This window comes from Taudactylus pleione, unplaced genomic scaffold (assembly GCF_031769625.1).
Source record: "Taudactylus pleione unplaced genomic scaffold, aTauple2 ptg002411l, whole genome shotgun sequence".
In the NCBI taxonomy this organism is placed as follows: Eukaryota; Metazoa; Chordata; class Amphibia; order Anura; family Myobatrachidae; genus Taudactylus; species Taudactylus pleione.
The window spans coordinates 111,542-183,630 of NW_028286796.1; the positions used below are offsets into that span (position 1 = coordinate 111,542).

A 72,089-nucleotide genomic window follows, 5' to 3' on the forward strand; every position below is an offset into this window, starting at 1 on the left:
TTGTGGAGCCTATGATCTAATCCCCCGACCATAGGCACACAAGTGCGCACAAACAATAGGGAAAAATTAGTCAGAAGCGAAGCCCAATAACCCAACAATATATTTTTGACTTGTGGGAGGACCTTTTAGAATATGATGAATATACAAACTTCATTTAGGTAGCATCTTGCATTGCAAGGAAGCTTAATCGTGTAGTGCAGGACTCTATAGGGTGTGGTTACATGCATCTGCTTAGCAGCGAAGTTTGAAAATATCTGTAAATATTAAAGTATTACATATGTCAATTGAGACGTTTACCAGGTTCAATGTTCTTCATGTGTCTCTTGCCAGGAGTATAAGGACCTGTCGGATGACTTATGTTCTGATACAGGGCTCTTTTAGTCTGCTGCGGCCCTTCAAAGCTTTTTTTTGCAACCCCCAATATTTGTGACGATCTCCATAATCTTCTGTATGACATAATTGTATTGTTAGCATTTAGCATAGTCATAGCAGAGACCGTAGGAGAGGTAACCAAGTTGTTGGATAATAGTTGCAATTACATAAATTATCTGCCTCTATCGCCGCTGGTGTTACTTACAGGTGCTAACCATTCTGTTACCATTCTAACCATTCTGTTACCATTCTAACCATTCTGTTACCATTCTAACCATTCTGTTACCATTCTAACCATTCTGTTACCAGTCTCACCATTCTGTTACCAATCTAACCATTCTGTTACCATTCTCACCATTCTGTTACCATTCTAACCATTCTGTTACCAATCTAACTATTCTGTTACCATTTTACCCATTCTGTTACCATTACAACCATCCTGTTACCATCATGTTACCATTCTCACCATTCTTTTACCCCAGACAAGTGTGGGAATTGCATCCCACGAACACAGAGTACCGTAAAACCTCTGCCTTCGTTATCAACTAGTGAATTTAAATATTAGTTTAAGCTATGGTATCTAGAATTATTGCATTTTATTATTGTACTCCCTGTCTGGCCATTATGTAGATCATTCCCCCCTTCCAGTTGCATTGTTTTAAATGTTGGTACTAATTTGTACATTACTAAATTTGCAATAAAACTGATTATGTGTTTCAGTTGTTAAAAATGTTTCCTATGATAGAATAGTGACACAGAACCTGTATTTGAGGTGTATAATTTGCCTCTGAATATAATTTCCAGGTGTCGGGTGTAGATCTGAGAGAAACCAGACACGATGAAGCTGTGGAGGCCATTAAAAATGCTGGAATTCCCATCGTCTTCGTCATCCAGAGTTTATCGGCTGCCCTACGGGTGAGAAAGCGCCAAATGCTGAGAGATCATTGTATCAAATGGCGTATTAGTTATTCGTCCCTGAGCAAGGGAGCTCTATATTTTGTTGGGTTGCTGTGCATACGTAACAGACCTGGCCGTGAGAGGAACACTGGTGGGAAGTACATAAAATAATGTGTAACAGACCTGGCCGTGAGAGGAACACTGGTGGGAAGTACATAAAATAATGTGTAACAGACCTGGCCGTGAGAGGAACACTGGTGGGAAGTACATAGAATAATGTGTAACAGACCTGGCCGTGAGAGGAACACTGGTGGGAAGTACATAAAATAATGCGTAACAGACCTGGCCGTGAGAGGGACACTGGTGGGAAGTACATAAAATAATGCGTAACAGACCTGGCCGTGAGAGGAACACTGGTGGGAAGTACATAAAATAATGCGTAACATACCTGGCCGTGAGAGGAACACTGGTGGGTAGTACATAAAATAATGCGTAACAGACCTGGCCGTGAGAGGAACACTGGTGGGAAGTACATAAAATAATGTGTAAAAGACCTGGCCGTGAGAGGAACACTGGTGGGAAGTACATAAAATAATGCGTAACAGACCTGGCCGTGAGAGGAACACTGGTGGGAAGTACATAAAATAAATAGTTGTAACCTAGCTGCCTCCACACGTTAATGAGTGATAGTTTGCACAGAAATAGTCTTTTAAATTATATACATGGTAAATGGTCCTACCATTATAGGTGGGAGTGTGTCCCACCCTGTACTCTTTCTGTGGCTCACAACCAGTGAGAGAAGGGTCAAGGATGAAATGAATGTGACTGAGGCTACTCCCAAAATCTGGTCCTGCACGTGTATTGTATACCATACATGCTAAACTGCTATCTGGTCCTGCACGTGTATTGTACACCATACATGCTAAACGGCTATCTGATCCTGCAAGTGTATTGTATGCCATACATGCTAAACTGCTATCTGGTCCTGCACGTGTATTGTATACCATACATGCTAAACTGCTATCTGGTCCTGCAAGTGTATTGTATACCATACATGCTAAATGGCTATATGGTCCTGCACGTGTATTGTACACCATGCATACTAAATGGCTATCTGGTCCTGCACGTGTATTGTACACCATACATGCTAAATGGCTATCTGGTCCTGCACGTGTATTGTATACCATACATGCTAAACTATCTGGTCTTGCACGTGTATTGTATACCATACCTGCTAAAATGCTATCTGGTCCTTCACGTGTATTGTATACCATACATGCTAAACTGCTATCTGATCCTGCACGTGTATCATATACCATACATGTTAAACAGCTATCTGGTCCTGCACGTGTATTGTATACCATACATGCTAAACTGCTATCTGGTCCTGCACGTGTATTGTATACCATACATGCTAAACGGCTTTCTGGTCCTGTACGTGTATTGTGTACCATACATGCTAAACGGCTACTATTGTCTGAACATATGAATTGAGATGTGTAGGTAACAGAATTAAAAAATTTTAACCGGGGAAACCAGGATTAGGGGTTTCAGATACGGAATGCGCTTGGATTGGTCATCTTCATGATACAAACCCAACATTGGGCCTGATTCATTACCGTACCCAACGGCGATTACGCACGCAGTCGCCTGATTGTTGCGTCCGCGCATGCATATGCTTTGCAGTGCGCAAACTAGCTTTTGTGATCGGGACTGCGATCGCAGAGGCTACGCAGACTGACAGGAAGCACCGTTTCTGGGTGGTGACTGGGGGTGGTGGTCAGGGAAACGCAGGTGTGCCAGTTCGCACGCCGTTGCAGGGGCGTGCATAAATTGTCCATTACCATACATGGTCTCAAAGTGTGCGTGGTTGTTAGCAATTTCTGAGTAAGGTCAGGGCTTGTTCAAATGTGCATGAGTCTGCGATGGTACTCGATTGTACCGATGGTTTCGCTATTCTGCTAAGTATTACGCATGTGTGCAATGTAAAGTGGGCGTCCTTATATAGTGCTGAGTTTGCATTGCGATTGCAATGGATTTGCATGTTATCGCAGTTGAACTGCATGCATGAGTGCGCAATATTGCGATCCGTAATGAATCAGGCCTGTTATCTCTTGTCTGGACTTGGCATTTTCTAACACTGACCACTAGATGGCATCAAAACAACCATTAGTGCAGATTTTGATACTTTTTTTTTTTTTTACTTAAAATAAATAAAATTAACTTCTACACCCTAGAATGCAATTATCGGAGCGACCCACCCGATATCCACTAAACGCCCCGATAATTGTAGTGTGTGATTTCTTGAAAATGCGCAGGGCCTCTGATTTGAAAATACCTGGAAGCGACCTATATCTCGTGATAACGATTACTTGACTTTGGTTTCTTTCAGCTGCTATCCATCGTGGCTCCTAAACCCTCAAAGTTTGACAAAGCGAGCACAGACCCTGCAGAAAAGGTGAGATCCGCAGCGAGATAGGATTATAGCATAGAGTAACTTGTGCACAAAAGCACAGTCTCATTCCTTACATGTAGTGCTATCTGTGGGTCATTGCGTGGTGCTTTGTAGACACTACCAAAAGAGTGTTACAGGTACAATACGGGATAGCTGTGAAGTTCCTCAGTGGTGTCGCTGGTTCCGTAACGGCGTTCTTGTGTATCGGTTGACAAAATAGCTGCTACAGTTGCTTGTAGGTGACTGCTGCAAAAATTTATTTTAAGTATTGGTTATTTATAATTTGTTTTAGAAGTTTTCAGAAAAATTAGTAGAATCATGAGCAACAAAACTGAAGTTGTTGGTATGGAGAAAGAATTGCGAGGGATGAAGTTGATGGGTTGGAGAAGGTAGAATTGTGAGGGACAATGTTGAAGTTGATGGGTTGGAGTAGGTAGAATCGCGAGGGACAAAATTAAGGTTGATGGAGTCTATGGGTTGAAGAAGGTAGAATCGTAAGAGGCAAAGGTGATGATGATGGGTTGGAGAAGGTAAAATCCTAAGTGACAAAACTAAGGTTGATGGGTTGGAGAAAGTAGAAATGTGAAGGATGAAGTCGATGGATGGAGAAAGTAGAATAATAGTGAAGGACAAAGCTGAAGTCGATTGATGGAGAAGGTAGAATAGTGAGGGACAAAGCTGAAGTCGATTGATGGAGAAGGTAGAATAGTGAGGGACAAAGTTGATGGATGGAGAAGGTAGAATAGCGAGGAGGAAAGCTGAAGTCGATGGATGGAGAAGATAGAATAGTGAGGGACAAAGCTAAAGTCAGTGGATGGAGAAAGTAGAATAGTGAGGGACAAAGTTGATTGATGGAGAAGGTAGAATAGTGAGGGACAAAGTCGATTGATGGAGAAGGTAGAATAGTGAGGGACAAAGTCGATGGATGGAGAAGGTAGAATAGTGAGGGACAAAGTCGATTGATGGAGAAGGTAGAATAATGATTTATAATGAAGGAAAGGGAAGAATAATGAGGCAGAAAGCTGAAGTCTATGGATGGAGAAGGTAGAATAGTGAGGGACAAAGCTGAAGTCGATGGATGGAGAAGGTAGAATAGTGCGGGACAAAGTCAATGGATGGAGAAGGTAGAATAATGAGGCAGAAAGCTGAAGTCGATGGATGGAGAAGGTAGAATAATGAGGCAGAAAGCTGAAGTCTATGGATGGAGAAGATAGAATAGTGAGGGACAAAGCTGAAGTCGATGGATGGAGAAGGTAGAATAGTGAGGGACAAAATCGATGAGACCCCCATTCACACTACACCAAAACCCGGGAAATTCCAGGGTCGGATACATTAACACTAAACCCGGGTCTGCCCTGAAATTTGGTATGGATTTAAAAGGAACATTTTTATTTTTATTTTTTTTATTCACAGTAATGACATAGTATAAAAATTACCATTTTTAGAGTAAAGGCCACAAACTTTGTTTCCAATGTGTTTTTTTTTTTTATTGAAAACCAATAAATGTTTACATTACAATATAAGATAATTATGAATATAAGTCTTGGTCTATACAAAGACAAAATTTTCACATAAAAAAGTTAAACGTAAAATAATACACACTTAAATTAATTTGCTCCCCTGTCGTGGTCCGGGTGACTGCAGTTGATGTCATCTGCAGGTGCACGGAACAGCCAATGAGAAAGATTTCTTAAAACCCGGGTCTAGAAACCTGAGTTGGATGTATTCACACTACAGCCTACCAGGGGTTCACCCGGGAAAACCCTGGTACAGAGCAGGGTCATGGACCCAGGACTTCGACCCGGGTCATTTCTGTTCACGTATAGCGAAAACCCGGGTTTTTGGTGTATGCCTGAAAGGGGTATGAGAATGCTGTGCAGTTGTTACATAACCTCATGACAAATGCAGCTATTTTGCATGCTGATCTACTTGTTCACTGAATATTAGGCAGGCCTCATGAATATTAGGCAGGCCTCATGAATATTAGGCAGGCCTCATGAATATTAGGCAGGCCTCATGAATATTAGGCAGTGCCTTTATGATGTCACTGGTTCCTAGTAAATGATTAGGTACATACTGGTCCAGCCAGCATGGTTGCCCCCATAATCTGTATATGTCCATTCCACTACCAGACCCAGATGTGCAATGTTGTCCACGCCTTATGTTCACGTAGAGTGCAAGCGTGGACTTCATCCTTCTGTTTAATGCCAAATTAATCATTAGAGCAGATGGGCATGCTTTATAGCTTGGTGCATCATGTTTTGCTGTAGTTTGCAGCTATTTTACTAATAGCCTTAATCATTAGTATAATTATATTGCTTTATTTACTCAGACAAATCGCTCACATCTATTCATTTTTTTGTGACTAAGCGTTTTCGAGGCGTCTCCAGATGGCGCTTACTTTTAAGTAAACCATGACTTATTCAATTAATATTTCCCAAAGAGTAGCATTGATATTCAGAAACCAGTAATTATCTTCTCTAATCAGGCTTCCTGATTGCATGTCACTCGTTAGTTAGCGGACGTGTTTACTTGCAGGATATTCATTATTAATAATAATAATAAAAAATAATATTATGTATTTGTGCTCTGGTGTTATATTCTTGTTCAGCTAATGTCAAACGGAATATCTCAAAGTGAAAGCCGTCTGCTAGACTGCAGCCTAATTCACTAGGTACCAGTGACCTCACGCAAATGTATGCAACTAATACCTCTGACTTCTGTTATCATGTAGGATTCAAGTATTTTTGCCAATATTGCTGCAGTGTGCTGGAGGGAATATCCCTTTTTTTTCTCTGGTTCAGTGTAAACCCCGCCCTTTACAAGCACCTGGGCAATATCATTAAGCTGATTTGAGCGACCACCATACTTTCTATTTGTAGATATGTCAGATTTTCCTTCAGATATGAGCGATTGAACGATTTTTTAAATAAAGAAAAATCTGACAATGTGTATGCACCATTAGGCACTAGAAGGGACTGTTAGGCTCAGGCACCTACCCTGACGGTTAGGGTTAAGCACCAGGAGGGAGGGTTAGGGTGAAGATTATGGCTAAAATAAATATTAAAAAATCATGTGGCGACAATTTTTGTCGCCGATTTGTACATGTCGACCTTCTTACATGTCGACATTTAGTGTCGACCTATTGACTGTCTAACATCTGGTGTCTATCTAGACACTGTCGACCTTTTTACTGTCTATCTGTTAATCCACACCAATGGCCGCCAATGTGAGCGATTAAGCATCTGTGTGTGCAATCAGTTCAGTGGCACGCCCCTGACACTCCCATAACACGCCCACAAGATGGACCATCTCCGTGTCTGTGAATAGCCGCCTCACAGTCACCGCCCAGCAAATTTCCAGTACAATTCTGATACCTTGCTTCTCCGTGTCATCTGCCCCTCTCTGAGTACACACAGTGGAACGCATGCACTGTAAGAGTTCTTAGGGGTTTTTTTTGCGTATGCACAGTAGCAGAAAATCACTGTACTCCGGGAACATCGGCGTGGAGTGCGGCTCAGAATCAGACCCCATGGCTCGATGGCATACGGTACTTTTGCGTGCACTTTTACTAACTGATCGGCCATTGGCTTTTAACTGGTGCAAGTTGCAATTGCCTTTTTGGTTTCTTATAGAGCAGTGCAAACGCTGATTCCTAAATTCAGGCTTAGCAAGTTATCTGTCCAGAATATAGCCATATCATTGGCCGGAACATCAGAGGAACATCTGTCCATTCAGTTGTAGGTTATCCTCCACAGCAGCCATTTTGTTGTTGCTGTGAGATGAGGAGATGAGATCCAACCTCCCTCTGCCTATCAGTAACAACCAGAAGGAGAATTGTGGGATAGGAGAAAATAAGAGAGCTGGCACCGCAGGCAGTCTTTATTTGAAGAGCGAAGACAGACCGTCTGCAACTGGCAGTACAGCAGTATACGCGTCAGATATCCATAAATCGTTGCTGTGATATCATTGGTGACGAACGTATATCTAAGCGGAAGGAGGTATCTGAAGTTGTTCCCTGGTGGGAAGCCCTGAAGCTGATTGTTTAATGCTGTCCATCCACTACACGATGCGGGGATGACGGCACGATTACGACGTCGTCGTCTCCCGCGGGGTGAAGTGCATACACTGAACATTCAGTGTATGCAGATCAATTGTCCCCGAACATGGCAACATGATGGCGGTCGTCAGATTGACCGTCATGTTCGGGCGATGACTGATGTTAAAAACGACCAGCGGGCGTGCGTATCGCTGGTCGTTTTAACATTTTACTGCCCGATTTGCAGGCGATTACCAAGCGACAGAGCGATAACGACCGTCGTTATCGATCCATCACTAGGTTTAATCGCCTAGTGGATGGGCAGCATTAGATTTGCTTTATATGCTTAACTGACAAGTGTATACATGGCATGCACAGTGGCGTATCTATAATGGGTGCAGTGTGTGCGGGGCACAAGGGCCCCCGGGTCCAGGGGGGCCCCGCACCGCATACACTGCACCCACATTTTTTTTTAAACTTACCTGTCCGAGGTCCCACATCGGGTGTCACTGCTGCTCTGAACACCGTAAAAATGGCCACCGCGGCCATTTTTCCGGTGTTCTGCGCATGCGCAGTAGACTCCGGGCACACTCTAGTGCCCGGAGTCTACTAATGCTCCAGTGGCTGGCCAGCCGCGTCAGTCGGCTGCCAGCCACCAGGGAGAGAGGAGGGGGCCCCGCACGAGGAGTGCACACGGGCCCCCTCCTCTCTTAAAACGCCCCTGGGCACGCATATACATCGGAATACCTAATTTGGACTAATTGTTACTTAATACTGTATATAATATTACACTATCAGGCGCTTGTCCTTCTCCCCCTTTTTTCCGGAGGTTATCCGTTATTTGTAAGGAGACACAAAACTTCTCAGTGACGGACGGTCGGTTTAACAAATCATACATTAAAAAAAAAAAATCCTACAGCAGAACCACAACATATGAGGCAGCTAAAGAAGGAGCAGAACTGAGACAGAGGGTAGAGAGGGCCCTGCTCATGAGAGCTTACAATCTAGCGTATTAGCCAGTTCTGCCTGAGATTGGCCTGGTACCCATCTTCGTCTGCTCTGTTTGGGTCTAATTTAGGTGCTGAATAGATGGCGTGATTTACATGCAGGCAGCAGCAGAACACTTTGTCAGCCCCGTCTACTACCGCAATGTCCAAGTCCCGTCGAGATCAGTTTTAGCCCTGGGCTGGGAATATAGGCGGTGGAAGCAGTGGTGGTTTGGCACAAGGGGGTCTATTCGCTAAGCCAGGGGTTCCCAACCACGGTCCTCAAGGCACACTAACAGTCCTGGTTTTAATGATAGCCATACTTGAGCACAGGTGACTTAATTAGTATCCCAGTTAATTTGATTTAACCATCTGTGCTGCAGCATGGCTCACTGGCGGATCCAGGGGGGGGGGCGATTGTGGCGATCGCCCCACCCTAGAAGTCACCTCCTAGCAGCACAGACTCCGCTGCCGCTGGACAGCGCTCCGCGTCCCCATAGAATCCAGCAGCTGGTCATGTCACGCTGAAGCAGGCACTAGGGGGAGGTCTGGGCACTAGAGTGTGAATATGTATAGTAACAGGTGTGTGTGCAAGAGTTAAGGAGTGGCAGCCATTTTCCCGAGGACCATCTCCCATCAGGATAGCATGCCCGGCTCCCGAGTCCCGCATGCTGAATACACCCCCACCCCCCCTTTCCTTCCTCTCTGTTAGGTGAGGTCCAGGAGCTGTGGGGATCGAGCTATTAGTGAGACTGTAAGAGGGAACTGATTGGGGAGAGTGCTGAGGTGGAGACAGGCAGAGTGCAGGCTGTGGAGGTAGTTGTTAAGTACATCACAGGAGAGCACCCGGCTCAGGGATAACGTGGTACCATAACAAGGTAATAATAGCACATATGTTCCTTATATTTCAGTGTTGGTATAAATGTGGCTGTGTGTATATATATATATATATATATATATATATATATATGGTTATCTGTGTATATATGTGGCTATGTGTGTATATATATATATATATATATATATATATATATATATATATATATATATGGTTATCTGTGTATATATGTGGCTATGTGTGTGTGTGTATATATATATATATATATGGTTATCTCCGTTTATATGTGGCTGTGTGTATATATATATATATATATATATATATATATTAGGGGTGAGCGGGTTCGGATTTCTGAAATCAGAACCCCTCCCGATCCGAGTCAGACTCGACTTTTCCCGCCTGACTCAGATCTGAAATCGAGGCAATACGTCATCGTCCCGCCTTCCGGGTCTTGCGGGTTTTGGATCCTATATAAGGTACCCGCGTCGGCGCCATTTTCTCACTCGGCTGTGGATAGTCAAGAGGGAGGGTGGGAGTTAGGGCTGGCTGGGCTGTGTAGTGTAGTGTAGTATAGTGCAGTGTAGTGTTGTGCTGTGCTGCGCTGTGCTGCTGTTGTCCATAGGGGCTGTGTCCACTCCTCCAAAGTCCATAGGGGCTGGCTGTGTTGTGCTGTGCTGCTGTTGTCCATAGGGGCTGTGTCCACTCCTCCAAAGTCCATAGGGGCTGGCTGTGTTGTGCTGTGCTGCTGTTGTCCATAGGGGCTGTGTCCACTCCTCCAAAGTCCATAGGGGCTGGCTGGACTGTGTTGTGCAGTCAGTTGTCCATAGGGGCTGTGTCCACTCCAAAGTCCTGTGCAGAGTCCCAGTCCTAAAGGGGTGCTGTAGTGTTGTCCAGGGGGTGCTCTGTCCATCAGGGGTGCTCCCCCCAAGTGCAAAAAAAATAAAAATTTTCTGTGTTTGTGAATTGTGTGCGCAGTAGCTGCACGTGCATCAACAAAGTAGTGCCAAGCGTGCGCCTGTGTCATAAGTAAAGGGCCGGCTGGCTTGACCGTTAAAGGGTGCTGTAACCCCCAAAGTACACTCCAAACAAAATAAAAAAATATTTTCTGTGTTTGTGAATTGTGTGCGCAGTAGCCGCACGTGCATCAACAAAGTAGTGCCAAGCGTGCGCCTGTGTCATAAGTAAAGGGCCGGCTGGCTTGACCGTTAAAGGGTTCTGTAACCCCCAAAGTACACTCCAAACAAAATAAAAAAATATTTTCTGTGTTTGTGAATTGTGTGCGCAGTAGCTGCACGTGCATCAACAAAGTAGTGCCAAGCGTGCGCCTGTGTCATAAGTAAAGGGCCGGCTGGCTTGACCGTTAAAGGGTGCTGTAACCCCCAAAGTACACTCCAAGCAAAATAAAAAAATATTTTCTGTGTTTGTGAATTGTGTGCGCAGTAGCCGCACGTGCATCAACAAAGTAGTGCCAAGCGTGCGCCTGTGTCATAAGTAAAGGGCCGGCTGGCTTGACCGTTAAAGGGTGCTGTAACCCCCAAAGTACACTCCAAACAAAATAAAAAAATATTTTCTGTGTTTGTGAATTGTGTGCGCAGTAGCCGCACGTGCATCAACAAAGTAGTGCCAAGCGTGCGCCTGTGTCATAAGTAAAGGGCCGGCTGGCTTGACCGTTAAAGGGTTCTGTAACCCCCAAAGTACACTCCAAACAAAATAAAAAAATATTTTCTGTGTTTGTGAATTGTGTGCGCAGTAGCTGCACGTGCATCAACAAAGTAGTGCCAAGCGTGCGCCTGTGTCATAAGTAAAGGGCCAGCTGGCTTGACCGTTAAAGGGTGCTGTAACCCCCAAAGTACACTCCAAGCAAAATAAAAAAATATTTTCTGTGTTTGTGAATTGTGTGCGCAGTAGCCGCATGTGCATCAACAAAGTAGTGCCAAGCGTGCGCCTGTGTCATAAGTAAAGGGCCGGCTGGCTTGACCGTTAAAGGGTGCTGTAACCCCCAAAGTACACTCCAAACAAAATAAAACATTTTTTTCTGTGTTTGTGAATTGTGTGCACTGTGGTTGCACGTGCATCAACAAAGGAACAGCGCCAAGCGTGCGCCTGTGTCCCATAAGTAAAGAGCTGGCTGGCTCATTTCTTAAAGGGTGGTGTAACCCTCAAAGTGCGCTCCACAAAAAATAAAAAATTCTTCTTTTTTTACTGTCTTTGTGAATTGTGTCTGTCTGTTAAAGGATTACATCGGTGACAGCATCCAAGTAGGCATGTCAGTCCTGTACCTGTACTGGCAGGAAAAAGAGGCAATTTGGAGGTCCCTGTACAAACTGGCTCTATTTTACCTGAGTTGCCCCCCCTCCAGTGTGTACTCCGAAAGAGTGTTTAGTGCAGCCGGGAACCTTGTCAGCGAAAGGCGTAGGAGGTTGCTTCCACAAAATGTGGAGAAGAAGATGTTCATAAAATGAATTATCAACTCTTCCAGGGAGACCAGCCTCCAGAACGTACAGAGGGACCTGTGGTTGTGGATTCCAGCGGGGACGAATTAATACTCTGTGAGGATGAGGATGTACACAACACTGAAGAGGGTGAGGAATCGGTGGATGAGGAGGATGAGGACGACATCTTGCCTCCGTAGAGCCAGTTTGTGCAGGGACAGATTAATTGCCAGCTTGTTTTGTGGGGGCCCAAACGAACCAATCATTTCAGCCACAGTCTTGTGGCAGACCCTGGCGCTGAAATGATTGGTTTGTTAAAGTATGCATGTCCTGTTTATACAACATAAGGGTGGGTGGGAGGGCCCAAGGGCAATTCCATCTTGCACCTCTTTTTTTTCTTTGCATTATGTACTGTTTGGGGCCTAGTTTTTCAAACTGCCATCCTGTCTGCCACTGCAGTGTCACTCCTAGATGAACTATGTGTTTGTGCCGCCCACTCGTTTCGCTTAGCATAGTCATCCAGCTACCTCGGTGCAACCTTTTGGACATAAAAACACTATTGTGAGATATGAGGTGTTCAGAATAGACTGGAAATGAGTGGAAATTAAGGTTATTGAGGTTAATAATAGCATAGGCGCAGAAAAACCAACAATGTACTAGTTAAATGATAGCTACACTCTTAATTGGTTGCTACAGGCAACACCTGCACTTTTTAGAAGTTTTAGTAAATCTACCCCCAAGTTTCTGCCTCTGCTTACTTAGTAAATCCTACATGTCAATGCAGAGAGAGCATTACAATTATTAAAGGGTATTCTGACAATTTAAAGCCGCTTATAGAATTGCTTTACAATGACTATTTGTGAGATCCAATGACTATGAATGGGTTACCATTATGTACTTGTTAAATGTACTCACTGTGGACTTGTTTTAGAGTTAATGTTAGTTGGTTGCAAGTGCAGCTGCATTGTGTGCCCGGAGATAAATCCGGATCTTGTCCCATATTCAGAGTTGGGCGCATCTATACGACTGCACCTATCCATCCTACCGTGAACGTAGCCGTCATCACTATCAGCGTCAGTCCTATAAATGGTGTAAAAGATCCGTCTGCTATCAGATGGACCTCTGCAAATGCTCAACACTGCTTAGATCACAATTCTGCATATACGCCAACGACACGCCCCTCTGTAAACCTCGTCTACATGCGAATGCCCAATTGCTACCCAGTTACACCCATTCAACCTCTAGTAAAACGTGACTGAGATTTGCATGGCCCAGAATCACCTATAGATACATTTCAGCTCCTGTTGCTAAAAATTGTAAGATCTGTCTGTGAAACTGACTCACATTTAATTCTGAATCGGGTCCTGTCTACTTCAACATTGGAGAGGTGTAATACCAGCATATTGTAATGTTTTGCTTAGGGATTTCCCATATCTAATATTCTTTTATAAATTGTCTTATTTTTTGACCCAAACCTAATCCTTAACTTTTTTTTATTTCATTTTAAAGATCAATAATATTGGAAATTATTGGAAACCTTGGTTTTTCCAACATGTTAAGTCTTATTTGAAGAGTAACCGAAGTGGAACAGAGTACATCCCCCTACGGCATTACTATCACAGACACACACGGAGTATCTTCTGGGAGTTGCAGGTAGGTGTCCAGCTCCGCCAGTGCACAAGTGCTCTAGAAAGATAGGATTGTACCAGTGCTGCTAGTAGGACTAGATTTGTAATATCATGTCGATAAACATCGCCTGTTCCAAAACGTTACAGAAGTATTAAGAGCTTTATCGTTTATTAATAAATTATTTATTAACCGTGTGTCAAAAAATTTGTAATAAACTTTTCTTTTTGTTCTCCCTTTGTTTTAGGACATAGGGCCTGATTCAGACCCACTCGCGAGTGGCTGTCCGCTCGCAAGTGGGTCGATGGTGTGCACTGCGCATGCGCACGACGGAGGGAGCTCCATTGTGCGCATGCGCGAGACGCGACGAGCGAAGGACTTTCCTTCGCTCGTAGTGTCTGATCAAAGGGGGCGTGCTGTCGATGTTGATTGACAGCACGCCCCCTTTGTTGGGCGTGCCAGGGGCATGCCTGCCAGACGGAGGCGTTCCCAAGGGGACGCCTACCGTCAGAAGCCGGCCCCACTGACATCACTAGTGATGTCAGTGGGAGTGATTTTGGCTCTGATAGAGCCAAAATCACTCCTGGCCTTGCGGTTGAGAAACTCAACCACTGGCTTCTGGTCGCACTGGCGATGGTCACGATGGTCAAGACCATCGCAACCATCATCCTGCACGCTTGTATAGGCTGTGGGTGGTGACCCACAGCTATGCGAGCGTCCAGGAGGACGCTCCATAATTATGGAGGTGGGCCCTGATTCAGAGCGAGCGCTCTGGTCAGAGCGTCCGGCTCTGAATCAGGGCCATAATTCCTTTGGGTAATCACCCAGTGTTCCGGTACCTGTTTGGTTGGATGGTTCCTCCAAAAATCTCCTTATTAAAGCTCACCCAGGGCGAGACCATCCGAAGGCTGTATGAGCAGCAGCACGTGGTTCAGGATATGCTTGTTCCCATGAAATGCCTACAAAAATCCATCACTGCTTTCCACAAGGAGATTAATGTGAGTTCTAAACAATTATTACTGCAATGTACAGAGAATATGGCAAGCTTCAAAAAAAATACATTTTTGTTATTGATAAATGATTTCCTCTGTGTCCTTTTTTTTTATTGTTTTGCAAAAAATTTTTTTTTAAATGTTCAGACTACTGGATCTGATTTGGATGCTTTTCTTGCCCCAAAATGTTATGTCCCACAATCCTTGAAACAGTCTTCCATGATTATTCCCTACCAGTTAGGAATTGGTAATCAGGGGTGTTCGAGGAGTTTAGGCGCCCAGTGCAAATCGAAAAATGGCGCCCCCTCCAAAAAAATTTGTGGCCTGGTCCTATTGCCCAAGGTCACTTACAGGAGCATGGGCCTGATGCCCACTAATCAGTGCCACAGACCTAAGGCCTGATTACAACCACGGGTCTAGTGCCCGACAACCTGGTGGTCTAGGGAGGGGTTAATGACGGGAAGGCCTCATAGAAGGCTTACCTGTCTGGCGGGAGAGGCTGCAGTGGAGAGCTTCGTTAGCTCTTTTACTTTCCCACTCTCCAGTCCTCTGCTGCATTCTTCTGCTAAATCAGCCACGGCGATTGCATATGCAGCTTGAGAGCCCACTGTGTGCTAAGACACTTGCAGTGTCTGCATCAGGTCAGACCAGCTGTAAATGCTGCGTGAGTGGTCGATGTGCATCAATGGTACCGATGTTTATACAGAAGACCGACAGTGGACGGATGTGAGATAGCAGCAGTGGGAGTCTTTATGTCGGCGGTGCTTTGGCAAGCATTAGCCAAATGCTTGCCAATTAGCGTTCACAGCTGTGATCGCCCGCTGAATCAGGTCCACTGTCCCAGCGCCGGCCACTGATGTGTCCCACTGGGGACACCTCTCACTGGACTGCTGGTGCTGGAATCACACACTCGATCCCAGTGTGTAGCACATCTACACACTCTACATTGCCCTGGCCGGCGGCGCTCCTCTCTTCCGGGCCTGTCATGGCACCCAGGGCACGTGCCCCGCTCACCCTGGCCTCGTTACGCCACTGTTGGTAATGGCTCACCTGTAGACAGATGGTGCCCCTCCTGCTACCACAGGAAGGAATACTTAATATTTTGTGAGAAAGTGAGGCTAGTAAGGAATGGACATTGGAGGTCAGCTGAAACCTGGGTTTTGACAACCCTCATGCACTGAAAACCTGAAATATATCGGATCCCAGAGTCTGAACCCTTTCCAGAAAGAAAAAAAAATTGTGTGCGACACCCCTAATGTGGACAGTGGTGGAACTTGCACCCCACCACCCAGAGATGGAATTACCTCCACCTTTTAAACACACGTCCAATTTTCGCTGGGAGTTCTGCTTGCCCTGTCTACTAGGCCCCAATAGAGCCACACTCTGTAGCCTGTTAGCTGTTGGAGAAGACTCTCTGCTAAATCATTCCCTTATCTATAGTAGGAAGGCAGGTTGCCCTGGGTTGCTATCCAGGACTGCAGGAGGATACAGGCAGGACAAAGTCCTGATTAATCTGCAGGTAGTTTACTCTGACATTTGTCACAGCCATTATCTGCATCAAGCAAGGATTAAGGCTCAAGACAATCCTGTAGATCACTAAAATGATTTAGGCTTTCTAGTTGTCAGAGTAAAAGGACAAAACCCTTCCCTGAGTAGGTAAGAAACAAACAGGAGACCATCCTCATTGGGTAGTTACCATTGGTCCGGTCCATATGCAGGCTGATGTGGCAGGACAATTGGGAGGAAGAAGCACTGGGAGACTGGTTATAGATAGTAGGCACATGCATCTGTAAAGTGCAAGGTCCCCGACCAGTCCGAAACTGCTTCTATAACTCCTACTATTGAACACGTCATGTGTGCAAGACTCAAATGCTGCTGTGTTTATTTGTAGCCTGATTTGTTGCTAACTCTTTTAAATGTGATATACTTAGATATTAGTGAGAGCTTATCATGTTGATGGATCTTTGGTGCAATATTTCTACATACAGTATATCCTGTTTGTATTTCATTTCAGTTGTAGTCAGTGTTAGTGGTATATTTACTGAAGATCATATTTAATCGATTGAAAATCATTCAAAATCCATCAACATTTTTATTGTGTTTTTAAGTATTAGTAAATGTGTGATTTAGCCCCACACACAACATCGATGGTAATCTATTTTGAGTGATTTTCGAAATCAATTAAAATCAACTTTTAGCAAATATACCCCTAATGCTGGGTACACACTAGACGATTTCTCGGAGGATATGGCGAATTGGACGGACATATCATCTGGATCGTGTAGCGTGTATGCACTATGCGCACCCCTGCACAGCGACATGGGGGTCATTCCGTTGACCGTGCATGTATGGCAGATGGAGCGAGCCATCTGCCGAAGCCAAGAGGGTGAACAATGTATCGGTCGGTGGGACACCGGATAGTGCAGTGTGTACGAACTGCCCGGTATATCGTTCCAATCGTACCATCAGGTGTCGCATTGGCGGGTCGGGTAATGTGTACCTGGCTTTAGTGTCAAGAATTCTAGACTAAGGGCCTGATTCCCTACGGATCGCTATTGCGATTACACACACATGTCTGCTGTGAAAATATGCTAATGAATGCAATCGCAAAGCCGTCGTACAGCCAGCATAGAGATGCCCACTACCACTATCTCACATCTGTAATACCTTGCAGTCCTGTGTCTACATTGGGAACATCGAGTAACATCGGCCCCTCACGCACAATTACAGCAGGTCTGACCTTACTCGGAAATTGCTATCCGCATTGCACGCAGTGAGTACTCAAGTTGCGTATGCTTTCGCAGTGGCTAATTTATGCACGCCCATGCAACGGCGTTCAAAAGGACTGGCACGCCTGCGTTTCTCCGACCACTCCCACGTCACCACCCCCAAACACTGACCTCCATCACTCACTCTGCGATGGCTTTCTTTCTGCGTGGGTGATCACTGTGCGATCACAATGCTATCACGCACACGGCGTTTCATACGCAAGTGCAGTACGCCCCATCGACCAATCTGCGCACGTGGTTGCAATTGCGATTCGTGATCAATCAGGCCCTATGAGTTGAGCTTGATGCAGCTATGTCCAGGAGCAATTTTGTTTTTACACTGGAATTTAAATTTGAGCTAGCACGTGCTCTTCCCAACTAGGGGATAAAGGGCCTGGTTCAGAGCTGAACGCTCTGAATCAGGGCCCTCCTACCTGTTTTAGGAGCATCCTCATGGACGCTCGCATAGCTGTGGGTTACCACCCACAGCTTATGCGAGCGTCCATGATGATGGTCGCGATGGTCAAGACCATCGCGACCATCGGGCTTGCGACAGAGACCCTGCAGTAGGGTCTCGCTGCCGCAAGCCCTGGAGTGATTTTGGCTCTATCAGAGCCAAAATCGCTTCCACTGACATCACTAGTGATGTCAGTGGGGCCGGCTTCAGACGGTAGGCGTTCCCATGGGAACGCCTCCGTCTGGCAGCCACGCCCCCGGCACGCCCACCAAAGGGGGCGTGCTGTCAATCAACATCGACAGCACGCCCCCTTTGGTGCGAGACCCGGAGCGATGGAGAGCCCGTCGCTCTCCGGGTCTCGCGCATGCGCACGAGGGAGCTCCCTCCATCGTGCGCATGCGCAGTGGGGCAACATCGACTCGTTTGCGAGCGTCCTTTGCTCGCGAACGGGTCTGAATGACCCCCAAAGTTACTTATGGTCGTTTTTAGTCTATTAAAAAAATCGATCAATATCGATGTTGTGTTTCAGAGACTAAATCACATATTTACTAACAGACAATTTTTTATATACATTTTTCAGTGTTAGTAGATGTGTGATTTAGCCCCTAAAATCAATCTTGATTGATTTAGAATTAAAATCGACCTTTAGTACATTTTACCCCTAAATCTCTCTGCAGATTAAGGGCCTGATTCAGAGCCGCTCGTAAGCGGCCGGTCGTTCGCTCCGAGCGATGTTTGCCCAACTGCGCATGCGTACGGATCGTTATACGCATGCGCGAACCAGTCAGTGCGGCTGAAAATCGTTTGTTCGCTAAATAGCGAATGCCTGCTAATGAGTGACAGGAGGAGGCGTTTGTGGGTGGTAACAGGGGAAGGTGCTTGAAAACGGGGAGTGGAGATCCGAACGCAGGCGTGCTTAAAGGTCAAAACGGGTGTTTTAAGGGTGTGCATAATTAATACTGGAGCGTCATTGACCACGTCACTGGGTTATTTTATAGCCAGAACTGCTCGCAAATTTGTGGTAGCAAACACCAGCCACAAGAATAGCAAGCAGTTCATACGCTGGTCGATGTACTCGATTAATCTAATAAATAGCAGACATGACGTATGATGCGAGCGGCCAGGGGGCGTCTCTTTCAAAATTACAACCGCAAGTTTTGTTCGCTCGTTCAGACATAGAGGCGTGAACAGACCGCAAAGAGCGAACGGTTCATTTGAATAGCCACCCCTTTTTGTTGAACGAACGACCGCAAATAGCGACCGGCTCTGAATCAGGCCCTAAATCTGCCCTGTCTGCAGTGCAATGTGGTTTTCCAAGGCTCAAATTCCTTTTTTTGCTTTGTTCCTAACCCTGTATCAGCCCCTTTGTTGGGTTTTAAATCATGTAAATCTAGGGTAATAAACCGTGGTTCTTGGGCTTTTGTCAGGACTCCTGAGTCCCAGGTTGCAGCACATTTATCTTTCTGCTCTGTAACTGTATATTACATTTTGAGGCATATGTTCTTTTCTTTATTACAGGTTTACCCACTTTGGCTTTGTCCATTCATATTACCAAGTCAGCCAGGCATGGTACATCCCAAGGGCAATGAGGCTGAGCCTATGTAGATATTGGAGCATATGGGGAACCCAAGACAAAGCACTTTGATGCCAAGGCTTCAATGCGCCAGTTAGAAATGTTTGTCAGAGATGCTCATGGGTAAGTTACCGATATAAATTCCAGTTGTAGCCTCATTGGGCAGTTACTTTACCTGTATTATTTGCCTGGACTTATTTGGTCAGTATCACAAAAAACTATATTATTCCAGTACAAATGTGCAATACTACACTATTTTACCCTTAATCACTGATCTGCCTATTGAGGAAATGGATAGAATTTTGGGGCCTATTCATCATCGATAAATGGCCCGGTAATCATGTGGAAACGCTAGTTTCCACATATTTTAGTTACCGGGCCATTCATCATTAGGGGTCCCAAATGGGCCACCTGATATTCAGCAAACTCCGAAAACTTTTTGGAGCTTGCTTGCAAGAACAAGCGCCATGTTCAGATGGCGCTAGTTTTCTGATCCCCCGCTCCTTCATATGGGTTCCTATGGGAAGGAGTTCCGGGGATGCGAAGAGGGATCCAAGCGGATCCCTCTGCCGCCTTCTCGCTACCTTTGCACATGCGTAGCCGCGCCAACGTGGAGGAGGTAAGTAATGCAGCTACTTCTCTAGTTGCGATACTAACCGAGGGGACAGTTGCCTTTCAGAGCAGTTGTCCCCGCACCGAAGAAATGATGAATTAAGTTTTCCCCGCTGCGAGTTGGATACTTAAGTATCCCTTGCAGCGAGATCAATACTTAATCATCAGGGGCCATGCGGCCTCCGATGATGAATAGGCCCCTAATTGCTGTAGCATCTGTTGTACAGCTGCCGGAAGCATAGAGTGTGATTTGTTTATTATAACCCTCCTGTGGTTGCTTTAACTGGTGCTTTAACTGATGTTGCAACATTAATTTACTTGGGGTCTGATTCATGAGATGTACGGAAACCCGTTTACATACATCTCTGATGTTTTTAGATCTGCGCAGAGACCGCACTACGCATGCGCAGATCTGGGGCTGTGATGTTGCTTGCAGTGCCCCACATGCTGCAGCATGATTGACTTGCTGCTGGCATTTGGGGGTGGCAACAGGTAACGTCCTCGGATGCATCAGCGAATCAGAGAAGCCTACAGGTGACGTCTATTTACAGAAGACGCCTCCTGTGGCATTAGTCTATTATCACACAGCTGCTGAGTACAAAGACGCGGCAACTGTATGATTTCCATCCGTTTCTGACACAGGCCATTGGTGCGCATATACAAGCAGACCAAATGCATATTTACATCCTGTAGTTGTTTATTTGCCTCCAAATGATAATTATTTCTTTCTCTGTTCAGCTTCCAAATGCTGTATGCAGACTGTTACATGAGCCGTGATGAATTCTGGGAGGTTTGACTCTTCTTTGTATCAGAAGCTGCGAGAGAAACTGAACTGCAAAAACGCTTTTCCAGAGGTGTATAATAAAATCTGTAAAGCCGCACGTCATTGATGGCAAAAGACATAAGCTACAGAAATGGACTGTATACAAAAACCCATACTACAAGCCTTTTCCCAGCCGCTCGTAGGGGCTCTGAGCCTAATATTGTGCCATCACTGACGCAAAGACTCTTTAGAAGCTGCACCTTGTACAACCTTGTGCAATTACACCTTGGCAGTCCCAGAGTAACCTATTGTTGTCCAACGCCACAGATTTTTAGGACCCATGTAATTCAGACATAATAATTGTGATAAGAGGTCCAAAACGGAACACAAGTTTGGGAAATGAAGACCGAATTTCTATCCGGGGCTGAATGTGAGTTTTTTTTTTTCAGAAATGTGAAACCAAATAATGGTAATGTTTGTGTATTGGGAAGTGCCAACAAGCATAATGGTTTAATCAAGTGCTTTGTTTGTTTCTCTATATTTTATTATGTCATAATAAATATTGAGTTGTGTGTAGCCACCTATGACTATTTATGAAATGCATATGAGCAATGCTCGTACACCAATATACTTACAGCATCTGCCTGTACAAATCATTCCGTGGGCCCGATTCAGAGCAAAGCATTGGGCACAATTGCGCATGCGTCCGAGAAGCACTACACGTGTGTCCTGATGGTTACCAGTAGGGATCGCAGATCAATATTGCATAAAGATCCATGCAATTGCAGTGGGGCTCTTGGGCGATGACTGTGGGGTGGGGGCTCACGGCAGCGGTCATGCCCGTGACACTGGCAGCCATGGACCCACTGCAGGTCCAATGGTGCGGCCATGGATTCGCGTTGCAGCCGGTGAGCTTCTCTATAAAACACACATCCGCCGCAGCATTACCCTACAGCCGCTACCTTCCTGCCTCCACCTCGGAGTAAGGCCCGTTACCTCTGTTTGTTATGTTTAGTAACTTCCATAATTATAGAATCTCTCATTGTGCAGTGAGAGAAACATTTCATTGGGTGATCTTCTCGCATCTACATCTATATCTGCCTGTTATCTGTGTACAGCTCAGTCTTTCCATATGACTTTCCATGCAGTTGCTCATCATCTTAAAGTGAGATTAAACTGCTAATTATCTTTGCTTTGCTCTAGAGCTGTGGTGTTTAACTTCTGGGAAGTAATTTGGGGGGAATTCAGGGCCTGATTCAGACCCGGTCGCTCTGAATCAGGGCCGGGGTTTTTGTTTTTTTTAGAACGGCCTCCTGGCCGCTCGCATAGCTGTGGGTGACCACCCACAGCTACAGCGAGCGGCCATGATGAGGGTCGTGATGGTCAAGACCATCGCGACCATCGGGCTTGCGATGAGACCCTTGTGGTAGGGTCTCGTGGCCGCAAGCCCCAGAGAGATTTCGGCTCTAACAGAGACGGAATCTCTCCACTGACATCACAAGTGATGTCAGTGGGGCTGCCCCCAAACGACAGGCGTTCTCATGGGAACGCCTCCGTTTGGGCAGCCACCCCCCCGGCCCGCCCACCAAAGGGGGCGAGCTGTCACTCAACATTGACAGCTCGCCCCCTTTGTTGCAAGACCCTTAGTGATGGAGTGCCTGTCACTAGCCGGGTCTCGCGCATGCGCACGACGGAGCTGGCTCCGTTGTGCGCATGCGCTGTGGGCCACCATCGACCCCGTTGCGAGCGCTCAGCGCTTGTGACCAGATCTGAATCAGGCCCTCAGTTCTATGCGATGTGATATCAGGCAGTTACAGGAGTGCCCACATCACAAGTATCCTCTCATCTCTATCTGGTGGAAGAAGAGATTTACGATGCAGGCGGATGCTATATGCCGTTTTGCGACGGTAAAGCGCATGGATGGTGGATAATTTTATTTATTAAATGAAATAACCTCTCTCTTATTGACAGTACCAAGCCTGGCATTCCTGCAGGTCTCGCTGTATTCCATCTCGTCTCTGATGATTACCGGTCATTACTCCATGTATTGGCTCCCCGGAGATCTATGAATGAATGCTGACTCAGAGCTGTGCGCTATTGCTGCCACAGATGAGATTTTCACAGTTGAGGATTTGTGAGAATATGCTAATGGCACAGCGGCCGGGACTTGTACTGAGATGCCCACCTGAGCCATCACACCTGCCGCAATTGCGTGCACATTCGCTGCATCGGACACAGATAATGCAAACATCGACTCCCTGAGTGAGTCTTTGGCCAATCAGAATGTCCACCAGAGCCATGTTATCTGCGTACTGGATCACAGACACAGCTGGAGAACCGCCCGGAACATACCTCCATTTTAGTTGACACTCCCAGTTACCTCCCACAAAATGTTCGCTTCCTGTCCATCACTTGCAAATCACTGCACCGTAATCGCAATTCAATCGCCACGTGTGCTCATTGTGGCTGTGACGCATGCGTAGATCATCGATAATCGCTCAATTGCGTGAACATCAGATTAGCGTACAACTTTGAACCCTACACTTGCTAATGACTGACTTTTGGTTTGTGTACTGATTCCCAGTGCTGTGCTGCCAGCTCCTGACCCCCGGCCTATCCCTAACAACATGTCTCATGATTCTATTGTCACCTCGGCCCAAACTTCTCAGTTGCTGCCTGGAGGAGCCAGGGGGCCACAGAATGTGCATAGCTCACAACAAAGCAAATTATGTCCTTAGGGTGGCCCTGTTCCATACTGGGGTATTCACTAGACCCATCCCCCATGTGAGCCAGCACAAACTACTAGTAGAAAGTGGGTATATTGCTGGTGCTGTGACAGCAGGTGTTTACTTGGTTCCATCAAAGACCACATCAAACTGTAAGTCCTTTTAACAGAATATTACAACTTTCGCACATTTAGTTATTAAAGATTCCACATATATCTCTCTTCTGTGCTCCTGTAACACTTTCATGGGTGCTCTGATGTCCTACAATATGACTTGCAGGATCACGCCACCTATATTAGAGCTTTAAATACTAGGGAAAAAAATACAAAAGAATTGAACAGAGGTACAGGAAAGTGAGAAAGATGTAATTATAAGGCAACCTTGTGGGAAGTAGCGTAAGCCTCCACAACTCTGTGTGTGAGATGTGATGGGTGTAGTGTATGCTATAGTAGATGACTTGGGGGGTGATGTATCAAACATTCTAAAGAGTGGATAAGTTGGGCTTAGCAACCACTCAGCTTCTACCTATCATTTTATAGAATATACTAGATAAATGCTACCTCGGAGCTGATTGGTTGCTATGGGCAACTTCACTTGTCCACTCTTTTTAGAGCAAAAGAGGCCCTCCAGCTGTTGTTAAACTACAAATCCCAGCATGCATTGTAACAGTTTTAGTAGGGCATGCTGGCATTTGTAGTTCTACAACAGCTGGGGGGCCACTTATTGCCCACCCCTACTTTAGAGGGTCTGATTCATTTCCCTCTAACAGTCATAAGTCCTCCTTTTTAATTAATTGTATATCAATTTATGTGGTATGAATATTTGCATTTCCTTACAGTGCATAATTGCAGGCTATACAAAGTTGGATGGAAGCGTAAATACAGCTAATTCAGACAATTCTTTTACCCCAAGTATAGGCTGGTGCACGTGTGAGCTGATGTTGATAAGTAATAAGCTACGCATATGGATAGTGGGCAGGGCAGAGCACAGATGCATACAGCTCTGCTTCCAGGCGAACATACGCATCCTTTTCCATGCACGTAAAGAGGGAGCATCTGCGGTAGAGTTGCGTTCAACTCTGCATTGACCCTGTAGTTTGTGTAGGAGAACTATCTCCTCTATAGACCATGGGGTACATTTAATAAGTGGTGGGTTTGGTTCTGGTTCTGGTTGCGATTGTGGTGGAAAATGAAGGGAAACAACAGATCTGGTATTCTGCCTTTTACAGATACATTTTTCACATAAAAAACACTCACATTTACAACAATAAAATATAGCCCTGCATAAAATCTTTGTTCTCTCCAACCATAGTAGTGCACATCTTCCTACCAGAGAGCAGGGTTATGTCCTGCACCACTAGGAGATTCCTCAGATTCGTTTCCTTTGTCATCCACATAAGTACAAGTAGTGAGATCTGCTTCTACTGTGCTGTCATTCATTTATACTTCAAGTTGGAGGCACTCATGTATATAAAGTGTGGTTTTAAAATTGGATCCTTCTAGTGTGTTAAAGCATAATACTGTGAGTTCTATTCGCTGAAAAACTTACTATGGCTTTCTTTTGTTTACCTCTTTTTCTTGTTTGTTGGGCTTTTAGTATATTATTATTTAATATATCATTAAAATTTGTATTGCAGTATATAATTAGTGGGTTACTTATGTACACCACCATAGTATAACTTCCTTTCTCATTTCATTGAACATGATCATGTTGTAGTTATTAGCGGTAGCACCCTATGAGTTGAATATAAATCTGTTATAGTGTCAATGGTGAAGTTATTTAATCGGAGGGGGATATCATTGCCAACAATTATTATTGAAAGATAACAGCAGTGACTACTCCCTCATAGGACTCTAATTCATTTACCCATCCATGCTGAATCCCTCAATTACACTGAAGGACAGTGTTATGAATTGAGCTGTTGGAAAACCTGGGAGTGCTTCATAAAATAACAAGAGGTAATAACTATTGAATATCTCCTGGAACATATAAGAAACAGACCACTATATATAACAATTATCCTGATGAAAATGAGTAACGTGTGCAATTAATAGCAATAGACAGATTTTTGCATTAAGATGTTAATGATTAATTCCCACAGTTCCTCTTAACACATAAAACATTAGATTATCCATCATTTCAAGTTCTCAGCCAAAATGATGTCCGGTAAGCCTCATCCTCTCTCTCATGTAGTAGTAGATTGTAGTAGAGGACCATTAGCCGGTGCTACTAATGGCTGAACAGGCAAAGTACTGTGTGATCTCTGGATCCGTTCCCTAGAACAACAAACAGTGGAATTAGAAAATATAATGGCCGTCAGAATGAGAATTCAAGTCCATCTTCTTGTAGGGCACAACTTACATGTTAAGAGGATGTATAAACAATACACTACTGAGGGGGACATTTCTGAGACTGATGCACAGATAACAGAACACAAAAGTTGCTGTAACTCAGCAACCAATCAGTTTTTCTAGTACAGTTTGAATAAATTAAAGGCAGCATCTAGAGCTCTTTAGCCTCAGTGAGCCCACTGGTTGCTAATCACATGTTAGTATATATTATACTAAGGATGTGGTTCCCAAACTGGGTTCTGTGGTACCTGGGGTGCAAATAAATTACTTGGGCCACCATATTTGTAGGCTGGGCCATGTGCTACCTGTTAGCCTTAGAACGTCAGAGTGCAGCCAATTACACAGGCTGCACTACTTGTGTGTGGCTGTGCTGTACAGCCCCATCTGTCTTCTCATTTCTCCTCCCTCCTTCTCTGTGCAGCAAAGTGAGAAGAGGTTAATGAGCACCAAATATTTGCTGCCAATACAACAAGGGTGAATGAGCGCTCTGCACAGATTCCTGTCCTGATGGGAGAATTCATTGTTGTCTCTTCTTCACCAGTCCAGCCCTGACTTTGGTCCACCCACCCAAGTTTGTCACATCCTCTGTGTGCATCTCTGCTCCCTGTCTGTGTCCCTATCTGTCCCTCTCTATCTCCAAAATGTAATATGTACCTGTTTCTCTGTCAATCCTTTGTGGGTATATCTCCCATTGTCCCTCATCCCAGCTATTCCCCCTATATTTTTTTGGGGGGAGATTCATTTAAGTATGAAGTTCCAACTGTGCACACAGCAGGTTATTACTGATGAAAAGTCTAGCTTACTCTTGCTTGCACCTCTATGGGGTGCAAGAAAAAACGTGTTAGGAATTCCCGTCATAGGACCCACATTGTATTAGTGCACAAGGTTCCAACAGAACCTCGAAGCTAATGGAGGAGTCTATTTACTAAGCTTTAGATGGAGATAAAGTGGACAAAGCTAAAGTACCAATCAACCAGCTCCTAGCTGTCATTTTTCAAACACAGCAGTTAGGAGCTGATTGGAATGCACTTGATCTTAGTAAATAGCTCCCCCCTGGCCTAGGGATGCTGTGAAAAAAATGCTGAGGACCTAAGGGGACCATGTACCAAACAAAGTTTGGGAACCACTGTACTAGGGTATGTTAACCATTGAATGCAAAAGAACCAAATTGTAACTCACTTGAAAGCTTTTTCTTTTTCCCGATCAGAGAAAGAGCGTGCGGTTTTTGAGAGAAATGCGGATCGGTAAGTTTTGCCACTTGTGGGTTTGTTGATATCGTATCGACCAACGCCGACTGGGTTCTGCAATGTGACAAGTACAGTAGATTAACTGAATGTGAGAAACAAGGGGACTGGATAATCCGGAGGTTCTAATACTCTGTCTAAGACATAAGCTTTCAATTTGAAGACAGTACTAATTCAGGGTCCATATTCATAAACGTGGCGAACAGAAGGAAAATGCTAAAAGTATTTGAAACTATTTTTATACTATAAAGCAAAAAAATAAAAAGCTTGCTGTAAATGTGAGTGCGAAATACCCATAGATCTCAGGGAGTTACTGTGTAAGTTTGTGCAGAGCAACCCAAAATCTTAGGAAGAGCTAACTTAGGCCGAGTCAGCACCAGTAATGCAGAAATAAAAAGAACATCTATATTCTATGCACAATAAACTTACATTACTTCCAAAGAGGACTCTGCATGACTTTCTGTCAAATCGCTTAGCAGAGGTCAGGAAGGGAACCGAGGACTGCCTCACAGAAGCGAACACTGATTTTACATCATAGGAACCAGGACCTGGGGAATGCTATCATGAAAAACAATAGATCAAGATGCAGTGACACACAGTATATTAGTATAACACAGGCATAACAGGCCGCACAGACACTTCCTGTAAGAACTCTTGCTGCGCGTACATAAACATTGCAGATGTTATTGCCTAGGTGTCATTAGTATTGATACTGGAAGCTAGTCACTAGGAGGACTGTCACAGATCACCCCACTAACCCTGTGCACTTTATTGCTCCCTCTAGGGACTGATTCTGAGCCAGACAAAGTGGCGTACGTGTTTGCGCTCTTCTGTCACAGTCTCACCTGTGACTTTATGCTAATTCTACAATAAGCACTTGGTGTACAGCCGTGCGCAGGAATGTGCAAGGACTGAGACAGCCACTTTGTGCATCTGTAGGTGCTACATTACTGCTTGGTGCGTCACTGCTAGGTGCAGATTCTCCGTCAGAGTGTGGCCTCCAATGCACGCAATTAAGCATCTGATTCCAAAACCCCTCCTGCGACACACCCGCAAAACTCCCATAACACACCCATAAGATGCATCTTCCTGTGTCAGAAGAGCCACCTCCCAGTTACCGTTCAGGAATGCCCAATACATTTCTGATTCCATGCAAAGGTATCATTGGGTCCTGCGACTTTGTACCCACATACTGTGGGACGCTCAAGCTGAAATTTAAACGCATGCAAAGTTGAAAAAACATTGACCAATGCGAGAATATCGGCATTGGAACATACTCATAATAGGGCTCAATGGGTACATTTACTCAAGTGAGTTTTTAGAAGTGGAGATGTTGCCCATAGCAACCAATCGGATTCTAACTATTAGATTCTAGTTAAATGTTAAGTAGAATCTGATTGGTTGCTATGGGCAACATATCCACCTCTAAAAATTCTCACTTTATTAAATATATCCCCTAGTGTCTTCATTTACCTTTATGTAGCATATGTGGTGTAGCACTTGCATGAAAGTACGTGATCACCAGCCAGCATCAGTGGGCTACTATAATTATATATGAGACGCAAGAGTGGGATGGCCAAGTATAAGCTTCCCCAATATATCATTTCTGCACGATTCATGCTGCCCAATAGACACCAGCACAGCAGTTCCAATGCCTTATTTAGCCCCTCAGTTCCTTCCATCTTTAACATACTGTATGTGCAGTCCTTTTAAATAACCAGCTCTGGAAAGCTGTGTTCTATATGTACAGTACATACATTTTGTATTAAGGAATGTATCAAATTCAGGATTCTGTTGGAGACTTGGATGGACCTTAACAGCAACTCAAACATTTGGGATTCATTTAGATCCATGGGATTCAGCCAACTAAACCCAAATTCTGAGCTTACAGGAATGTTAGTGCACAAAACACTTGTTACAGCCAGGAGTCAAAATACTATTTTATCATGCTAAGTCTTAATATGCAATTAAGTAATGGAAACATATTATATGGCCCATCCATAGTTGTGTACATTTGCATAAAGGGTGCATTTGTGTACATTCACACCCATCCAAGTTTCCATGGTAATACAGGCTAGATTTTGAAGCAGACATCCTGCAAATGGTTTGTACTGGATAATCAAATCCTGAATACTGACAAGTGGCCGGGGACAGTGGGCAAGCGAGCTGTAGAATATCCTGTCCGTTGGAGTTTTTGGAAAGCGATGAATTGTTCCAAACTTGCCATGTTTCTTTTTTTGATCATTTTCAAGATCTTCAATGAATGACTTTGCATCAAAGTATCCTAGCTCTGTCTGATAACATTCCTAGGGATATAATGAAACAGACATAAATACACACACAGAATAACCACCATATTCTGGCCACTTGTTTTTGCCTTTTTGGGAGAATGTAGGTGGGTTGAGTCTAGCACGTGATGTTCTGAAACTATATCATGTGCACTGTGAATATATTTCATACACTTCTATTAGCACATTCAGTCATATTTTTAACCTCCATCTGTATTGAATCAGGAATACTAGAAGCAGAATTTAGGGTTGGCCATCGACCATTGATGATTGGCAACCATCGATGGTCTGATGTCGATCATAACTAGTTTTACCGTCAATCGGAGGCCACCAATGGTGAACATCAATGGCAAAATCCAAATGGCTAATGCCGGCTGTGTTCAGCGCATGCGCAGAGTTAAACCATTGATGGCTCAATCATTGATGGTTTCTTACTGATGGTTTGAAACCATTAGCCATGGATAACAGAGCCGTTGTTGGTCGACCCTAGTAGAATTTTGTGCACATGATTGGCGTAGCAGCACTGATAGCAGAAAGGCCGAGTTTTGCATAAAAAAAAAAATCCTGTGGATATTCATGTCCCTGATGTCCACTCAAAGCACTAATCTTATAGGTAGGCATGGTATGTAAAACAGTATCTATGCTTATAAAGTAAATGCAAAAAAGATGAGGCAGTTTGTGTCCAGTTCTCCAAAGAACAGGAAACCCAATGTAAGGGCCGATGCAGATTTGAACGTAACTTTGTTTTGCAATTGGCTTCTGAGTGTTTTTGTGCTGTGTATGCTCCATAGCTGAGTCCTATGCAACTCAGTCGCATGACCGCTTCGCAGGCCTATCAACAGAATTGCGTGCTATGCAGAGTAGTGTGTACACAGCGATATGGCTGTTATCAGACTGGTGCATTCATAACAATGGTGTCTATGAAAGCGAGCAAATGCATAGGGACAGTGGGCTGAACAGATGGGACAGCACAGTTGGTATAGTGGTTAGCATTGCAGACTCACAGTTCCAAGATCAGGAGTTCAGTTCCTGACCAAGGCCTTCGGCTCTCCCAGTTTCCTCCCAGACTCCAAAAAACATAGCGTAGATTTACTGACTTCTGATAAAAAAAGGACCCTAGTGTGTATGTATGTTCATGGGATACGGACCATAGATTGTAAGAACCATTGGGGCAGTGAAGGACTGAATTGTTCTTTGTAAAGCGTAGCATTATATATTCTAAATGTAAATAAATAAATGCGTACAGCTCTGCAAACAGGTGATCAACCACATTAGTTTCCTGTGCGCACAGTAGCGTATAACTGCATCCAACTTACATTCAACCCCTCATCGGCCCCATAGTGTGAAACTTGTGAGATTATTATATATATATAAATAATATAAAATAAGAGATATGGTAAGAACTTACCTTTGATATCTCTATTTCTGCAAGGTCCATAGGGTTCCACAGGGATACCTTGGGTTATAGTCATGGCTTGGCCATCGGGCACCACACAGTTAACTTTGTGCTCCCAGTATGCACTGGGTTCCCCTCCCCCAGGCCAACGCACCTCAATTCAGTAATAAGCCAAGGCCATAGGAGGAGAGAAAAAGAGAGAAGGAAGTCTGGAATACACAAGAATCACATTCTCACAACAGGGAGACGGAAAATCGGTGACCAGAACCAGACCCATATGAAGCACAGGGCGACAGGGTGGGCTCCTTGTGGAACCCTATGGACCTTGCAGAAATAGTGATAACAAAGGTAAGTTCTTACAATCTCTCTTATTTTCTGCAGCAGGCTCCATAGGGTATCCACAGGGATACCTTGGGAGTTCCCAAAGCAGTATCCTCAACGGTGGGGGCGCTCCTGTGCAGAAAGGAGCTGCCCATGATGGACCCACAGACCTCGTAGAATGAGCAGTAACAGAGGGCGGAACAGGAATGCCCTCATGACTGTAAGCCTCAGAAATCGCCATGCGAATCCACCTGGCCAACGCTTGCTTGTTGGCCGGCCAACCCTTCTTATGGAAACCATAGAGGACGAACAAAGTGTCCGACTTCCTAAGGGAACTGGTACGGTAAAACCGTAGAGCTCGTACCACAAGGTCTTGTGAGTTAAAGGCCGGCACTACAATTTCCCCATTAATGTGGAAACTATAGACCACCTTAGGCAGGAACCCAAGGCAAGTCCGAAGCACTGCCCTGCTGCTGTGAAAAACCAGAAAGAGCCCCCAAATCTGACACCCTCCAGGCGGAAGCAATAGCCAGGAGAAACACAGTCTTAGCTGTGAGCCATTTGAGATCCACTGAGCCCAGTAGTTCAAATGGAGGTCAATTCCCAAGGAGCCACAGTAGGCACAAAGGGAGGCTGTATGCGAAGAGCACCCTGCATAAAAGGTGCGAACATCCGAGAGTGGAGCAATCCTCCACTGAAACCACACAGACAGTGCGGAAACATGTACTTTCAATGAGGCTAGACGAAGACCCTTATCTAATCCTGCCTGGAGAAAAGCCAGAACCCTGGATATCCGAAATACCTGGGAATCGTACCCCCTGGGGCGACACCATTCAAAGAAGGTATGCCATACCCTGTGGTAAATCCTGGCAGAAGCAGGTTTCCGAAGCATGGATGTCTCAAGACCCACGCCGTCAAAGACAGACGACTCAAATCCGTGTAAACACAAGGACCCTGAGACAACAGGTCCGGACGTTGAGGAAACAGCAACAGAGCGTCTATGGAGAGACTCTGAAGATCTGAGTACCAGTGACGTCCGACCACACTGGAGCCACCAGCAGGATCATGCCTCCCTCTTGCTTGAACTTCTTCAATACCCGAGGAAGAAGGGAGAAAGGAAGAAACAGGTACGCAAACTGGAAGGTCCACCGAACCGACAGAGCGTCTACCAGGAGAGCCTCTGCGTCTCTTGTTCTGGACCCGTACACTCTTAGCTTGCATTTGTATCTGGAGGCCATGAGATCTATCTCTGGAAAACCCCATTTGTCCACCAGGAGTTGGAAGACCTCCTGGTGAAGTGACCACTTCCCTGGATGTACATCGTGTCGACTGAGGAAGTCCGCTTCAGAGTTGAGTACTCCTGGAATGAACACTGCCGTATGGAATCTCATGCATGAACACCGCACATTATGCACAGTTAAGCTGCTAACATGACGCTCAGTAGCGAATGCACAATATCCTGCATGCGAACGCTGTTTATTAGCTGCATGCGTGCACATCTGCTCCAAATCAGATAAACCTAACTAGCGTCTTTACATCAAACCCCACATACTCACACATTACATATTCACATACAAGGTTCCAAAAGCTTTAAGGTATAAGATTCAAGTATGCACATTTACTATAATTGCTATGAAATAAAGATTATTTTGTAACTAAGGTTTTATATGTGATAAGTAAGCCATGTTTGGTATTGTACTGATGCATACTCTCTCAACAGTATTCCGGTAACATCGATGTAGAGATCGCAACAGGCATTCTCAACTTATGGACCGCAGAGACTTCAAGCAACAAAATGAACATTATATGACCAACCATTAGGATTTGCATGAGGTGGGAAACCAGAGACCACCAGTTGTTAGAGGCTGGACTGTGTATATTTGAACCAACCTGTTAAATGCCTTGTAACATATGCCCTCTCCTTTAGGACCAATGGTATTAGCAACAAACTTCTCTATTGTGTTGTCTATTTCTGGAGGGTATAAATATGTGTGCTCTGACCCTGGGTTTCGAGTCTTCGTGCTGAATGCTGATTGACGAGGGGTTTCTTGCTGATGCCTACATCTGGTCCAGAGCGCTGCGTATGTATAACTGTACTTGGGTCTGTATAATTCCTTTGCGCTAAATTTGTACTTATAACTAGCGTGTAACTGACGGTACTTTTGCTTGAATAATATTTTGTGCTTTGGAACCACAGGTTCTAGGTCTGGAGTCTTTATTTACTGTATAACTGCGTACGCAAAATAGCGTCGTCCTTAGAGGTTTATAGGCAGGATATCAGAAGGTATAGGCAGGGGTGTATAGAGGTTCAAAGGCAGAATCCTTAATCCGACCATGTGATCCATCCCATCTGAAGAGGATCAGCCTCTGTAGAGGTCTTGAACGAAACTGGGCATATTCCACCATGTCGAATGTCGACACCATGGAAATCAGTAATCTCAATGCCAAGTGAATGAACACCTGGCGACCCTGGAGACAGGAACGTAACCTGGTATGTAGGGCTGAGATCTTCTCCTCTGTAAAGAAGATTCTCTGCTGCTGAGAGTCCAACAGTGCTCCCAGATGCATCATCCTCTGAGATGGCATCAGTGAGGACTTTTTCCAATCGATCAGCCGTGAGTATGCAACACCGATATTGTCAGTTGCAGATGATTGCGAAGTACCTCCGGAGACCCTGCTAGGAAAAGCAGGTTGTCCATGAAAGGTAACAGGCGAACCCCCTGTAACCGCAGGCGAGCCGCCATGACCGCCATTACCTTGGTGAACACCTGCGGAGCCGCGGAAAGAACAAACGGCAGCGGTTGAAACTGGTAATGGTGATCCAATACAGCAAATCTGAGAAACCTCTGAGGAGCCGTAGCAATGGGGATATGCAGGTAGGCATCCTGAATATTCAGGGACACCATGAAATCCCCAGGTTCCATAGCTAATATAATGGAACGTCGAGTCTCCATACTGAATCGAGGGACCCTCAGAGACATGTTGAGAGCCTTGAAGTTGAGAATAGGACGGACAGAACCGTTCGGTTTTGGTACCAAAAAGAGATTGGAATAAGAACCCATCCCCCTGAGGGACGGGGGGACTGGAACTATGACCCCGTCTTGGAGCATAGAACTTACCACTTTCTGGATTTCCAGAGCCTTTGTGGAATGAAGGCCTACCTCCGGAGTGTAGGAAACAAAACTGATGGGGAGGCCTTCTGTTGAAGGAGAGGGCGTACCCGTGAGAAACCACTTCTCTGACCCAGGTGTCTGTGATAATCATCCACCAGTGCTGGGCAAACCAAAGAAGTCGGCCTCCCACCCTGGGGTTCCCCAAGGGGAGGCCCAACTCATGCTGAAAGTTTGCCCTAGGCTTGGTGACAAGGCGTCTAGCACTCCAAGGTCGCTTCTTGGACTAGGGTGTCTTCCTGGTGGTTCCTGATGGCCTGGGAAAAGACTGCACCTTCTGCTTACCTTGAGGACGATCGTCTTTTCAGCCTAAGTAGCAGTCCTAGACGGAGCCTGAGGCGATGGCAGACATGCAGACTTTGCAGCTGCCAATGTACTTACAATTTTATCCAGGTCTGGGCCGAAGAGGACCAGACCATTAAACGGCAAGCCTTCCAGGCCCTTCTTTGAATGCAGACGTGGAATCTAAGAACGTAACCACCACGATCGGCAAGCCGAAACTGCTGCTGCTGAAATCCTGGAAGTAAGCAGGCTAACATCCAACGCTGCTTCGCTAATATAAGTAGCAGAATCACGGATACTACCAGCACCGTCTGCTCCTCAGAAGCATCAGAGGAGAATGACGATTAAAAAGCATCAGCCCATTTTTCCATGGCCCAAGCCACCCAACAGACCGCCATGAGCAGTCTGGCGGATCCCCCGGCCAAAGAGTAAATGGATGTTAAGTAAATCTCTACCTTGCGGTCCGAAACGTCCTTAAATGAGGACATAGACGGCATGGGTAAGATTGCACTCTTAATCAGGCGTGTCACATGGGAATCCACCTGAGGAGGGGTGTCCCACTTAGTGAAGTAATCCTCTGCAAAGGGATAAGAATATGAGTCTCTTTTGGGGCTGAAACATTCTGCCTGGGAATTTCCACGCTTCCTCCATATGGTCCACCAGCTGACCAGAGAGGAAAAACTGACGCCTTACCTTTTAAAGTATGCGTAAGACGATGCAGTCTCAGGGAGACAGTCATCCTCCATAACCCTGCGGAAAGCTTTAATTAGCCCGGATACATAAATCCTGCACTTATACTCAACCGCTTAAGTGGGTCGTTCCGAGTCAGATTCCGGGAGCTCCCCTTCATCTGACATCATCATCGTCATAATGTGGTAACAGTGGCGCTACTAATGGTCTCTCAGCAGGCCGTAGAGCGGGCACCTGCAAAACGTCCGTTAAGTTCTGTACTGTGGCGGACCGAGGGCCTGATTCAGAGACGGATGCTCTGAAAGAGCGCTCGCTCTGGTTCAGGGCGTTTTTTTTTTTGTGCGGCCTCCAGGCAACTCGCATAGCTGTGGGTGACCACCCACAGCTATTGCGACCGGCCAGGCCATCGCGACCATCGGGGCTTGTGGTAGGGTCTTGTGGACGCAAGCCTCAGAGAGCTTCCGGCTCTAATAGAGCCGGAAGCTCTCCCACTGACATCACTGGTGATGTCAGTGGGGCCACCCACAAACGGCAGGCGTTCGCTTGGGAACGCCTCAGTTTGTGAAGCCACCCCCCCGCCACGCCTCCAAAATGGTGCGAGCTGTCGATCAAAATTGATAGCCGCCCCGTTTTGGTGCAAGACCCGGAGCAACGGAGCGCCCGTCGCTAGCCGGGTCTCACGCGTGCGCACGTCAGAGCCGGCGCTTGCCTGCACTAACAGCGCTATCATCAACCACTCAGATGCTAAGTCTGAAGTGGGAATAGCGCTACCTGACCAAACATTAAGCTGTAGGAGAGGTAGGATGGTGGGGGACCCAGGCTCCACATTCCTACTCAGCGTTGCTGTGCATCCAAGATGGCCACCGTGCGTTCTGTAGGCGGAGCCGTGGGGAAGGATCCCAAGCACCAGCGCGCCAAGCCTCAGTAGAAAGGCAGCTGGTGCAGTGAGAGAGGGGTCTTTCCCATAGTCTAAAACCGGAAAAGCACCCTCTCTGGCAGGCCATTAACCCTCAGGATGCTGGAGCGCTTCCTTAATGCTCCAGCCCCATATCCCTGGTGGTCTAGTGGTAGCGCAGGATGAGTACCTGGCTCCACTAACTGCACCCCTCAGGTAGCCCCCAGCCCTGAGGACACTGGACTGTGCCACAGTGGGCTCCGTCCGCAGACGCCCCCTGTGCTTACCTTGTTGCTCCCTGTGCACCTGACCACAGTCCTGCTAGCTGGGACCCCCAGAAAAGCCTGCCGAGTTCCCTGGTTCAGTACCGGTGGCTCAGCGCCAGCAGGGGTGTAGGTGGGGGTAGTGGGGGCTTCCGCTGGACTGTCCCCACTAGCCGCACTTGCAGTCTTCTTAACTTCGGGGCTGTTTTTGCCAGCAGCCCCCATGCAGTGACCCGACTATGGCCGGGTACCAACTGAAACTGAGGTGCCTTGGCCTGGGGGCGGGGTTATAGGAGGGGGGCCCAGTGCATGCTGGGAGCACAAAGTTAACTGTGTGGTGCCCGATGGCCAAGCCAGGACTATAACCCAAGGTAACCCTGTGGATACCCTATGGAGCCTGCTGCATAAATATATTTTAAATAAACAAATTCAAATGTTTTCTGTATTAGTTCCCTAATCGTAAACAATTATAGACATTCCACCCATAACTGCACCAAGTGGGACAATAATAACACCAATTTGACCTACAATGTTACAAGTTTCTCCAGATAAAGTTGGCCAAATCTGGCAATTTCCACATACAATTTATTCATTTACCACCCCTGCAGTGTCTTTGATCAAGAGGTCATAAAATCTTGTGGGTGGCTGTATTTTATTGTACTGTATTGTATTGTATAGGGTGCAGTTATTCAACCTCACCTCCTGATGGTCAGATCTGCCTTATTCAGAGATGTACGCAAACCCAATGGTGTGAGATCTGTGCATGTGCAGATCTCGTTCTGAGAGATCGCTAGCAGTGCCCCCTAAGCCACAACATGAATGACAAGCTGCGGCAGTTTGGGGACTGGGTGGTCTTGAAAACAGATGTGTCGGCCCCGTTTTTGAGGCACGCCGTGGCCAGTGTCTGCGTCTTGCAACACAGGGTTACTCAGATGGCAGATGTTCCCACAGAGTGAGCCGATGCTGCACCCCTCGGATCTGCAATGCATACAGTAGGCGTCATTTTAAACTAGACGCCACCTGTGGCATAAGCATATTATTGCACAGCCGCTGCATGCAGAGTCGCAGTCTGTGCATTATCACCCATCTCTGATCAGGCCCAGAGTCTTCTGGATTTCCAAGTTGGCCACAGAACAGAGAAGATTGCTTTTTCTTATTTTTTTAAACAAGGGAATATTGTGATCATTACATGGTAGCCATAAATCACAAACAATACTTAAAGAGAAGTATACCATTTATATAATAATTGAAAATAAAAAAGTACAGGCATATACTATTGTATACCTCCTGTACCGTTCGTCATATACTGGTTCCCTAATTTCTTATATTCAGTTTTATACATGTACATACTATATGTGGTCAGCATCTTCCATTCAATGACCTCTAATGGAAGCGTTCCACTTTGTAGCATACTTACAGGTGTAGCAAAGTGTCCGTACAGGATGTGCTGTGATCTTGGCCCGGTGAATAGGTCATAAGGTCCTCTTTTACCCACAACGTGCTTCAAGGTTTCATCTATGGAGCATTTTAGGTTGTAGGTTCCTGGTCCCGGCACACATTCCTGAAATATGAGCAGTGCATTAGGAAAGCAATGACACACGGCCCCTCTCATCCCATAATCACTTACATTGCTGCTTGCTGAGCCACATTTAGTCGTTTCGCTGTCCATTATACCCTTGGAGCTGGCAGACTCTGAAGCCCTCTCTTCTATGAGTGTGTGGATTCCCTGCTTTGCCGTAAGTTCCAGGTCCTGGGGTACAATTCTGTGTGGAGGACAGAAACAGGAATCATGAACAAAATAGATCACATAGCAAACATTCATCTGCATGTGACATCATTCACACACTGCCAGGAAGGGGGTACAGAACTGATTCAGGTGTCTATTTATTAAGATGAGAAAAGTCCTTTCTCTGGTGTTTTCACCAAAGGGCTTTTCTGTGCTTTTATTACATTATTAACAGATTAGCACCAGTGAAATCAGTTTGTGAGGCTTACCCCCGCCCCTATAAATCTCTATGGAGATGGCAGCTTACTGTAATTTATTCAGATTGCGTTACACTGTACCCGACAACGGGGACATGCAAAAATGGAAATACTTTGCTTCGCCAGCGTCGGGTCAAGCTACCGTGTAAAACAGAGGGGGCGCTGCCAGGGCATGCTTATATTACTGTGACCGTTCGCCGGCAGCACTAGGCTGGGAATTGGTTAATCGGTCCCATAAATGCACAGTGTGTACCTAGAACTAGCCTACAGTTTGGCTGACCCACAATGTGTAGAGGATCATTGTGCATATTCCTAGAACTCCTCTATCACTGTTTAACATGCTCTACCTTTAATTCGTCCTTGAATCGCACATCTTTAGTGTTACACAGTCCTCGCACGCTGGCAGGTTTCTTTTCCATTAGCTCCAGAAATGACTTTATGTTGTATCGACCCGGCCCCATGTTTTGCTTCTAAAGTAATCAAGCATACAAACGTTTCAGAAAATTGATTCATGTTTCCCAGAGTGTAAATTACAGCTTCACCTCACCAGCAAACGGTTCCTCTCCCATGTTTCCTTGTACAGGACATGTGGCATCACAGTCAGCCGTTCTGTTTCTTCTGCTTTTCCATCCAGGCGTAGATGCAACTCGCTCCAGAACGAAAGGATTATAGGGATTATAGGTTCCAGGCCCTAAACGTCTTGCCTGGATTAAATCACAGTCTTTTTACAGATACAATTTATGTCCAACATTCACATTCTTACTTAAAAATAAGAAAAAACGTGAAAAATGTTTTCTTTCTCAAGAAAAACATATAGAGAAAACCAGTCTTACCCTATAAAATACAGCCCTGCAATCAACAGAGGCTTAGGTAGATGAGGGACAGAGGGGGTAAGTGGTGTCCTGTGACCTCTAAAAGGACATTATTGTTATTCGGATGTAGCCTTGAACTGTACATCTTTCATAAACTTTCTTGAATCTAAAATCAACTTCATCAACTAGATCTTATTTAATAACATGGTGCAATGAGCATGAACTGTTTCAATCCACAGCAACCAACCAGATATCACTTTACAGGACTCTAGAGACACAAATTAATTTATGTAGTTGCCATTGGCTACTGCATGTTCCCCTCCTAATATTTTATGAAATATGTTCTTTAGAGTTTCTTAGCCAGTGGTGTATCATATATGTACTCACTGTCTCTGAAGTTGCCCTCTTGCAGTAAGGTACTTGTGTGTAGGAACCAGGTTTCTTAAATTCAGGATAAACCGCAGATACATCAAATCTATGGGATAAGATAGAAAATCTAAATGTAACTATTTATGTAAAAAAATGTATTTGTTGTTCACTCATTGGTTCGTGGCTAAAAAGTGTGTAAACATTAAAGAACAGTGGGGCCTGATTCACTACGGATAACTATTGCAATCGCGGCTGCGATTACGCACACAGGTGTGCTGAAACAATATGCTAATGAATGCTATCGCAATGCCGTCGCACAGCCAACATAAAGACGCCCACTACCGCTATGTCACATCCGTAATACCTTGCAGTGCTGTGTATACATCGGGAACATCGAGTAACATCGGCCCCTCACGCACAATTACAGCAGGTATGACCTTACTCATAAATTGCTCGTTGCACGCAGTGAGTACTCAAGCTGTGTATGCCGTCGCAGTGGACAATTTATGCACGTCCATGCAACGGCGTTCAAACGGACAGGCACGCCAACGTTTCTCCAGCCACTCCTCCATCACCACCCCCAAACACCCTCCTGTCCTTCAGTCTGTGATGGCTTTGTATCGATCGCAATGCTAACTCACGTACGCGCACTGCAATGCATACGAAGTACGTACCATCGGCCGATTTGCGATCCGTAATGAATCAGGCCCAGTGACCGCAAGCCATGACTGATTCTACATAAGTAACTAATTGCTTCCTGACCATATGATAGAGGTTCCCAAACTCCGCCATACAGTCCATGTTTTAAGGATATCCATGCTTGAGCACAGGTGATCTACCGTATATACTCGAGTATAAGCCGAGTTTTTCAGCACAAAAAATGTGCTGAAAAAGTACCCCCTCGGCTTATACCAGAGTCAAGTGTAGCGCTGACCGGATGGAGTTCGGTCAGCGCTACACACTGCCAAACACACAGCCGCCGGAGCCGGCTGCTGCGTGTTTGGTGTAATCAGCAGCGGCTGAGAGTCTGTCAGACTCTCAGCGGCTGCTGCTGCTCCCACTGCGGGAGCCATCTTCCGGCTCCCGCAGGACTGTATAAATCACCGGGACTCTTGGAAATGGTTGCACCAGTTGTTTAGCAGATTAGAACTTAGATGCTGATTAAGTACCGCCGTGTGTAAAGTGGAATCCAGTTCCGACTTATATATTAAAGTAGGGTCATATGTTAATTTTTCATATACTGCAGTGTCCAAAAGTTGATTATCTAATTCCTGTTTGTACTGGAGAATATTTTGAATATTCAGGATTGAGGATGTTCATGGACACCATTGTTAATACACCGCTATTTAAGGTAAGCTTCCTTATTTGTCACACTTTTGCACCCTGATGACAAGACCGCCCAGGTCTTGAAACGTTGGCGAATAAAGTCACTTTTCTTCATTTATAAAGACCGTGGAGTGCCGCCTGTAGCTGTTTTCTGACAGACATCGCATTTTTACATACATACACATATATATATATATATATATATATATATATATATATATATATATACACACACACTGTACAAAAAAAATAGGCAGCACTCGGAGACTGGATAAGACTCGTGAAACCCTCAGCCGAGGGACTTTTAATCAATCATAGGTCGACGTTTCGGGGTCTTGCACCCCTTCCTCAGGACAGCAGAATAACACAATTCAAACAAACAGACATATTTATATCATAACTACTCACCACTAAACAGGCGCCATGCACACCTGAGCTCCGTCCAGCAGCCGCACTTCCGGTCGCGGCAAGTCCGCAAAAACCGGAAGTGACAATTAGATATCAGGTCTAAAAAATTTGAGAGGAGAGGGTATCCGGTGGAAGAATTGATTAAGGCTAGACAAAAAGCATTGTCTGAGTAGGGAAGAGTTATTGAGAATTGATCCTAAGGACAAAAAGCTAAATCAGCTACCATGGGTCCATGAATACGATGTTAAGAGCAAATATACCAACAAAAGAGCTAAGAAGTTATGGCCCATTATTACATCTGATCCAGAGCTAAAGTGTTTGCACAATACTAAACTATTACCTAGCTATACCAGAGGGAGAAATATCAAAGATCTGGTGGTTAAAACTGATGTGACAAATTTTTTAAAACCTATGCCTAAGCCCAATTTCTTGACACGTAAAGATGGATGTTTTAAGTGCCTAGGGTGCACGACGTGTTCATATCTTGAGACCGGGGATACCATACTCCATCCATACTCGGGGAAAAGATATAAAATTAAGTGGCCTTTGACATGTACCTCTAGATTCATCATCTATGTTATTATATGCCCATGTGGCCTATATTACATAGGCAAAACTGAATGCCAATTTAAAATCAGAATGGCTCAACATAGATCGGCAATTAGAACAGCTATCTCCACTAATGGTAGTGAACAACCGGTAGCACGCCACTTTGCGCATAACAAACACAGTATAGCGACCCTCAGATATAAGATTATTGACCATGTACCCTTGTCACTAAGGGGTGGTGATAGAGGAAGGAAACTCCTGCAATTGGAGACACAGTGGATCTGTAGATTGGATACTCTTTTTCCTCGAGGGTTAAATGACTCTTTGGGTCTTATTAATTTCTTATAAATTTGTGTAATTTTGGATGGCTTTATATGCCAATGTTGTGGATCTTCTATGACATGAATATGTTCATTAAGGATTGTATATGCATTTAAATTTGGTAGTAGTGGTGTTTTTTTGCCCACTAGATGGCTCCATTTCTCCATTATGTAGTATTGATTTTTTACTTGTCATATTGATGACAATAAGAGGCAATGTCATTAGTGGCAAAATGTTTTTTATAGTGTTACTAATGCATTTTTTATCTTTAGTTATATGTCCACGTTAGAATATGTGTATTTTATTTGAGTATTTATATGTATGTGTATTCACTTTACACTTTTTGTAAGTATCACTTTTTATACACAACAAAGTTTGTATAATCCTTTCTGTGCATGATATTTGTACGCAGATCTTATGTTTTTTACACAGTGTACATGTGCTGAGATATATACACTTTATGGATCTATTGCATTATGATAATGACTAAGTTTGTTCACGATCGCACTGTGTATGTTATTGCAGGTTGCCATGGCGCTGGGTCCCGCCCGGGTGACGTCACTTCCGGTTTTTGCGGACTTGCCGCGACCGGAAGTGCGGCTGCTGGACGGAGCTCAGGTGTGCATGGCGCCTGTTTAGTGGTGAGTAGTTATGATATAAATATGTCTGTTTGTTTGTATTGTGTTATTCTGCTGTCCTGAGGAAGGGGTGCAAGACTCCGAAAGGTCGACCTATGATTGATTAAAAGTCCCTCGGCTGAGGGTTTCACGAGTCTTATCCAGTCTCCGAGTGCTGCCTATTTTTTTGTACAGTGTGTATTGGGGGTGCTGTCCTCCTAATAAGGAAGGCACCGGAGCAAGGTGTGGGCTGTTTGTCCAAGTTACACTGCGTGAAGGAGTGCCGGAGTTGTTGCTTATATATATCTATACACACACACACACACGTATAATACGAGGGCAAATAGCACCCTGCCCTCCAGGAGGGCAAAAAGCGCCCTGCCCTCACAGCCTGCGGGTGCCGTCTTCACCCGTGGGACGCAGTGTCCCGCAGGGGGAGAAATGTGCGGTGACCCAGTCACCGCCGGAGAATAGACGCCGGGTAGCATCTATTCTCCCTCTCTGCAGCGCTTGGGGGCTGCCCGGCGTGTCCGTAAGTGCCGGGCACGCCCCCAAGTATGACGAAAAGGGGACGCGTCTTATACACACACCCCCTTTTTGGGCGCGCGCACAACGTTGCCCTCTCTAGCTCCGGCACCCTGCCTGCCGCCGGAGCTAGAGTGAACACTAGGACACTAATATATATATATATATATATACACACCCACACAGGACACTATAGAATTATATATATTTCTGCTGGTGCCTACCTGGTGCTGCAGTACTGTACAATAATATTGGGCAGTTTGCTGCTGGGCGCTGGCAGCCTGGCTCAGTGCTGCATTACATCTGCTGCCTGGTCTGAAGTCTGAGGCTGACGGCGCAGGGGCTAGAGACAGAGCAAAGGCTCCGTCAGCCATTTTTTTTTTTTAACTCCATCAAGCATCCAGCTGCCTGATCGCATTGAGGGGGATCGCGGGCTGAGTGTGAACTGACCTGGCGTCCCGGCAGCCCAATCCACCCCCATCCACCCCCGGAATCAGTCCAGGAGGGGCGCATACATAGCACCAGGACTCAGGGAACATTGAAGACTGGAGGCGGAGCTGCAGACTGGGCCGGCCAATGACATCGCCGGCACAGGACCCAGGCAGCTGCCGCAGCCTCTAGCATTGTGAGCCATATTCAAGTAGAGGTGTAGTTTTCACCTGTCCGACTGTTCGCTTCATTCGCCTGTTTCAGAGGCGAATTTATTCCATGCTCGTCCCCGCTTTTCGCCTAATTCAATTGCAAGACAGGCGAAAACGGAAATAGGCGACTGCGGAACAGGCGAAAAATACTGAAAGAATTGGGGAAATGAGTCTGTACCCCAGAAAAAGATATATTAACCTAGGGAATCAATATAAATGTGTACTAATAGCCCTAATAAGACTATTTTGGGTACTTAAGTTGTGTAAATTGCTTGCTATTAGCGTCTTTGTAAAAGTGGTGAAGAATGGCATAAAGCTGTATTTTTTGGTGAAATTAAGTAAACCAGTCAAATTTGGGGTGCTTGAAAAGGGTGCTAGCATGTTTTTATGTCTCTAAAGTGAACTTTTAAAAAACGTGAAAAATCCACCTGCTGCATGCACCTGCAATCCCAAAAACCCCTGACCCATACTTGGGGACCCCCAAGAAGTCTATTTCGATACTTTTAATGTTTATCCCCCCACTTTTTAAATTCTCACCCCAAAAATGACATGTCTTTTTTGGGGTGTTCTTAGGTTTTTGTTTCTGTTTTTTTTGCAGATTTGTCCTTTGGTGGGCTGTCCCAAGGGGTCAGAGTTTTTTCACCACGTTTACACCCCAAAATAAAGATTTTGCATTTCTTTTCACCAGCTATTGATTGGAGAATCATTTTTGGAGAATTGTTTCCACTTAGGCGAAATTGTCCTGGAATTGAATTTGGCGAATTTTTTTTTAGGCAAATTTTTCACAAAAAAACAAGTGAATATGGCTTTTCGCCTCTAATTGAATTCCCCTCTATGTGTGTCTGTTTAGTTTGTCTTCTCCGCGGTTGGGTGGGAGGGAGCGGGTGTAATGGGCGCCGCCACTGGGATTCACCGGGTCTCAGCCTGCAATAGTGGCTTCTAAGAGAGGGAAGGCAATGCCCTCTCTCCAAGACAGCCTCAGCGGGCCGCCCATCAGGTCCCGACGCTCTTAGGCAGCTGCCTAAAGCTGCCTAATGGAAGCGCCGGCCCTGGAAGTGTCAGCTTATAAAACCTGCCACTACGTAAATAAAGCCCCTATAGTGCGAAGTTAGACTTCAGCTGGAGACTATGGTGTATCCCTTCATGAGTGTTGGTGCAGTATTATATACATCAATTACCAGACCATATTTCAGTTTTTCGGTTATTCCAAAAATATATATTTTTTAAAATGCTTTTTGTGCCCTGTTGTATGACACCTGACAGGAAGATCTCAACAGAAGGACAGCACTAGAGCATTTCATGGTAAAAAAATATTTTTCTAAGTTGGTTTAATTTCACTTTATTTTTCTATAAACATTTAGTTCTAATTTTAAGTTGCATAACATATCTGCAACTGCACGTTTAAATGTATTAACATGGGTGGGAGCTTTCATACTGCTAATCCTGCCACTAGCTAAAATACACTATAGGATTTGACGGCAGATAGGAACCACTTGGCCCATCTAGTCTGCCCATTTTATTTTGGTAAAAGAACCGTATATGATGCTTTAGAAACATAGACTCTAGGGAAATAGTGCACATTTATCAACAACATAAAAAATTATATTTCCATTTAAAATTCGATTCGCTGTTTACCAAACATGAAACTGGCATTTCACCTAAAAATTTTCAAAGTGTCTTTTCAAGGTCATCAAGGCAAATTTACATCATTATTGGTAGAGTTCAGTATAAATGGACTTTGTCATTGTGTAATGTCAAAATGCCAAACTATTGGAACAGTGTGGAGGGTCAAAGAGCCTGATTCATTACGGATTGCACAGCGAAAATATGCTAATGTTTGCAATCTCAGTGCCATCGCAGCCTAAAATAAGGATGACCACTTCTCCTTACTCACATCCATAATACTTTGCAAATCTGCATAATCATCGGTAGCAACGAGTACCATCAGACCCTCACGCACACTTGCACAAGGTCAGAATTTGCTAACCTCATCGCACGCAGTGAGATCCCAAGCTGCATATGCCATCGAAGTGGCATTTATGCACGCCACTGTAATGGCGTTCAAATGCACTGGCATGTCTGAGTTTTGCCGACCACCCCCCCAATCACCACTCCCAAACACTCACTCTGTTATAGGCCTGTGTAGTCACTGCGATCGCAGTCCGATCGCAGTGACATTTGCGCACTGCAATGCAAACGCAACAATCGGCCGTCTTCGTGCATAATCGCAGTTGCGATCAGTAACGAATCAGGCCCAAAGTGCAAATAGGGGTGTGTTTACTTAATACAGAGTATTATCCTTTATTTCTTGCGCTGCTTATACATGAATGACTTACACCAATATTGTACCGTGTAAACCTTTTTTTTATCAGGAGACATCTGGGCATTATAGAACAGTTCTCTACTTGAAAGCAACTTCTATTACTATAATTGATGCTGCTATTATTCTGGTGCCATTTCAATTATAATCTATGTGATTCCCACTGTTGTCACATTCTCATTATTGCATATATTTTGCCACATTTTGGACTCAATTACTAAACATTATTTGTCCATATTATCTATTGTAGGCATTATTATTCTTTATAAATGATTGTCTATCTCCCCTTTAAAATACCTTGGGCTCATTTCAGCCATCTACTTAACGCAGGGGTGTATCTAGGGGTCCGAGCACCCCTGGCAAAGTAAAGGACCTGCGCCCCCCCTCCCGCTCCCCTCCTTTTTATAGGAATAATTATACTTTCTAATTATAACTTAAATATTTGCAAATAAAAACAAAATTAATCAGTTTTAAAAGAACTAAAAAACTCTTTATGAAGCTATCTGGGGCTGCTATGAATAACAGGCACACAGGAAATTAACTACTGCACAAACTTCTTACCCCGTTACCCTCCTGCTCATCCCCCTTACTACACTATGGGTGGTATTCAATTGTTATAGTGCTCCCAATCTCCCGTCTAAAGTGACAGGAGATCGCAGGGCGCTTTTCAATTGTTGCAGTTTTTCGCGCTGATCGCGCCCAAAGTGTTCAGGTTTAGCCGTGTAAAGCAGCTTCCCCCGACCAAAGTGCTGGGCGCGACCGCAAAAAGTGATGTTTGGGTGCCAAAACAGGTCACTTCGCACATTTCAGCTCGCAACCCGCTGGGGCTGCGAGGGGCGTAACAATTGAATACCGCCCTATAAGGACAAAGCTATCAGGGGCTACCCACTCCACTTACTTGGGTTGCAGATTGCTGGCAGGTCTCTGGTGGGCTGGAAGACTGCTGGGCCCTGTCACTGGTAAGCGGGCTGCTGGGCTCCCTGGCTGGTGCTGGCTGCTGGGCTCCCTGGCTGGCAGGTTGCTTGTCTAACCAGATGCAGCATGCAGACTCAGCATAGGGAAGTAGAATCCATGTGCAGGTGGAACGCATAATTCCTTTCTACTTCCCTTCCTGTGTACACACAGCACAAGTCCACTCACCACTATACAGGCAATCATTTGTCCAGTAGCCTGTCATTTAAAGTTTGTCCCACCCCCACCATTGGACCTTATCCAATCAGCGTGGGGTGTAGTGGACGGGTGACAGAGAGGACAGAGACAGAGACAACTTCAAGTACTGTATGTAATTTATGTGTTTAACACTTTGCTGCCAGCCAATTTTATGCGTTGGGGAGGAGGATTTGTGCTATAGAAGCTGCTGCCTGTGACTAAGAGCAGACGCTGCCTCTTGCCTGTCTGCTCTAAATCAGTGATCCCCGCAGCAGCAGTACACACACGATACACAGAGCAGTCAGGGAGGAGGGAGGACGGGCTTAGGCTGCTCAGCTCCAGGACAGCGTGTCCTGTCATGCTGCAGCTACATTGTTTCACATACATGATAGAAGAACTAACCAGCCAGCTGCTGTGTGTGTGTGATAGCGCTGGATGTAGATACGCCCCTGACTTAACGATACATTAAAGAAAGTTAGGCTGTAACATTATAGACCTTCTCATACACCAAGGTGTGCTGTTATGTCTCTGTTTGCTTTAGTTTCCCACTGTCCCAAAAGCATTATATTCCCGCAGCCTGTGCGTCCTGGGCTGGACATTTGTACCTGGCCTCCTGGCTGCCGAAGGGAGCTCCACTAAACTTCTTCTTCTCCGCCATACCTGCGCCTGGTCACCATAACAACGGAGACGCCTGTCTCCTTCCCTGCTACTACCGCATCACGTGATGACACTCACTAGCCAATCAGAGCACTGGCACAGTGGTGTGACGTCAGATGCCATGCAGCGTCCTATGTGTGTTAGCGCCTGTCTCCTCATAACCTGCAGATGATGTCTCCTCCTGCCCTGGCTAGTGGCTACCTGTCAGTGCATTTTACTGTGATTGCTCTACAGAGAATATGAACTGCTTTATGTACCTTCCCACAAATACTGAGCCGGCCCTAGGCATACTAAGCAAATGCCTAGGGCGACTGAAACGCCTTGGGGCGGGGAGGCATTCCAGGGCTCTGATGCTGCCCCCACACCCTTCGCGACGCTGCCTCACCCCCTCCCCTCCCGTTGCAGCTCCGATCGGGCACTACAGTACGGTAGTCAGCCAGTCAGGTGACTGACTGTGAGCCAGGTCAGAAGAATGAGCGTCTGCATAGAAGCTCATTCTGGCTATTGGCTGCAGTAGGAGAGAAGATGGCCGCGAGGGTATGCTGCGCATGCCCAGTCACGGCCACTCTTCCCATGTGCCTTTGCGGAGCAGAGCCATGTGTGACCTCACGGCTCTGCTCCCAGACTAACCGCCGGCGCTCCACCCGCATTGCCCAGCGCCCAGCCCTTGCCCAGCAGCATTACCTGCATCAAAAAGTAAGTGTAACCTGCGTAGGCAGGCAATGTTGGCAGAGAGGGGGGCTGAGCTGTCATATATATATATATATATATCCCCCAAAAAAACAACAATGTCATAGATATGTGTGTGTGTATTTATATCTATCTATATATAGATAGATATACATACACACACACAAACATATCTATGATATCTTTGTTTTTTTGGGGATATATATAGATATATATCTATAGATATTTATAATATATATATATGTTGACAATGGATCAGCGGCACTCAGGAGTCTTTAAAAGTTAGTGAAGAAAAGGTGTCTTTATTTCGACGTTTCGGGGGTTAAGTGACCCCGTCTTTAGGAACCTGTGTGTGTTCCTGAAGACGGGGTCACTTGACCCCGAAACGTCGAAATAAAGACACCTTTTCTTCACTAACTTTTAAAGACTCCTGAGTGCCGCTGATCCATTGTCGACTTCATTGAGGGGAGTGATCTCTACCCTCTGAGGGCACCTGGAGCAAGGTATATACCCTGACTAGGGTTTGCAGAGTGCCGGGCCATTTGCATATTATATATATATATATCTATATATATATATATATAATGTATCTCAAATAGATATATCTCAAATAGATATATATATATATATATAGATAGAGATCTCTCTCTCATCTATCTCAAATGAAGTAATTGCAGCACTCTGTGGACTTCAAGGAAATAACCACGGCACAAGGCATAGGGCCGTATTCAATCACCCGATTTTTCGGCGATATTATCGCCATCATGTAAAAATGGAGAAAACTTTCCTTCATTTTTAAAAAGGTGGAAAATGGGCAAAATCCCTATTTTTGTGTAAAAATGTGGGGATTTCTTACAGAGCCCTTTGGACAGCCCCCCCAATGATACTTTGGCAAAACATTTTTACATAAATTGCGTGCTTTGGCGAAAAATGACAGCTGAAATTTATTTATTTTTTGTGAAAAATGCATTTAATGTATTGGGACTGGTATTTTGAAGGGACATAAAGATGCGCCAAGTGTTTTAAACATCGTACGTTGCCGGCACAGGTGGTTTTTTAGTGGTTTTAAAGAACCACCTGCGCCAGCCACGTGCGATGTTTAAAACACTTGGCGCAGCCTTATGGCCCTCCGAAATACCAGACCCGATACGTTAAACACATTTTTTACGGGGAAAAAAAATTTAGACTGAAATTTCAGCGCCTGATTTTTGACAAAGTACGCAATTTACGAAATATGTTTTCACTAAATTATCATTAGGGGGGCTGTCCAAAGGGTTCTGTAAGAAATCCCCACATTTTTACCCAAAAATAGGGATTTTGTAAATTTTTTCGCCTGCCCTAGGCTGGAGAAAAGGTTTCTCCAGTTTTTAGGTGAAAAATGTCAGTTTTTCGCAGTTTTTCACAAATCGGCCGATTCGCAAACGAAGGCGAAAACGGCCGATTTCGCCTCTGATTGAATACGGCGCTTAATGTTCGTAAAATTATGCATTGTGCTGTGGTCATTTCCTTGAAGTTCATGGAGTGCTGCGCTTCTCTGCGTTTGGGGTCAGCTTTGGTCTCTGGATGTGCACCCTTGCCGTTTATATTTTGTGGCGCCGACCTCTGTCCGTATAGTATATACATACATACATACATACAATACTGCGCACCGGCACTCCCACTATCCGTGTCATAGGGCAAGAAGCCCAATACTTGCTCTGGTGCCCTCCAAGGAGGACAGCACCCCCAAAATGTAATAGTAACAAAAGTCAGGCGGCACTCAGAGTCTCAGTAAATCCAATACCCTCACCAGAGGGATTTAATGGTCAATGGTCGACGTTTCGAGGTGATCCACCCCTTCCTCAGGACAACATAACAAAGTGAAACACATACAACAAGGCATATAAACACATAAAACAATATGCACTTACCCCACTGTACAACCATGCAACCATGGATTTACTGAGACTCTGAGTGCCACCTGACTTTTGTTACTAATATATATATATATATATATATATTGTATATGTATATATGTAAATGTATGTATATATAAAAGATAGCGAGAGCTATAATGACAAACAGCGGTAATCTTTGATTATAACTGTTTTCTCTAGAAAAGATGGCATAACCCCTTTAGCAAGCGCTAAAGGGGTTATACTTCATTGATAAATAGGGGCCTTAGATTGGTGGTGGGATTATTTGATAGGGAGACCAGTCAAAATTTTGCCTAGGGCACCAAATTGGCTAGGGCCAGCTCTATTGTGCAGCCTTAGAAAGTTTACCTTATGTACATATGCTTAGTCTGGGAGCCTCTGTCTGGTCTTTCCTACTGTTAGAATTGCTAGATTACATGTGACAGAGCTAACAGCATCTGACATCTCCTGAGACAGATCTCCCTTGCAGCAGCAATGTCTGTAATAAATCCCTGCTGACAAAAAGTGCTAAAACTCATGGGATAGATGCCTAGTATCGTGTAGAAAGCCCTCTAGACTGGTGAAGTGCAGCAACTCGACATGACATCGATTTCACAAGTGGACGGAAGACTTCTGGAGAGATGTGACCCATGCTGTCTGGATAGCTTCCCACAACTCCCTGATATTTGTAGATGCAGGAATGAACCTCTCCACCACGTCCCATAAATGCTAGATTTGATTTCATGTTGGGAGAACATGGTGGCCACACCATTTGTCAAATCTCTCCAGAATGCTCCTCGAACCAATACTAGACGACTTGGGACCGATGACACGGTGCATTATCCTGCTGGAATATTCCATCATTGTGGGGGTGCATGAAATCCATGAAGGGCTGCAGATGGTCATAAAGCTATGCAACGTAGAGGTTAACGGTCAGTGACATTTTCAGGTGGCCCCAACCCATGCTAGATGAACACACCCCACATCATTATGAAACCACCACCAACCTAGACGGTACCTTGTTGACAACTGGGGTCCATGGCCTCATGTTGTTTGCGCCATATCTGAACCCTACTATCAGCCCGAAACAACTGGAACCGTGACTCACCGGACCACGCCACATGTTGCCAGTACTCCAGTGTCAAATTAGCTACAGTCAGGTGGATAAATATTGGGACATTGACAGAATTTTCATATTTTGGCCTCTATTCACCACCACAATGGCTTTGAAATGAAACAAACAAGATGTGCTTTAACTGCAGACTTTCAGATTTAATTTGAGGGTAATTACATCCAAATCATGTGAACGGTGTAGGCATTACAACGGTTTCTATATGTGCCTCCCACTTTTTAAGGGGCCAAAAGTAATGGGACTAGCAACTCAAAAGCTATTTCATAGACAGGTGTGGGCTATTCCCTCATTATTTCATTATCAATTAAGGTCTGGAGTTGATTCTAGATGTGACACTTGCATTTGGAATCAGTTGCTGTGGACTCTCAATATGAGATCCAAAGAGCTGTCACTATCAGTGAAGCAAGCCATCATTAGGCTGAAAAATCAAAACAAACCCATCAGAGAGATAGCAAAAACATTAGGTGTGGCCAAATCAACTGTTTAGAACATTCTTAAAAAGAAAGAACGCACCGGAGAGCTCAGCAACACCAAAAGACCCGGAAGACCACGGAAAACAACTGTGGTGGATGACAAAATAATTATTTCCCTGGTGAAGAAAAACCCCTTCACAACAGTTAGCCAAATCAAGAACACTCTCCAGGAGGTAGGTGTATATGTGTCAAAGTCAACAATCAAGAAAAGACTTCACAAGTGTGAATATAGAGGGTTCACCACAAGATGTAAACCATTGGTGAGCCACAAAAACAGGAAGACCAGATTAGAGTTTGCCAAACAACATCTAAAAAAGCCATTACAGTTCTGGAACAACATCCTATGGACAGATGAGACAAAGATCAACTTGTACCAGAGTGATGGGAAGAGAAGAGTATGGAGAAGGAAAGGAACTGCTCATGATCCAAAACATACCACCTCATCAGTGAAGCATGGTGGTGGTAGTGTCATGGCGTGGGCATGTATGGCTGCCAATGGAACTGGTTCCCTTGTATTTATTGATGATGTGACTGCTGCCAAAAGCAGCAGAATGAATTCTGAAGTGTTTCGGGCATTATTATATGCTCATATTCAGTCAAATGCTTCAGAACTCATTGGACGTCTCTTCACAGTGCAGATGGACAATGACCCGAAGCATACTGCAAAAGCAACCAAAGAGTTTTTTAAGGCTAAAAAGTGGAATGTTATGCAATGGCCAAGTCAATCCCCTGACCTGAATCCGATTGAGCATGCATTTCACTTGATGAAGACAAAACTGAAGGTAAAATGCCCCAAGAACAAGCAGGAACTGAAGACATTTGCAGTAGAGGCCTGACAGACCATCACAAGGGATGAAACCCATCATCTGGTGATGTCTATGCGTTCCAGACTTCAGGCAGTAATTGCCTGCAAAGGATTTGCAACAAAGTATTAAAAGTGAAAGTTAGATTTAGGATTGTTTAGTTTGTCCCATTACTTTTGTCCCCTTAAAAAGTGGGAGGCACATATAGAACCGTTGTAATTCCTACACCATTCACCTGATTTGGATGTAATTACCCTCAAATTAAATCTGAAAGTCTGCAGTTAAAGCACATCTTGTTTGTTTCATTTCAAAGCCATTGTGGTGGTGAATAGAGGCCAAAATATGAAAATTCTGTCAATGTCCCAATATTTATTCACCTGACTGTACGTCAAGAGCCCAGGTGAGGCGCTGTGTCTGGTGTCGTAGTGTTAATGGGCACTCTGGTGGGTCTTTTGCTGCCATATCTCACAGATGCTAAAGATCGCTGCATTGACCTTCTGCATTTGCGTGTCTTCTGCCAGGGGTGGATTGGCTGTTGGAGTCAGCAGGAAGATTCCCGGTGAGCCGAGGCAGCCTGCAGTGGGGCCGGACCACATTAAATTACACACGGCAGGCTAAAGTGTGAGGCCAGGCATATATTACAGTCTGCAGTCATCCTGCGGGGCTGAGGGGCGGGCTGACAAATGAGGTGGGCGGAGCTAAGTGGGCCGGAAAGTGCTCTACAAAGCTCCGTACACACGGACCGATCAGCCAGCGATAACGATATCGCTGGCTGATCGTCCTGGTGTACTGGATGATCGATATCGATCATCCAGCACACCAATGACTATAGCGAGGTCCCTATAGTAACCTGCTCGATATCGAGCAGGTTGGCCAGCATGCATGGCCGATGGACAGTATCGCTATCGTCCATACGTGCCCGCACATCGCTGATCGTTGGTAGGCAAAAAATGATCGATAACGATATGAACGATATCGTTATTGTTCAAATCGTTCATTTAAATTGCTGCGCGTATACGCAGCATACGTCAGTCAGCCGGTTGTGCTGGGAGGCCACGCTGACAGATGAGCTGGGCGGCAGATGGAGCTGAGGGGTATAAAGGAAGGGTAGTGGATAGATCCCTTTCATTATTTGTACCCTGACATTAGTTACTGTCCAATGTCATTCCTTACTGCACTCAATCCACGTCACTTCCATAGTGTTCACTCTAGCTCCGGCGTGACGCAGGGCCGGAGCGAGAAGGGGGCGTGGTCATCAAAAAGGGGGCGTGTCTATAAGACGCGTCCCCTTTTCGTCACTCTTGGGGGCGTGCCCGGCACTTACGGACACGCCGGGCAGCCCCCAAGCCCTGCAGACAGAGAGAATAGATGCTGGGCGCATACGCCCGGCGTCTATTCTCCGGCGGTGACCGGGTCACCGCAAATTTCTTCACCCGCGGGACACTGCGACCCGCGGGTGAAGACGGCTCCGGCAGGCTGTTAGGGCAGGGCGCTTTTTGCCCTCCTTCTGGAGGGCAGGGCGCTTTTTGCCTTCCAGAAGGAGGGCAGGGCGCCGCGCCCCGCTAAAACAGCCTAGCGGGAACGCTACTTCCAAGTACATATATTGAAGGGGATCTAAACACTCCCATAAAGGAAAGTAAAGGAAGCGCCAGGGCACAGATCTGACAGATGGGCTGCTGGTGCTGATGATCGCAGCTGCAGCCTGCCTCTCGCTCACAGCCACATGTCTCTGTCTGTGAGTCAGAAGCCGCTTGGGCTGGGATCGTTAGCACCAGTGGCCCCTCAGTTTTGATCACTAGACCCAGCCAGATTTTAGATGGGGGCATTGGTGGTGTGTGTTCTCCTCCCCCACTCTTGCAGGGGACTTTAGTCTCACTGTCCGGCTGAGTTTCACTTTCCTCTCCCGACTACTCTGCATGATGCCCCACCCCAAGGTCCCCCACAGCTCCTCCTTTCTCCTCCGCCCCCTGCTTCCCCTCGCTGGGCTAAATAGAGGCACTCAGACGTTCCTCACCTGTGCCTCTCCACCTACCCACCCCACGTGTTCCCCTAAACCGCCACCAATGTGTGCCTCTGCCACCGTTATATGCTGTGCCTCTGCCCCTCCCCTTACAGGTATGCCTCATTCCTGTTTCCCATCCTTTGCCACATTTTCCTTCTGTCCTCCTCTATCTGTGCCTCTGATACTTCCCCCTGCTATGTCTCTGCCCCCTTTGTCATCTGTACCTCTGCAACCATCTCCATTTGTCCCTATGCTTCTTTCCCCATCTAGTACCTCTGCTACCTCATCATGTGTGCATATTCCACCTCCCCATGGCTGGTGTCTGCCATCAGAAGTGGTGCAGACCATAGAAATACAGGTGTGTACAGCACCACTTCATTCATCTAAAGGATGGCAGCTAAGCACAATGTTATGTTAATAATAATTTTATATTTCTATTTTATGTATTTTATGTATTTTATTATTATTATTATTATTATTATTTTATGACCGGACAGGAAAATTAAAGGAAAGGATGGCGGTCCACAGATCAGCCATCCGGGCAGCACTGGTGTTAGAGAACAACCGGTGGCAAGCCACTTTCTAGAATATAATCATCCCCTTACATCGCTAAAATACAGAATGATAGACCACATCCCTCCACTTAAACATAGGGGTGATCTGGGCAAGATGCTGCTTAGACGGGAGGCACAGTGAATTTTAAACTCGATGTTGTCGCTCCTTGGGGCCTAAATGTAAGTATTTCGTACTCATGTTTTCTGTGACAGTTAGACTGGCTTGGACGGCTGGGTTGCAGACCAGAGAGAGGTGCCTATGGATGCAGTCTCCTGGTTCGGTCCCCATACATACTTCTGGCCAATATGTTTCTTCTGGGACTATTCCCTCATTGACATCAATGATAGTGACATGAATATGTGTTGCTTTCCTCATATGGTGTATACTACATACTATACTTTTTGATATTATATTTTTCTTTATGGCTGCTCTATCCTATTGACAGGACCCCCGGCAGGAGGCTGAGCATGGTGAAGGGGAGCACATATAAATGGTGAATACACACTTATTCTTTATTTCTGATGAAAATGTTGGTTTAAACATTGAAACGTTGACATACCAAAGGCTGCTGTTTTATTCTTTTGAGAAACCCTGAGTGCCGCAGTCAATACCTGCATACATCCTCATGTTGGAGACATGACATAATGAGAGCAGCGGGGTGAAGTATAGAATTAGAGAGAGTGCCGGTATGCACTGAAAAAAAACAGCACTTCAAATAACTATGCCAAAATTTAATTTATATATAATGCATGCTCATAAAACAGCCTCCAGTATAATTCTTCAGTCACAAATCAAAGTGCTACATGCAGAAAATACCAGTTAATACTTAACGGACTTCATCTGCCTGGAGCCGATACAACAGCAATTGATCATGATATATAGATAGCCCGACGGCTGCTTCGGTGGCCACTGGCATATTCATCACGGGGCAAATCACAGTTAAACAATAACACACACTACTTGTTTTTAGTGCATACCGGACTTTTTCATTTATCACCTATGACTGAGCACCCATCATTCATTTGATTATTGAGTATGCAGGATTTGACTGTATCTTTATATATATCGTGGTCTGGCGCTTCAAATACCAAACCTTTAACTGCAGACGGTGCCTTCACATAAAATCCAATAAGTATGTCATAGGTGCAGCACTCATCCATAAAGAACCACTCCACTCACAGTTCGTTTCAGTGCTTTAATGCACTATCTTCAGGATGCAAAAGAAGACTAATATAGGGTTAAGGTGCATACACACAGTCAGATCTTCCTTCAGATCTGTACAATAACGATTTTAAAAATCGTTCATATCTGAAGGAAAATCTGACATATCTGACATGTTGGTCAGATGAACGATGCGCGTTCCCGCTTGTCAGATAACGATATCTGACATCTGATGTCTTTGCAGTCAGATTTGGACGATTCCATTCATTTTAATGCAGTCAGAAATCGTTCAAATCATTGGTAAAATCGTTTAATTGTTCATTTGACACATCTGACCGTGTGTATGCACCATTAGAATACCTAGCGTTCCCGCTAGGCTGTTTTAGCGGGGCGCGGCGCCCTGCCCTCCTTCTGGAGGGCAAAAAGCACCCTGCCCTAACAGCCTGCGGGAGCCGTTCTCACCCGCGGGACGCAGTGTCCCGCGGGTGGACAAACATGCGGTGACCCGGTCACCGCCGGAGAATAGACGCCGGGCGCATGCGCCCGACGTCTATTCTCCCTTTCTGCAGCGCTTGGGGACTGCCCGGCATGTCCGTAAGCGCCGGGCACGCACCCAAGTATGACGAAAAGGGGACGCGTCTTATAGACACGCCCCCTTTTCGTAACCACGCCATTTTTTCGGACGCGCGCGCCTTCGTCGCGCGCACAACATTGCCCTCTCTAGCTCCGGCGCCCTGCCTGCCGCCGGAGCTAGAGGGAACACTAAATACCATAGATTATTATGGTACCATGATGGGATGGAATTTATCCTTATCTTTTCTCTGACTATTACCCTAACATACAGGTGTATTCAGGGGGTTTCCAATGCCTCACTTCTATAGAACTAAGTATTTGTGAGGTTTGTCACATACAGGAGTTCGTTGCACTGTGCCATATTTGGGCTGTGGGCTCATGCTGCTTAGCCAAGCATAAGACAAGACCAGTATTTTGCATTGCTACTAGTATCCTACAATAACACAGAGGTTGCATTATACCCAGTGCCATATTGTGTGCAATTTACTCTGCAGCTATGTTTAGCAAAGGCAAGAGTAACAACAGGCATCTGCTCACATACTGCTATCTTGCAAGTTATGTGCTGCAGGCTTAAGTGAGGAGGATTTCATACAAGATGGGCTATGTAGTAAGTATTATACTCCACCTGGCCCATCAGACAGAGCCGGTGCTAGGGCCCTCCTGAGCTTAATTTTCTCCAAGGTACTAGCCACTATTGCGGACCGCATAGCGGATCTGGCTGTAATTCCCCCTATGGGGTTATCACAGCAGGCAGTAATGTCCCCTTTGGGGTTGCCTCAACAGGTTCAGGCGATACAAGCCCCCTGTACTGCCACCATGGGTAGATGTACTTTCTAACTCGGTGCAGAGTCTGGTGGCTACATCTAATGGCTTTCACTCCATGTTGCAGGGTAAGAAGCCCCTTCCCAGTAACCCCTTTAAGCGTCCTGTGGTATCGTCACAGTCCACGCAACTTTCAGATTCTGAGGTATCATCCGATGAGGTAAAAGATGCTGATCTCTTTAAACCTGACTCCCTTCTGGAGGAGAATGAGAGTCGGTCAAAAATAATATTCCTGCTTTGGTGCGAGCTGTCAGATCCATCTTATTAATAGAAGATGACGAGCCAGCCCCTAAATCCAAGCACCCGCTGTTTAAATGGCAGATAGGGACTTCAGCAGATTTCCCTATATCGGATCAGCTAGCTGAACACATGGCTGCAGCCTGGCAATCGGTCTGGTAAGAGGTTTCAACCACAAAAATAGCTAACTTCATGTTACCCTTTTTCTGTGGCTCATTGTGCAAAGTCAGAAACACCCCCTGTGGATTCCCATGTTACGTGTTTAATTAAAATACGTTGCCTATTCCTACAATTACTTCCTTGAACTACATAGGAAGGTGGAAGATTGCCTGAAATCGATATGCTCTCTTTAAGGGACTGTTGCCCGCCCGCCCACCCATGGCTATCACATGGGTAGCTAAACCTATAGAGAGCTGGGCTGACGCACTTGAAAACACTTTTCCCTCAGAAGCTTCTAGGAATCAGATGTCTTTTGTTGCTCACATTCGAGATGCAGCTTCCTATATTGGTGAAGCAACCTTAGATGCCAGTCTCCTAACCTCCACAGTTTCGGCCGCCTCTTTGTCTGCCTGCCGTACCCTGTGGCTGTGATCATGGAAGGCAGATGTGGATTCCAGGAAAGGCCTTGAAGGATTACCCTATAATGGGGAGATCTTGTTTGACCCATTGACAAATATCGTAACCACGTTGGTAGTATCAAAAGCGGCATTTCTGCCTTCAGCTACCTCTACTACAAGGCCTCGGACTATGGCCCTGATTCAGAGCCGGACGCTCTTTCAGAGTGCTCGCTCTGAATCAGGGCCTTTTTCTTTTATTTGTGTGTGTTGGCCTCCTGGCCGCTCGCATAGCTGTGGGTGACCACCCACAGCTTTTGCGAGCGGCCAGGTGATGGTCGCGACCATCGGGCTTGTGACGAGACCCTTGAGGTAGGGTCTCGTCCATCGCAAGTCCCAGTGGACTTCCTGCTCTAATAGAGCAGGAAGTCCACCTACTGACATCACTGGTGATGTCAGTAGGGCTGCCTACAAACGGCAGGTGTTCCCTTTGGAACGCCTCCGTTTGTCAAGCCAACCCCCCCTGCCCACCTCCAAAACAGGGCGAGCTGTCAATTATAATCAACAGCCGACCTGTATTGGTACCAGATCCGTAGCGACGGAGCACCCGTCATGCGCAGGGGCCAAACATCGACCCGCTTGTGAGTGCTATGCGCTCGCGAGCGGGTCTGAATCAGGCTCTAAATCTTTTTAAGTCCTTTCCTCCTCAAGGAAAGCCTAAAGGAAATCCTTTTCTAGGCATTTGGCTTCCACGAGGGCTCCCCAAAACCAGAACCAAGCAGACGCCCTGCTTCAAAACCCGAGGATAAACCCCTTAGCCTGGTGGGACGGGCCTCCCTCTAGGGGTTCCCAGAGAAGGAGGCCGACTTCTTCAGTTCGCCCAGTATTGGTGTCAAACCACCACGGATGCTTGGAGACCATGAGAGAAGTGGTCTCTCATGGGTATGCCCTCTACTTTCTCAGACTGCCTCCCCACCAGTTTTTATACAAATCCAGAAGGCCATACAGTACTTGCTGCAAGCAGGGGTAATTGTGCCAGTCCTGCTATCTCAGCGAGGGACTGAATATAATTCTACTCTTTTTGGTTCAGAAGCCGAATAGGTCTCATCGGCTTATCCTCAAATCCCTGAACAAATCCCTAAGGGTGCTAAGGTTCAGGGTGGAAACCATATGCTCCATCATCCTAGCTATGGAGCTGGGAGACTTTATGGTATCGCTGGATATTCAGGACGAGTACATACATGTACCTATAGCGCCCTCTCATTACCGATATCTCCAGTTTTCTGCCCTTTGAACTGTCCACAGCTCCATAGGTGTTTCCAAAAATTATGGCTGTCATAGCAGCCCACCTGCATGGTCAGGGTGTCCGACTGCTACCATATCTGGGCGACTTCCTGCTATTAGCAGAATCCCCAGAGGGGCTTAAAAAGCCATCTATAGCTAATCATTGCTTTCCTTCACAAGTACAGTTGGTTAATCATCTGGAAATAAGGGCCTCCCTGAATCCCTCACATAGAATGATTCATCTGGAGGCCCTGCTGGATTCTCAGGATCAGAGAATCTTTCTGAAATCAGACAAGATCTCCACACTTCGAGTACGAGTGCACAGATGTCTTCACAGTCACCGAGTGTCGATCTACTCAGCAATGCAAGTTCTGGGATCCATGTTGTCCACCTTCGACATGGTGGAATATGCTCAGTTCCATTACAGGCCTTTGCAGAGGCTAGTTCTCTCCAGATGGAACAGGTTAAGACATCGGATCAAAGCTCAAACGATGGTGCTCTCTCCGGAGGTGCTTCTGTCTCTATCTTGGTGACTACAGACATCTATTCTAATCAAGGGTTCGCCCCTTTTGGATCCCGGACTGGGTAATCCTAACAACGGACTCTAGTCTCCGGGGCTGGGGCGCAGTGACCAGTCCGCATTCCTTTCAGGGCCGTTGGACATCAGTCCAATCAACCCTGCCAATCAACATATTGGAACTTCGAGGTGTCTACTGGGCCCTCAAACTAGCCCAGCACATACTTCACGGAAAACCTGTACAGGTTCAGTCCGACAATGCCACAACAGTGGCTTACATCACTCACAAGGAGGCACTGAAAGTCGGGCAGCAATGACAGGAGTGTCACACATTCAAACGTGGGCTGAGGGTCACCTTCCAGCCATCTCTGCTGGGTTTCTTCCGGGAGTTCTCAATTGGAAAGCAGACTTCCTCAGCCGTCACGACGTGTATTCCGGGGAATGGTCTCTTCACCAAGTGGCATTTCAACTCCTAGTGAACAGATGGGGCCTCCCAAAGGTGGACCTCATAGCCTCCCGGCACAGTCACAAACTGCCAGTGTACGGGTCCAGAACAAGAGATGCCGAGGCAACCTTTGTAGACGCATTATCAGTGAAGTGGACCTTCCAGTTTGCGTACCTATTCCCTCCAGTCTCTCTTCTTCCTCAAGTTCTTCGCAATTTCAGACAAGACGGAGGCACTGTCCGGCTAGTGGCTCCAGCTTGACCCAGGCGTCATTGGTACTCATATCTTTGGAGTCTCTCCATCAACACAGTTCCTGCTGCCTCAACGACCGGACCTGCTGTCTCAAGATCCTTGCCTTTACCCGGACCTGGGTCGTCTGTCTTTGACAGCATGGCTCTTGGGACATCCCTCCTAAGGTCCAAAGGATTCTCTAGCTCTGTCATCAACACGATGCTTAGAGCACGTAAGCCAGCTTCTGCTAAGATCTATCACAGAGTGTGGCATAGGTATTTCCAATGGTTTCGTCCCAGAGGTTACGACCTCCAGGTGTTTTGGATTTCCAGAGTCCTGGCCTTCCTTCAAGCTGGATTGGACCCTGGTCTCATTGAAAGTGCTTGTCTCTGCTCTGTCAGTATGGTTCCAACGTAGACTTGCTCCGCTAACGGATATCCACACCTTCCTCCAAGGTGTCTTATGGATTCAACCTCCCTTTGTCCCCCCAGTGGCTCCTTGGGATTTTGCAGTAGTTCTTTGGGCCCTCCATTTGAACCACTAGAGTCGGTGGAATTCAAGTGGTTGACGACTAAGACTCTTTCTCCTAGCAATTGCTTTGGCCAGGAGGGTATAATGGGGGCGCTTTCCTGTCGTCCTCCCTTTCTGATATTTCACCAGGACAGGGCGGTGCTTCACACTCATCTTGGTTTTCTACCTAAAGTTGTTTCTAATTTCCATATTAATCAGGAAATTGTTGTACCGGCCTTTCAGTCACCAGACCTCACAGCTGGTGAGGCCTCCTTGGATGTGGTCCGTGCTCTCAAAATTTATGGGACCGGACCGGTTCCCTTCGGAAATCTGATTCCTTATTCGTACTCTTTGGATTTCACAAGAGGGAATGGCCAGAAAACAAACACACTTTGGCTAGATGGCTTCGTTTGGCTATCTCTGAGGCTTATACACAGACGGGCCTGCCTGTTCCAGTTTCTGTTAAGGCTCATTCTACTCGGTCTGTGGGCTCCTCGTGGGCAGCTCGCCGTGGTGCCTCGGCTGTCAGCTGTGTAAGGCGGCTATGTGGTCTTCCATCCAGACCTTCCTGAGGTTCTATGCTTTTGACACCTTCGCCTCTCAGGATGCTTCCTTTGGGCACTGGATTCTACTCTCAGCGCAGGAGCGTCTCCATCCTTAATTGGACTGCTTTGGGACATCCCCAAGGTCAACCCTGTGGACCCCCTATGGACCCTGAAAAAGAAAATGAGAGATATGGTAAGCACTTACCCTTGTTATCTCTCTTTCTTCGAAGTCCATAGGGTCCACAGGGCACCCGCCTTGACGCACCTGGCTTCATATGGGCTGTGTTACTGGTCACTGATTTTCCATCTCACTTTCTGTGAGTATGGTTCTTGTGTGTTCCAGTCTTCCTTCTTTCTGTTGTTCCTCCGCCGGCCTTGGCTACTTATCAACTGAGGTGCCTGTGGCTCGGGGGCGGGGTAAAAAGGAGGATGGACCAAGTGCATCCTGAGAGCTAAAACTTTTAACTGTGTGGTGCCCGTGGATCCAGATCCAGCTATACCTAAAGGTCAACCCTGTGGACTTCGAAGAAAGAGAGATAACAAGGGTAAGTTCTTACCATATCTCTCAAGCGGGTGTAGCCAGGCTGTATACAAGGTGACTATGCTGGGAGGGTATGGTGAAGGTGTGTAGCCAGGCTGTATACAAGGTGACTCTATGCTGGGAGGGTAGGATGAAGGGGTGTAGCCAGGCTGTATACAAGGTGACTCTATGCTGGGAGGGTAGGATGAAGGGGTGTAGCCAGGCTGTATACAAGGTGACTCTAGGCTGGGAGGGTATGATGAAGGGGTGTAGCCAGGCTGTATACAAGGTAGGGTCTTGATCATCGCGACCATCAACCTGGTTGCTCGCTAGAGCTGTGGTGGTCACCCACAGCCCAGCGAGCGGCCAGGAGGCCGGCTCATAAAAAAGTAGCAGCCTCCCTCATTCAGAGCGAACGCTCGCATTTTGCGAGCGGCTCTGATTGAGGTCCAGTGTTTCGGTCAGCACTGATCGGGAGGAGGCCCGCCCTCATATCATGTTCCTTAGCTGGAGAGAGGCCTGCCTCCAATGAATTCAGCAGCCTCTGTTCAGACAGCTGCCTTAGACTGACGGCTCGGCAGTCCCACCCCACCGGGCCACAATGCCACCAGTGCTCCCGAGAGGGGGGGGAGCGGGTACTAATTACCCGACCCCTGCCTTGATGGAGGGGCCCGGTGCTGCCTCCCCCTCCCTCTTACATTAAAGCAGCAGCCACAGCAGTCTCCAGTGCCTGTGGGGAGAGCAATCATACTGATTGCACCCCCCTCCACTGGCTATGTGCCGGGTCTCACAAAGCCCACCTCCGTGGCGCTGCAAAACTGTGTTGTTTTTTTCTCTAAGGGGGTGTGGCCATGCCTCCCGCAGTTAGGCCACACCCCTTCCCCATGGCCCGGTGCGGCTCTCCTGACCGCCACACCATGCCATGCCACTCCACTCTCAACTCTGCTCCTGGACCTCAGCTCCTGCCTCCCAAATCCCAGCTGAGGTGCTCTGGAGGCTGCTGTGGCTACGGATGCTGCTCCAGTGAGTTTGCGGGGACCAGGCATGCTCAACAACCCAGGTAAGTACTCCCTTCCCTGTGTCTCCACCCCCCTTCAGCCAAGTGTCTCTCAAACCCCCACCATCTCACTGACCCCTTCACCGTCCCCAATCCCATTGTCTCCCCTTTCCCTCCACAACCATCTCCCCAATCACTGCTCCACCTCTTAAAAAAACCCAGCCAGCCCAGTAACAGTGCCCACCCCATTGAGTCCAGTGTTCCCCCTTCCCACCCCCAATCTCACTGCCCTTCATTCCCGTCTAGACAGGTGCACCCCCATCTCACTGTCCCTTCTTCTAGCCCAGTGTCCCTCCCATATATCACTCTCTCTCTCCGCCCCACCCGATCATTAGGACCACTTGGTTGGGCACGGATCCCGGCGGACAAAATCCCAACGCCGGCATCCCGACAGGGTTAGGATACTGACATCGGTTGGTCTGTATCCTAACCCCCCCTTTCCCTACCCCTATACCTCCCCCTCCCACCCCCGCACCCTAAATCTAACCCTCCCCCTAGCGCCTAAACCAACCCCTAACCCTCCCCCAATGCCACTACTTACCTTTGGGATTCCAGCGCCGAGATTCTGTCAGGTGTTGGGATTCCGGCGCCGGCATTCTGACCAGCGGAATACCCACAGTCGGTATTATGACCGCATCCCGGACCGCTGGTAGGATTAGAAAAAAAGGCCGGCGGGTCAATAATCTTCATTAAAACATCAATTCTTAAAACCATATATACAAATGGCACCAAATTAGCAAATATATTTTATTAATATAAAATTGTTAGATCAGAGAAACTCACATTTTGCCCTGCCCCAAAACTTCTGTTATTGTGGGATTATCTGGTTGAATCGCTATTGCATGATGATGATGTTGGCTTTATTCCTAGGCAATCGGGCGGCTTCCGCACCATTTGAACACCTGCATGGATAGTGAATACCGACACTGCCAGTCCAAGAAGGATCTATTCTTCAGAGGTTCCCCCGTTGCAGAGAAACCACAATACAATTAAGGTGTATTTTTATTTAGTACACACAAAAAATAGTTAATTTTTTTTCCTTCAGACATTTCACCCCCTGGCTCTACTTGGTGTAGGCCCGTCCATGCAAGTAGTGAATAGTGCTGGTTGCTATCACTGTTAGCCAACGTGTGCCACTTTATGAAAATTTTCCAGGGTCACTTTAGTTTTCCAATCCGCCCCTGCACTTAGTACACACTAATAGGAATAAACCTATTGTAATAGGTAGCCTATTCAGCTTGTAAGAGTCTGGTAGCATGAACTATAATAATTGTTTTTCTTTTCCTTATGTAGTGCATAACACAGTTCGTGGGCATATATTGTCCTGATGAAAGAATACACCAAATGCCTTTAAACTGAATATTTTATATACTGGCAGAGATTATGGGCTTCATTCAGAGGCGGCCGTACGGTCTACTAGTGATGTCAGTGGAGAGCTTCCGGCTCTGACAGAGCCAGAAGCTCTCCGGGGCTTATGACAAGTGAGACCCTACCCTAGGGTCTCGTCGTAAGCCCCGATGGTCATTACCCTAGCGGTCATTAGAGCTGTGGGTGTAAACCCACAGCCTAACGACCGAAACAGGCGGCCGGTCAGGATGCAAGTGGCCACCCAGTTTCTGAACGACCGCTTGCATCCTCCGACCGCCTCTGAATGAGGGCCTATATGTTTAGATTTTGAGGATATACAATGTTACATTGTGTTACATTCTAATTGCTATGCTGCGTACACACGGTACGACAGCAACGATCAGATAACGATCAGACGATCGTCTGAATGTTCTGCATGTGCTGGGTCGGGCATCCAGCACATGCAGCAGACCCTCCACTACTATAATGACCCCCGATCAACAATCACTGGTCCCTATAGTAAACAGGCTTACCTGGTCGATATCGGCCAGGTCTGCCTGCTTGCACAGACGACGGTAGTTCGTCGTCAACTAACATATGTGGACGCGCATCGTCCATCGTATGGTCGTTAGCAGGGCCCAGAAACTGTCAGATTTTAACAATAACGATAGGATCGTTATCATTGAAATCTGACATGTTATCGTACTGTGTGTACAGGAGATTACTCATAGGTCATCCTTAATGTAAAGCTGGCCATACTCTAGTGCGATTTCAAGCCGATTGCCCGATATGCGACACGTCGTACGATGAATCGTGTGGAAATCGTGTACTTTTTAAGGTAGGATACGATGCGATGCGCGCTCCCGCTACTCTTAAAATGTATCGTATGATCAGATGTGCAGCCCATATTATCCGTCGTATGCTGATCGTGCTGTGCTTTTCAGTATGCGGTGCATCATGCGTTCGAGCTGCGTCATTTGTTTAAAAAAAAATAGACACGGGGAGATCCATGATGCATGCATCTGTCTTTAATAAAATAAACACAGTTGCAGGGATGGTTCAGTGAGAAGGTACAAGTTTTTGTACCTTCTGGGAAATACTTGAGGGATTTTCTTGCCTCAATGTGCTTTTTTTTTTTTTAAACAAATATTTTTAATACATTTTCTTTTATCAATAGAAAAGAAAAACAAAGTACATATAATAAAGAAATAAACGATCAGTATTGTACAGCATTACATACAAATCAGTACAGTAGCAGAGTATCTGACATTCCGGCAAACATCTAAATAATATTTCTATAGTACATACTTTAAAGCAGAGGGTGAACAATTACAATCACTCAATTTTTACATTATCACTCTTGCATGTATGACTTACAAAAATACTGTGTGAAAAGCACTTATAAATAATCGGCTGACGAGGCACTCCAAACACAAAAACTAATAAATCATAATCACTATTAATTAGAGAGGGCGTGACGGGATCTCTGCCACAAAGACCAGACTTTATTAAATTTACTCGGACAGCCACGTTTCTGATACAAATAGCGTTCATGGGATGTTGTAAAATTAACCAAGGCGACCCAGGATGCAAAGGTGGGCGGATCAGGGGCCATCCACATGAGGGGAATACAAACCCTTGCCACAATTAAAAGGTTATTGACATATAATTTATGGGAACCAGAGAGTGAATCCTCCAAGTCCAGGCCAAATAAACAGATACGTGGAGTTAATAGAGGTACATGAATACCCGTATCTCGCACACCAGTAACCACACTAGTCCAAAACAAAGCAATACAGGGGCATGACCAGAGGAAATGCCAGAAATCAGCAGACGGAGCAAGGCGCTTGGGACAGGAGTCCACGGCAGAACCTCCAAACTCAAAAAGTGTAAGTGGGGTCCAATGAACCCTTTGCAGAATATACAATTGTATCTGCTGAAATATTGTATATGCCGTAGCCACCTGAGGAGACCCGATAACAATCTTCCAGTCATCATCAGACAGTACCCAGATCATTGTCCCAACGGGCTCTAAGGCCAGCCAAACTCCCTCCTCCCCCAGAAGACAAAAGTAAGGAATAGCCTACCGAAACTGTTCTACTAGAGGGCAGAGTACGCACCAATAGGCGCTTTGGGGCTTCACTAAAGTTAGGAACTGCATCCCTCCACTGCACAGAGAGCATGTTGAATCTGGAGGTATCTATAAAAGAAGTGAGCTGGGAGACCATATTTGGAGGACAAATACGTAAATGAATAAAGAACCCCATCTTGGTACAGCTGCCCAATAGCTACCACTTCATATGACCTCGAAGCCTCTCTACCCTGTAATCCCCTGACCTCAGAAATAGAGAGATTATCCCAAAGTGGGGAACATAGATCAATTGGAGTCTCCCCCAATAGCTTCTCCCGGCCAGCCACACTCTACGAGCCTGTTGCAGCAATGGTGGAAACCGTGAGAGAGGTGTACAAGCCAACAAAAATTGTAAGGGGGAAAGCTTCAGGCCCGCTTTTGCAAGGAGAGCCAAGGGAAGATCTCCCCGATCCACCGGAGTAACCCACTCCCTCATCTGGGACATCTGAGCTGCTAGGTAGTAAAGATATAAATCAGGCAACGCTAGTCCACCTTCCCTCGAGGTCGACAGTGTCTTATAAGCTATACGTTGAGCATTATTTCCCCAAATAAATGAAGTTATACAGCTGGTAATCATCTTAAATTGGGACAAAGGGATGTACACCGGAGAATTTTGTAATATACAGTCAGGTGCATAAATATTGGGACATTGACAGAATTATCATATTTTGGCCTCTATTCTCAGCAGGTCTGCTGTTTCAATGTGGGTCGGCGCTTCGGCCGCCTCTTAGGGGTTCCCAGCAGGTCCCCCTCTGCTGTTTCAATGTGGGTCGGCGCTTCGGCCGCCTCTTAGGGGTTCCCAGCAGGTCCCCCTCTGCTGTTTCAATGTGGGTCGGCGCTTCGGCCGCCTCTTAGGGGTTCCCAGCAGGTCCCCCTCTGCTGATTCAATGTGGGTCGGCGCTTCGGCCGCCTCTTAGGGGTTCCCAGCAGGTCCCCCTCTGCTGATTCAATGTGGGTCGGCGCTTCGGCCGCCTCTTAGGGGTTCCCAGCAGGTCCCCCTCTGCTGGTTCAATGTGGGTCGGCGCTTCGGCCGCCTCTTAGGGGTTCCCAGCAGGTCCCCCTCTGCTGATTCAATGTGGGTCGGCGCTTCGGCCGCCTCTTAGGGGTTCCCAGCAGGTCCCCCTCTGCTGATTCAATGTGGGTCGGCGCTTTGGCCTGCCTCTTAGGGGTTCCCAGCAGGTCCCCCTCTGCTGTTTCAATGTGGGTCGGCGCTTCGGCCGCCTCTTAGGGGTTCTCAGCAGGTCCCCCTCTGCTGTTTCAATGTTTGTCGGCGCTTCGGCCGCCTCTTAGGGGTTCTCAGCAGGTCCCCCTCTGCTGTTTCAATGTTTGTCGGCGCTACGGCCGCCTCTTAGGGGTTCTCAGCAGGTCCCCCTCTGCTGTTTCAATGTTTGTCGGCGCTACGGCCGCCTCTTAGGGGTTCTCAGCAGGTCCCCCTCTGCTGTTTCAATGTTTGTCGGCGCTACGGCCGCCTCTTAGGGGTTCTCAGCAGGTCCCCCTCTGCTGTTTCAATGTTTTGTCGGCGCTTCGGACGCCTCTTAGGGGTTCTCAGCAGGTCCCCCTCTGCTGTTTCAATGTTTGTCGGCGCTTCGGACGCCTCTTAGGGGTTCTCAGCAGGTCCCCCTCTGCTGTTTCAATGTTTGTCGGCGCTTCGGACGCCTCTTAGGGGTTCTCAGCAGGTCCCCCTCTGCTGTTTCAATGTTTGTCGGCGCTTCGGCCGCCTCTTAGGGGTTCTCAGCAGGTCCCCCTCTGCTGTTTCAATGTTTGTCGGCGCTTCGGCCGCCTCTTAGGGGTTCTCAGCAGGTCCCCCTCTGCTGTTTCAATGTTTGTCGGCGCTTCGGCCGCCTCTTAGGGGTTCTCAGCAGGTCCCCCTCTGCTGTTTCAATGTTTGTCGGCGCTCGGCCGCCTCTTAGGGGTTCTCAGCAGGTCCCCCTCTGCTGTTTCAATGTTTGTCGGCGCTTCGGCCGCCTCTTAGGGGTTCTCAGCAGGTCCCCTCTGCTGTTTCAATGTTTGTCGGCGCTTCGGCGCCTCTTAGGGGTTCTCAGCAGGTCCCCTCTGCTGTTTCAATGTTTGTCGGCGCTACGGCCGCCTCTTAGGGGTTCTCAGCAGGTCCCCCTCTGCCGTTTCAATGTTTGTCGGCGCTTCGGCCGCCTCTTAGGGGTTCTCAGCAGGTCCCCCTCTGCCGTTTCAATGTTTGTCGGCGCTACGGCCGCCTCTTAGGGTTCTCAGCAGGTCCCCCTCTGCCGTTTCAATGTTTGTCGGCGCTTCGGCCGCCTCTTAGGGGTTCTCAGCAGGTCCCCCTCTGCCGTTTCAATGTTTGTCGGCGCTTCGGCCGCCTCTTAGGGGTTCTCAGCAGGTCCCCCTCTGCCGTTTCAATGTTTGTCGGCGCTTCGGCCGCCTCTTAGGGGTTCTCAGCAGGTCCCCCTCTGCCGTTTCAATGTTTGTCGGCGCTTCGGCCGCCTCTTAGGGGTTCTCAGCAGGTCCCCCTCTGCCGTTTCAATGTTTGTCGGCGCTTCGGCCGCCTCTTAGGGGTTCTCAGCAGGTCCCCTCTGCCGTTTCAATGTTTGTCGGCGCTTCGGCCGCCTCTTAGGGTTCTCAGCAGGTCCCCCTCTGCCGTTTCAATGTTTGTCGGCGCTTCGGCCGCCTCTTAGGGGTTCTCAGCAGGTCCCCCTCTGCCGTTTCAATGTTTGTCGGCGCTTCGGCCGCCTCTTAGGGGTTCTCAGCAGGTCCCCCTCTGCCGTTTCAATGTTTGTCGGCGCTTCGGCCGCCTCTTAGGGGTTCTCAGCAGGTCCCCCTCTGCCGTTTCAATGTTTGTCGGCGCTTCGGCCGCCTCTTAGGGGTTCTCAGCAGGTCCCCCTCTGCCGTTTCAATGTTTGTCGGCGCTTCGGCCGCCTCTTAGGGGTTCTCAGCAGGTCCCCCTCTGCCGTGTTCAATGTTTGTCGGCGCTTCGGCCGCCTCTTAGGGGTTCTCAGCAGGTCCCCCTCTGCCGTTTCAATGTTTGTCGGCGCTTCGGCCGCCTCTTAGGGTTCTCAGCAGGTCCCCCTCTGCCGTTTCAATGTTTGTCGGCGCTTCGGCCGCCTCTTAGGGGTTCTCAGCAGGTCCCCCTCTGCCGTTTCAATGTTTGTCGGCGCTTCGGCCGCCTCTTAGGGGTTCTCAGCAGGTCCCCCTCTGCCGTTTCAATGTTTGTCGGCGCTTCGGCCGCCTCTTAGGGGTTCTCAGCAGGTCCCCCTCTGCCGTTTCAATGTTTGTCGGCGCTTCGGCCGCCTCTTAGGGGTTCTCAGCAGGTCCCCCTCTGCCGTTTCAATGTTTGTCGGCGCTTCGGCCGCCTCTTAGGGGTTCTCAGCAGGTCCCCCTCTGCCGTTTCAATGTTTGTCGGCGCTTCGGCCGCCTCTTAGGGGTTCTCAGCAGGTCCCCCTCTGCCGTTTCAATGTTTGTCGGCGCTTCGGCCGCCTCCTTAGGGGTTCTCAGCAGGTCCCCCTCTGCCGTTTCAATGTTTGTCGGCGCTTCGGCCGCCTCTTAGGGGTTCTCAGCAGGTCCCCCTCTGCCGTTTCAATGTTTGTCGGCGCTTCGGCCGCCTCTTAGGGGTTCTCAGCAGGTCCCCCTCTGCCGTTTCAATGTTTGTCGGCGCTTCGGCCGCCTCTTAGGGGTTCTCAGCAGGTCCCCCTCTGCCGTTTCAATGTTTGTCGGCGCTTCGGCCGCCTCTTAGGGGTTCTCAGCAGGTCCCCCTCTGCCGTTTCAATGTTTGTCGGCGCTTCGGCCGCCTCTTAGGGGTTCTCAGCAGGTCCCCCTCTGCCGTTTCAATGTTTGTCGGCGCTTCGGCCGCCTCTTAGGGGTTCTCAGCAGGTCCCCCTCTGCCGTTTCAATGTTTGTCGGCGCTTCGGCCGCCTCTTAGGGGTTCTCAGCAGGTCCCCCTCTGCCGTTTCAATGTTTGTCGGCGCTTCGGCCGCCTCTTAGGGGTTCTCAGCAGGTCCCCCTCTGCCGTTTCAATGTTTGTCGGCGCTTCGGCCGCCTCTTAGGGGTTCTCAGCAGGTCCCCCTCTGCCGTTTCAATGTTTGTCGGCGCTTCGGCCGCCTCTTAGGGGTTCTCAGCAGGTCCCCCTCTGCCGTTTCAATGTTTGTCGGCGCTTCGGCCGCCTCTTAGGGGTTCTCAGCAGGTCCCCCTCTGCCGTTTCAATGTTTGTCGGCGCTTCGGCCGCCTCTTAGGGGTTCTCAGCAGGTCCCCCTCTGCCGTTTCAATGTTTGTCGGCGCTTCGGCCGCCTCTTAGGGGTTCTCAGCAGGTCCCCCTCTGCCGTTTCAATGTTTGTCGGCGCTTCGGCCGCCTCTTAGGGGTTCTCAGCAGGTCCCCCTCTGCCGTTTCAATGTTTGTCGGCGCTTCGGCCGCCTCTTAGGGGTTCTCAGCAGGTCCCCCTCTGCCGTTTCAATGTTTGTCGGCGCTTCGGCCGCCTCTTAGGGGTTCTCAGCAGGTCCCCCTCTGCCGTTTCAATGTTTGTCGGCG

At 46.7% G+C, this 72,089-nt stretch overlaps 1 protein-coding gene across 1 annotated transcript; it reads right to left on the minus strand.

Annotated features, from left to right (window-relative positions):
- Positions 1-37,974: 37,974 nt before the first annotated feature.
- Positions 37,975-47,465, minus strand: LOC148431346 (ciliary microtubule-associated protein 2-like). The gene is made up of 6 exons (XM_088466080.1): positions 47,448-47,465; positions 39,619-39,706; positions 38,967-39,069; positions 38,767-38,889; positions 38,064-38,199; positions 37,975-37,997 (listed from the first exon to the last, which is right to left on the minus strand). The coding sequence occupies exons 2-5, from the start codon at positions 39,699-39,701 to the stop codon at positions 38,086-38,088; spliced, it is 423 nt and encodes a 140-aa protein (XP_088322206.1). The 5' UTR covers positions 39,702-39,706; positions 47,448-47,465; the 3' UTR covers positions 37,975-37,997; positions 38,064-38,085.
- Between the last annotated feature and the right edge of the window lie 24,624 nt (positions 47,466-72,089).

Coding starts and splice junctions, on each gene's coding strand:
- LOC148431346 (XM_088466080.1), bottom strand. CDS start 39,701: ATGTATCTGCGGTTTATCCTGAATTTAAGAAACCTGGTTCCTACACAC. Junction 39,070..39,618: donor AGAGGGCAACTTCAGAGACA/GTGAGTACATAT, acceptor TTCGTTCTGGAG/CGAGTTGCATCTACGCCTGG. Junction 38,890..38,966: donor GGGAGAGGAACCGTTTGCTG/GTGAGGTGAAGC, acceptor TGATTACTTTAG/AAGCAAAACATGGGGCCGGG.